At 46.9% G+C, this 72,089-nt stretch overlaps 3 protein-coding genes, 1 long non-coding RNA gene and 1 pseudogene across 5 annotated transcripts; all 5 read left to right on the top strand.

Moving 5' to 3' along the window:
* The first annotated feature begins 5,032 nt into the window (after positions 1–5,032).
* On the top strand, positions 5,033–5,926 carry LOC136496149 (vegetative cell wall protein gp1-like). Its single transcript, XM_066491851.1, has one exon. The coding sequence runs from the start codon at positions 5,033–5,035 to the stop codon at positions 5,924–5,926; it is 894 nt and encodes a 297-aa protein (XP_066347948.1).
* A 7,163-nt stretch (positions 5,927–13,089) lies between these two features.
* Positions 13,090–14,823, top strand: LOC136496148 (ABC transporter I family member 1-like). The gene is made up of 2 exons (XM_066491850.1): positions 13,090–13,376; positions 14,340–14,823. Exons 1-2 carry the CDS (start codon positions 13,090–13,092, stop codon positions 14,821–14,823), a joined length of 771 nt encoding a protein of 256 aa, XP_066347947.1.
* Positions 14,824–22,116: 7,293 nt separating this feature from the next.
* Positions 22,117–25,310, top strand: LOC136496147 (putative disease resistance protein At1g50180; annotated as a pseudogene).
* A 14,045-nt stretch (positions 25,311–39,355) lies between these two features.
* Positions 39,356–40,370, top strand: LOC136497586 (ABC transporter I family member 1-like). Its single transcript, XM_066493441.1, has one exon. The coding sequence runs from the start codon at positions 39,508–39,510 to the stop codon at positions 40,183–40,185; it is 678 nt and encodes a 225-aa protein (XP_066349538.1). The 5' UTR covers positions 39,356–39,507; the 3' UTR covers positions 40,186–40,370.
* A 1,449-nt stretch (positions 40,371–41,819) lies between these two features.
* Positions 41,820–47,600, top strand: LOC136497589 (uncharacterized). Of its 2 annotated transcripts, XR_010769354.1 has the most exons (5): positions 41,820–42,114; positions 42,629–42,737; positions 45,475–45,536; positions 46,139–46,310; positions 46,641–47,600. It is a non-coding gene; the product is annotated as an uncharacterized lncRNA (long non-coding RNA). The 2 variants fall into 2 exon arrangements; XR_010769353.1 differs by having other exon boundaries at positions 41,820–42,737.
* The last annotated feature ends 24,489 nt before the right edge of the window (positions 47,601–72,089 follow it).

The raw sequence follows: 72,089 nt of genomic DNA, 5'->3' as shown, positions 1-72,089 counted from the left end.
CTCATGAGTTCTAGCTCTAGCGACATCTTCCCTTTGCCAAGCTTCATTTCTTCCTTCCACCGTACGAACTAACATACTTTCGCAGTTCCTATGCGCGGTGGTGAGCTGCCTCAATTGACCCTGTAATTCACCTATTTGCATAACATCCAAAGCCCTATCTCTAGTAGATTGTGCTAACTCTGCCGAAATCCTCTGTATCTCTGCCTGAGGATCAGGCCTAGTACTGCTACTACTAGCACCATCATTTCTAGGGGCAAGTTGGTAACGAGGAACTCCTTTGGGTCCAGTGGACTTACGGGGCGTCATCTTGGCACGAGCCATACTGTAGGAAACCAATTTAATCCAAGTAAGACCATTTGATCAAAATCCAAAGAGTAGCTAAGATGGATTACATTCCTCAAACCAGTCTCACTACTTAACTCCAGACTAAGAGGTGAAGGAAGTAACGAGTGAATTATTCATGATGCATGAATCGTTCTTACGAACAAAAACATCAAAGTTTATAATGCATATAAACAACATTTATTTTTATATAGGGCATAGTATAATTACTACTCCACCACACAAAACATTTTAATCAAATAGGGAATGGTGAGAAAGAATTAAGATAACTCAGAAGCAATTTGGACCAAATTATCAAGTTAAATTTAGTCATCCCAATTCATTTTGAAGTTTTCGTAAAACAATACAGCAAAACCTTGTAACGAATGCTCTGATACCATTCTGTGGCAGAACCTCCTAAGTTATAGGGCCCACATGCACCTATCACTGTCCGACGACCTTTTGACATTTATGCATATGTTTCCAATAACTTAAAAAGACTGTCGGGTGTCCTCGGGGAACCCCGAATCATCCATGATTTCCGAGCAGGATCACGTTACAGAGTCATTGCAGTATTACAACATTTATTCAAATATCAAAACCAGAGTAAAAACAGCGGAAGTCTTACAATAACATATTTTACAAACAGTTGGTTCAAACCTTACAAACTAAGTTCCATAATTATTACAAACCATAGTAGTAGTAGAGTGGCATAACTAACATATACTTAACACACAAAATAAACATCCTGCCCAAGGATCACACATTTAATTCTCATCGTCAGAACGAACGATAGTCATGCAGCACGATCCAAAACAGATCTGCTCATGAGGCTCACCTGCAACAAGGGGTCAACGAACCCTGAGTATAAAGGTACTCAACAAGACTTATCCGAAATCTTAACTGATAAACTCAGTAATGTAGGCTCAAGGATTCAAGGTATAGCTTTAACAATGATCAAAGTTCTTTTGCGTAAAAGCTCTTTTAACAACATTCTTTATATAGAAAACTTCTCGAGAATTATATACAAAGCTGACACGATCCGCACTGAGATCATAAAACTTCATATCCAACATCTTCACAAGCTTTATTTAAGTTCTGGTTATTAATTCTACGATGATGAACAGTGAGTTGAGTCTCCATAACCGAGGAGCAACGATGATTCGAACCGATTAACACCCAGCTGGGAATTCCAGACCACATGACATATGCAGGTCCCCGACCTACATATACCAACCTACCCTCGGATCCTCTAAAACAAGAACAGGTCCGCGCCACCCGAGAACACAGTACTCCACCATTCCAGCCCATGGCCACGTGGGTACACGCTATTCCCGCCATCTCTCCACTCCCAGTGCGCGAGTAGCCATTCTCGTAGTAGAATTGCCAAGTTCAGGCTTACCGGAGTATGTGGTTAGTACTACAAATTCTCACCTCATGCAATTCAACAACGGACGTGCCTTAATCGACACAGGCGGAAAGAACCCGCTCACAAGACCTCCATGTCTTGTGGCTCACACTCACCGAGTCCGCCCGGTCTAGATTTATTACTCCACATTCCCATATCACATGTTAACATAGTTAACCAATGTTCCATTTATAACTTGCGGGTGGCAGGTAGTCACCCGACTTTCATCGTTCTACGCATAGCTAAGCAAGACTAGGCATATACGAGTTTAAAACTGGTAATATGGTAAATATGAAATAACAAGGGTGGTAATGCAACAATTAGGCTTTTACTTAACTCCTAATCACTTAATGCAGTAACGGAAAGCAAAAGCGAAATTAATTTATAAAACACAAGGTAGGGTTATATGCATCCGGGGCTTGCCTTCGTTGACGGAAAAGTCTGGTTCCTGCGACGTTACACAAGTATTCGACCCGACCTCAATAGACGGATTAACCTCTTCAACAGCTTGATTAACTACCAAGTTTTCACCTTCGTTCACTACACGTAATAACAATGCCATGTTTAACATGATGCGGAATTCGAAACATGATGCTCGATGAGGGATGAAAAATTAATAATTTGAATACAACTTTCCTTCGCGGTACAGTTGCAAGTCAAACAAACTAATTCTTTTTCATAAATACATACATCAACTGCCAAGGATCATTAACAACAATCGACCCAAGGTCATCACTCAATCCAAAATTCCAAACAAAACCTAAATCACTAAAGGTTACTATTTGCTTTTATGAATTAATTATTTAATTCAAAATTATGAAATAAATCAACTTATTCTAATTGAGCCCAAAATTTTAGTACATGTTCATTACATGTTAACTAAGTGGCAAAACAAATTTCATAATTTTTAGATAAATAAATAAGCCTAGAAAAATCCTGGAAATCCATTTATGAATAAATTGAGCAATTTTTATCACATTTAAAACTTACTGAAAAACACTATTTCATATTTTTCTTAAATACTATACATCTCAGAGAAGTCACACAAAAATTTTCATAATTTTTGGAGCTCTAAATAAATCTACACAAAAATAACAAAAATAGACACTATTCATTCAAATCTGAAAATAGAAAAATCCATTTGAACGCTGAGTCACTGACATCGGACCCCACCTGTCATCTTCTACCTCCCGCGTGTTGACTACGACGACGACGGCGCTGACCGGCGCAAACTCACCGACGGTGAGTCCAAAGGCGACGGTCAAGGTACCAAAATGACCACATCATCCCGGCGCATCGACTGAAGGCACTAGCTAGACGAATTACTACGAGTTACGAGCTTGGCGTCGGCCATGGCGGATGCGGTGGCTCGGCGACGTTACGCCGGTGAAACGAAGCCGAAAACGAGGAAACAGAGGGCATGGGAAGATCCAGTAGCTCACCACGAACACGTTCAAGCAAGAATTAAGGCCGGAGAAGCAACATAGACACGGGTCGACGTGAACAGCAACGACGGCGGAGCAAGGATCGTCGGTGATGGTGTGCCGGCGACTGCAGTGGATAAAACGGCCAAACAATAGTGAAATGAGCACTACGGCATCGAGACGAAGCTAAAGGGACATCAATCAAAGGCAATGGCTCACCGACGGACTCTGGCCACGAAGATGCGCATGCGACGGTGAGGTTACCGGCCGCGAGGAAGAAGGCGATGAAACTCGAGTTCCCGGTGAAGACAAGCCAAATTGGTGGGTCAGATGGACGCGCAAGGTTCAGGCGGAGCTGGGACTAGCTTAACAGCGACGGTGGAGCACGACAACGACGGCACGGGCTCGCCGGAGATGGAGCAGCGGCGACAGGAAAAACAGAGAGCGAAGAGAGAAGAACGACGGCGGCTCCAGAGCTTTATAGGGCAGCCAAGGAAGCGCAAGGAAGCCACGACGAAGTCTTCAGCGCGCCAACGCGACGCCCAGACGGCCACGCGCGCGACTGGAAGCAAGCCGAAGATCGCCGCCGGTGTAGCCTGAGCGGTGAGTACTGTTCACAGAAATTACAAGTTTGCCATTTGCCAAATTTCACAAATTACTCTCAAATTTTCATAACAACTCAAAAATCTCCAAAAATAAAAGTTGTTCAAAATTAAAAGTTCTACAACTTTGCTTTTATAACCATCTCCTAATTCGGTCTAGATTTTGAAATGAACTTTTGAATTTGAATAGGGAAATTTACCGAATTACGCCTTTTTGATTTACTCAAAAATTTTCTAAACAACTTGAAAAACTCCAAAAACAAACTTTGTATAACTTGCCAAGCTCTACACTTTTTCTTTTGGGCCCAACCCCAAAATATGCTTAGATTTTGAAATGGATTTTCAGGGTAGGGTTTACATGTTGAAACGCGGGGTTTTCTCGAAAAATTCAAAACCCAGGCAAACTTTGAACTTGAGTCAAACAATACAATTCAACACTCATTACACAAATGTAAACTTGTTTTAGTAAATGCACATCAAAGTTTTCACCAAATGCCAAATGCTTTGCAATGCATATGATGACATGTCAGATTTTAACATTTAAACACTCGAGGTGTTACATCGCCTGCGGAGGCTGTGGTAAAAATTTGAGAAAGTTTCGAGCAAGTGGCAACGTCGGGTGGCTAAAACCTGGACATCACCCGACGTCGCCACTTGCTCGAAACTTTCTCAAATTTTTACCACAGCCTCCGCATGCGATGACAAGACACGTCGTCAAGTTTCGTCATTTTCGGACTCCGTTTCGATTTTATAAAATTTAAAAACACTTTTCACGCGCGTGGCTCGGCGTGTTCCGACACCAACATGGTCGAAATTTCATGCGAGGCCCCGCACACGGCCTCAACATGCTCCAAACATCATGAATATCATTTTCTGAATGGCCGGATTCCATTATTTCATGTACCTGCAGTTCAAATCTGGAGCTGCCGGAAAAAATCAAAGAAACAGAAAAAATCAATGGAATATAGCAAAATAAATCAAAATGACCCCAAACTTGGAATATATCATGTACTTACTGTACCAAGGCAACACAAAAAAACTAGGATCGAAAATCGAAAAAAAAAATTAATTCTTTGCCGACTGCCATCAGTGGCAGTTGGCAAAGAGCCTTTGCCGACTGCCAGGGAGGATGGCAGTCGGCAAAGAATTTCTGAGAAAAAAATCAAAAATAACCTTTGCCGACTGCCAGGGAGCAGAGCAGTCAGCAAAGTATTTTTTAAAAAAATTAAAAAAAATAATTTTTTGAAAAAAAAATAGACCTTTGCCGACTGCGTCACATGCTGGCAGTCGGCAAAGGGAAAAAAATAAAAAAAAAGAAAACCATCGCCTTATCCGCTCGGCCCGCCCTCCCCCCTCCCCAAAATCCCGCCCGCCTGCCCCAAATAACCCGCTCGCCCGCCGCCGCCACCCAGGCCGCCCCCGCCGTCGACGCCGTCGCCCGGTCGGCCGCCGGCGCATCCCCCCCGCGCCCTCCCCCTCCCCCGCGCCCCTCCCCTCCCTCTCTCCCGCGCCGGCGGATCCCCTCCTCCTCCTCCCCCAGCCGCGCGCGCCCTCCCCGGTGGCCGCGCGCCCCCTCCCCGGCGGTCGCGCGCGCCCTCCCCGGCGGCCGCGCGCCCCCTCCCAGGCGGCGCGGCGCCCTCCCCCGCGCGGCACGGCCCTCCCCGGCGGCGCCCCCCCCCCCCGCGCTGGTCCCTCCCCGGCGGCGCGGCCATCCCCGGCGGCGCCCCCCCTCCCCCCGCGCTCCCCCCCCCCGCGCTGGGCCACCCCCACGGCGCGTCCCCCCCCCCCGTGCTGGCCCCCCCACGCTGGGCCCCTCCCGGCGCCGGCCGCCCCGCCCAGGCCCCTCACCGGCGCTGCCCCGCCCCGATCCGGCCCTGGCCAGGCGCGCCGCCGCGTGCAGCTCCGGCGTCGGCCCCGCAGCGGCCACGGCCTCGCCCCGACCCGCCCCGGCGCCGTCGCTGCCCCGCCCCGATCCGACGTGCCCCGCTCCGTCCGCCGTCCGCCATCCGCGCACCGTCCGCCATCCGCGCACCGTTCGCCGTCCGCTGGCCCTGCGTCGCCGTCCTTGCCGCGCCGTCCTCGCCTCGCCGCGTCGTCCTCGCCTCGCCTCGCCGTCCTCGCGCGCGCCTCTGCTCCACGCGCCGGTGACGCCGTCCGTGACGATGAGGTAGTAGTACTACTAGTAGTAGTAGTTTACTTTGTTAATACCTGCTTATATTCTTCTGCATGGATTGGAAATACATTTGTGGTTGTCGGCCATCGTGCCTGACATGTATATGTGTTTGTCGGCCATCGTGCCGTCTTTTCTTGCAGGTTTGGTAACCTTCCCGTACAGGGGAGGTGCTGCCGAAATTTTTCGTTCTCACTAATTGTTTTTCTTTTTCAGGAGGGCTCCCATTGGAGGCTAGCCGGAGGAGCACGACTCGGCACTGCCCCGCTAGCCTTTCTTCACCGGCACCTGCGGTATGACCCCTCTTTCCGCCACATGTAGTCGTAGGTCGTGTTACCCAGTTAGGCGTCTCCCGTCCGAAACGGATACAGTTGGAAGTATGCGTTCTTCGCATATGTATAACCGTATCCGTTTCGGATTGTCCACGTTATTTGGACAGCCCGAGGATGCGCAGATGAGGTTAGCTCCCATGTTCCGCTCCCGTCCGAGTCAGAGTTTCGGCAGGACCTCCCCGTTGTTCTCTAGATACACACTCTCCCCGCCGGGACGTGTATCGGGAGAACAGCGGGGAGGTGCTGCCAAAATTGTCAATACTTGCGCTCAATTGTCAATACTTGTAACCATGTTTGTGTTTTCAATGCAGACGCAGACGCACAGTGGGCAGGAAATCAACGAGTACACCATGTACCTCCTCTCTCACAAGGGCAAGGCGACGGATCCGAACAACGTCTACAACCCGGAGGACGGGCCCGATGCGTACACCAACCCCACCGCCTATGAGAAGGCCACCGAGTACACCGTCGCGGCTCGCCAGCGCTACGGGGAGACGTTCGACCCCACCGCCGAGCCCCTGGACACAGACCTCCTGCAGAGGTTGGGACCAGGGAAGCAGCACGGCCGCTACTACATGGCCCACAGCGCCCTCGACCCGTCCCAGGTTCCTACACTGACCCAGGTTCGATCCATGCCCACGAGCTCCAGCGACATCCCCGTAGCGCCCCGGCGGCAGTCAGCGTCACAGGTAAGTGCCGTTTCGTTCGTCGTTCACTCGTTTCGCACCTGTACATACAATCAACACTGCGGATGTAATATTGCAGGCCCAGATGGAGGCCAAGATGGAGGAGAGGATCGCCACGTTGCACGCGCAGATGATGGCGCAACAGATGGCTTACCAGCAAAGCCTGCAGCAGCACTACAACACTCAGATGCAGAACATGGCCAGCTTCTTCCAGTCCATGTAGACGCCCGGGGCGTCTACACCGCCTCCTCTTCCAATGTTCGCTCCACCGCCTCCTCCTCTAGAGTTTTTTCCTGTGCCTGCTCCTGTCGCTCCTAGAGGGACCCCGGTGAGTATATTGACTCTTGCTTTAACTTGTGCGTCCATGCTGCAGATACTAATGACATCACTTGGCGTTTAACTTGTGCAGGTACAGTCAGCGGGTTCGAACCCGTCTCCTGGAGGTCCCGGCCATCAGATGATGTCATATCCACCACCTGCACCCTATCCGCCGTATCCACCTCCACGTGGCCCTCCTCCGACGTACTCGTGGTCGCCGGTGCGCGGAGGGTGGCAGTACGCGCAGGCGCCTCAGTTTGGTCCAAGGGGGTTTCCGTGGGCAAACCCTGGGGGCTCTGGGGGCGGAGTGGACGACGAGACCGGGGACGGCGCGACGAGCTAGGTACTTGTCGATTCTGTTATCATGTATCCACCGTATCGTCGAAGTTGTTGTCATGTATTTCTTTTCTTCGTTATGGACCTAGACTTGTTATGTTGAACTTCGTGTGATGGACGTCGACTTGTGGTGTTCGACGTGTTGGACTTCATGTGATGGTTGTAATGCACTTGTGTGGTTGTTATTGTGACATATATGTGAGATATATGTGATGTTGTGCATTATTGTGATATATGTGGTGATGTTGGCGACAAATGTGATGAAATTGTGATATAAATGGTGCTACCGGTGCTTCTGGTGAAATTGGATTATAATTTGTGATTTTGCAGGGTTTTGATGCGAGAAAACAGAAAACAAAAGCAAAAAAAAAAATTCCAGCTTTGAGCTGGGCAAAAAAAACCCAGGACAGAGTCTTTGCCGACTGCAATGGGAGGCAGTCGGCAAAGAGGTCAAATCTTTGCCGACTGCAACTCCGAAAGCAGTCGGCAAAGAACATTTCAAAAAAAAAATATTTTCTTTCTTTGCCGACTGCCGAGCTGGCGGCCAGTCGGCAAACAATTTTTGAAAAAAAAAATTCTTTGCCGACTGCCGAGGAACCAGCAGTCGGCAAAGCCTGCCGTCAGGGCTGACGGCGCCACGTGGCTATGCCGACTGCTGGAGTGGCAGTTGGCAAAGGATTTGCCGACTGTGTGCCACGTGGCAGTCGGCAAATCCGCCTTTGCCGACCCAGGCTTTGCCGACTGCTCTTTGCCGACTGCCACGTGGCTTTGCGGTCGGCAAAGCCTTTGCCGACTGGGTTTATGCCTTTGCCGACCGGGGCAAGCAGTCGGCAAAGAGGCGTTTTCCTGTAGTGTATGTGGAAGCTGCGGCTGGGCGTCAACGGGCGACAGGTAGGTGGCGCTGTGGATGATGGCCCCGTCGAATCCCAGCGAGTGCATACAGCAGCCACACAGCCAGAGGCCGCAAGGCAACTGTGACGCTGGCGATGAACGTCATGCCACAAAGCTGTATAGCTTTCTGTTGTAGTTTCTTATGCTAACCGTTCCTAGAGATCGAACGATTTCAAGATTGGTCAACCGCTTCTAGAAATAGTTCTAATTATTCATAATTAACATTTTTAGATAAAATCAGACGAAGGCAAATTGTATATCTAAAGTAATGTCTTCTTTTTTATTTGAGATTGGTTTTAGATATCTCCATGAGATCTAAAACTTTCGAAGTAATGACTTTTTATTTGAAATCATTTATTAGAAACCCATATGTATACGTTTTAAGTTCTCATATATTTTCAAATAAACTAGTGATATTTAAGTTCCTAGTATCATGAAAGAATGCAACTATAACCCGTCGGAGTGCATGCGCTAGCTATTCACTCCCTCCGTTCTAAATTATAAGTCGCTTTGCTTTTTTTTGTTTATTTATTTTGCTATGTGTCTAAACATATTATTATATTTAGATGCATAGCAAAATAGATGTACCAAAAAAGTAAAAGTGACTTATAATTTAAAACAGATGGGGTATTTCAGTTAACTCGTCACCACGAGCTTCAAACATATGGCGTGCATGCACCCATTTTTTAAAAAAAAAAAAAAACTGGGTACTCGGCTTTGATGTATCATAGGAAGAGTTTAGCATACAACATTTACATACGCGAGTTGCACTACCAGCCGCAACCTAGGCCACGGAGGTTCAGCAAACTACATTAATTAGACTATTACACACTGGAAGATTGACGACTAGATAGGGGCTTAAGCACTTCCCCTCCTGCTAAGGACCAAAGGTGGCACATCTCTTTAATACCTAGGAACATGGCGTGCTCCAATTTCCTGCTATCTGCCAATATAATCGCATTTCTTTGCTTCCACAGACACCAAAGGGTCATAATTGCCAAGCTGTGACCCATCTTGCTTCCTCCATATTGATGACTACAAACTAGCTAGGATTCCAACTCCGCTTCCTCTTTCCATTGCAATGGATGTAGCTCCTGACAACCTGTCATTCCCATGCACGCGCGCGGCACACTCCTATACCTGATACCACCATTGTAAATACTCACTTGGAAGTGTTTAGTGCTGCAAATTGCACAATATGTATGCAGATTAAGCAACCTAATGACGTGTGCTCATTGTAATCATGCAATTAAGCTAACATAGCTAGCTAATGGTCTGCATAATTTGGTTGCACGCAGCCAGGCAGCAGTGCATTGTTGACTCGTTCCGGAAAGGTGTGCTTGCTTCTTCTTTCTCGTGCGTCAGATTAATACTAGGACTTAAGAGTGCTCTTTGGGTCAAACGTTTTGTAATTTGGAATTGAGGGACTGTACATTTTCGTCCACTTGAAGAACCAATGCAAACTGGGCGACGCATGCACACGCAACCGTACGTGTTCGTCCACTTTTAATTTGTTCCGATATGAAAATGATCATTTTGGTTCAGACTCTAAATTAAATCTCTGATGTTATTTCCCCCTTCCATCAAGATCGAAGACATGTTGCTGTCCAGACTTTTCTGAGATGCAAACGGACGTTCAGTTTTATCATGTGCTCCAGCCAAACCGGCCGACTCTATTGAATGAATGCTACTGAGCCATACCATGTTCAGTAGTATTAAGTAGTGTTCAGTAGTCGCATTTTCAGTAGTTACTACCGAAAGTTTTGTTCTGTATTACGCCTGAGATATCTTTAATTAGTAAGATTAAGATTAGGGTGATGCCGTGTGTACCGATCACGGAATGGTCCACAATATATTTCCATCTGCTGCTACACTGGCCATCGAGCAGCAAGGTTCAATTCGTGCCTTCTTCTGATCTACTCGGCCTGTTCGCTGGTTAGCTTCTGGACTGGTTTTGGCTGACTGGTACTGGTTTGTTGTGAGAGAAAAACACTGTTGGCTGACTGGTTTGACCAACAAGCGAACATGATGACTGCCTCAAACGCCGTGCAATCATACGTCACCCCGCCACTTCGTTCGTCATCTCAATATAACAACATCTCGATCGGGGACTCACCGTCCCCGCGCGTGCATGCATCAAACAGAAACACAGCAAAAACAGAAAAAGCAAAGAGGCGAACTATGACAATCTACTTGGTTCATATAGATACACTCATTCGGCGCCCTTTCAACCTTTCAAGGGAGGTGAGAACGCTTTCATGCTATATATGAAGATCATCTTCCTCCTAAAGCGTATCTACATGGTGTCCCCCTCTTCCATCCCATATATGAGCCCTAGCTCGGTCTTCATATTACCAGTAAACTGGCCAATAATAACTACACCTTGCAGAACTGCAGAAGGCTCATGTTATATGCTTGTTGTGCGCACAGCTTGGGCCAACTCAAGACATCGACGTAAGGGGCCAACAAAAACAACGTAATAATCCCGAGTATGCTAGCTGGGTAATGACGAAAGAAAGCTTGGGCGGCACTCAAGAGGAGATTTTTGCTTTCCAAATCAGGGCACAATATGTAAATACACAGTTTGCCCTGATACAACTAGCTAGGGGGTTAGCATAATTAACTGTAATCGAGGACCAAAGCGAACTACCTGAGACATGATGAATTAACCAAAACTGAAAATTTCCGCCACAAGTTCAGTCTCAATTCTAAATACTGAATTTAACTCGATTTGTTTGGCATATATTTTAAAGTGGACAGAATACGTTGCTTTTATTTTCCATGTGTACTGTTTATTCCTTGAAATTGCAGAGGTGTGTTCAGACTTGGGAGAAGGTTGATCCCAGTCGGGAGTCTCCGGGATCAAATCAATTTGGAAAAGAAAAAAAAATCATTTTTTGCCTCCTAAAATTATCTTGTAGTCAAGATTTTCTCATCAAACTATAAAACATGTCTCAACTCTCAAAACCATTTTATTTTATAAAAAATTCCAAAAAAAACTCGTAAGGTTTTTAAATCATAAAACATATCTCTAAACTCATAGAGTTCTAAAAAAATCTAGAGATGGATTAGGATATGATAAACATGATAAAATATTTAGAGCTCATGAAAATTGTGTCTTCCTCTAGGAAAATAGGAAAAGTATCCAAAAAATATGAAAATTCCCAAAATATTTTAAACAATGTATGAATATGCTTCAAAAACTTTTCACAATATAAGATGAGATGCAACCAACATGAATGAATATAATATACATTATTGTTGAATGCATTCATGTTAAATGTGCTGGAAGTTTATAGCTACTTATGGCTTACACCTTTGGGACGAAGGCAAAGGAGAAGCATAGTAATTCAACACTGAAGGTTAGTTGCTAAATAGTAAGGATCTCTTTGGCATGGCTTCTGCTTAAGCTTTTGTACCGGCTTAATCAAAAGCTCTACCAAATAGGCACACACAGGAACGGCTTCTTATCGAGACAAAATCAGGGCAAAAAAGGTGAAGCTGAAGCCATTTTGAGGCAAGAAGCCAAAGTCACTAAAATGCGGCATTTGCTGGTTTCTTTTTTTCGAAGCCCAAACCCTACCAAAGAGGGTTTAAAGAAGCTGAAACACAAATGGATGGTGGATCCGGTGGGGAGTTCGGCGGCGGTGCTGGTGGTGTGGCCTCCGAGCAGGCGTGGATGGTGGTGGCGGATCCGGCAGCGTGGCCTTTTTTATTTTTTTTTTGGAAAAAAAGTTTGCCGAGTGTGTTTTGGGCACTCGGCAACGTCTTTGCCGAGTGCACGACAAAAAACACTCGGCAAACTCGCGTTTGACGTAACAGGGTTTGCCGAGTGTAACACTCGGCAAACTCTTTGCCGAGTGTTTTGGAGGCTTCGCCGAGTGCCCCTGACACTCGGCAAAGCTCCTGAATCTGGTAGTGAATTGTCTCCACTACGTACCTTGCGCTTCTAATCCCCCTTTTGCCACGCCGACGCCAACCACCTTTGGATGTTTTTTAGTGTACCTTCATGCCTAACGTGCTTCTAATCCAACATCCTCTACCATCTGGCTGCTTAGAGGGTACCTTTGCACTTACCACATTTTTTGTTCCAACCATTGTTGTGCTAGCGTCCACTTCCTTGGTGGTAACACCCAGTTTCTTGCAAAACCGAACAAGTCATGTACCTTCGGCCAACCTGAAGATTACCCTCAGGTTGGTGGGAGTCGGTGTTCCGAGGGTCTTGCCCCCCAACAGAATGCATTTGTCCTTTTGTATACCACATGTAATTTTAAATAGTTTTTGGAGATCCTTGTAGAGGGAAAAAAATGATTGTTTTTCCAATGAATTTCCCACTCGATCCAAGTACCTCCCCTTCCCTCTCGTCTCAGGCCCAACTGCCTCACACCCTCTTGAGCCCAACTAACATCTCGGTACACCGCACGGCCCAACATCCGCCCTCCTCCCCCGCTTTGGCCTCTCCGCGCGCGGCGCGCCGCACTCCCCTAGCCATCGGCCATCGCCGCTGCATCCACCCACGGGCCCACCCAACGACCTCTCTTCGCCCACCCGTCCACCTCCATCCAGCTCAGCGGCCCCCGAGCCACCGACCACTCGGCAACATGCCGCCGCTTCGGCCCCCGCCGCCGCGGCTCCTGCTCAACAACGTCTTGTGCATGCGGAACGCGCAGACGGTGCTCCGCGACATCAACCTCAGCGTCCACGACAGCACGGCCCTCGTCCTGATCGGCGCCAACGGCTCTGGCAAGACCACCCTCCTCCGCATGCTGGCGGGCTTCTCGCGCCCCTCAGCGGGGGAGATCCTCTGGAACGGCCACGACATCACCTCCCCGGGCGTCTTCCAGCAGAGAAAATTACATATTTGGGACTTCAATCGTCGCGCTTCGCAGTTTTGGGACTCCAATTGTAGACTTCGTAAAAATAGGCATCCAACGTTGTACTCTTGATTTTCATGACATTATGTGTATTTTCTCCCTTTTGTAGTATTCCTCTATGTATTTGTGACCTAAATGGAGTTTTTGCCCTTCTGATGTTTTGTCCTGCCGCTCGTAAGTACGTGACCCGGTTCGTCGCGCGCGGCAAGACTCGCGCGCCACGCGAGCACGAGGCGGCGGCGTGTGCTCGCGCGACGACCCAGCTCTGGAGTCTGGACCGGTTCGCCTCGCGGCACATCACTTTGCGTCTTGCGAGCTGCGATCTTCAGTCGGCGCGCCGGCCGCCGGGAAGCATCATCGCGTGCGTGTCCAGAGCCCAGGGGCCTGGATCCCGAAAAAGCTGCCTGGACGCTGCACGGAGGAGCAAGCTTGGGATCCAGGCAGCCTGCACGGCTGCAAGCACGAACAGCACGACGTTGGCAAGCAGCGACCGCGAGCTAGTAGTGTTCTGAAGTGTGCACGGCAGCGGATAGGCCACGTGGCACGGCGCACTCCTATCGACTGCCGGACCACGTACTTCAGCCAGCGCGACCAGGCCAAGGTCGGGCGGCGCGGCCAGGCCGTCGGCGGACACGGCCAGTTCGGGCGGCTGGCCATCAGGCTCCATGATCTCCGGTGCGTCTGTCCAGGGCAAGCGAGCGGCGTCGGGATCTCCCTGATGGCGGCGGCAACGAATGCGGAAACAAAACGTCGGTATGGAATCTTTTCGTATCCATGCACAAAGGAAAAAGACAGAAGGGCAAAAGGGTCCATTCAGGTGCCAAATACAGGTATACATACTAGAAAAGATATAAAATACATATAATGTCATAAAAATCACGAGTCCTTTGGAGGCCTATTTTTAAGAAGTCGACGATTGGAGTTCTAAAAGTGCGAAGCAAGTCCCAAATATGCAATTTTCTCCTTCGAAATACAAGCTGGATGTCGCTCAAGGACGCCGTCAAGGAGAAGCTCATGGTGCTCGAGAACGTCCAGTGGTTCGAGCTCCTCGTGGGGAAGGACGGCAGCAGGTCGGGTCCAGCTATCGAGCTCATGGGCCTCGGCAGGCTCATGAACGAGAAGGCCAGGATGTCCTCCATGGGGCAGAGGAAGCGACTGCAGCTCGCCATCGACCGACCCATCTGGCTGCTGGACGAGCCCTCCGTCGCGCTGGACGCAGAGGGTACCAGGCTGCTCGAATACATCATCGCGGAGCACCGGAAGAAGGGTGGCATCGTGTTCGTGGCCACGCATCTGTCGATTCAGATTGAGGATTCAGAGTCCAAGTTCAGAGTCCTCTCCGTCGTGCTTTGCTCTGCCAATGGCATCCAGCAGAAAGCTGCTGAAGCTTGTGTTCACGACGCCCCTCCTCCTATCCGGCGCTTTCGAGGCTGCAGGCGTGAGCATCGACACCTAGTCTGACGGAGTGAGCTACTTGCGCAGCTCTGGTGCCAGCAGACCCGCCGCCGCGCCCAGGAGCAGGTCGCTGGCGTCGCCGTTGTCGCAAAGCGTGTTCAGCCTCGACCGCTACGGCGCCCGCGGCAATGGGAGGCAAGACGACACGCAGGCGCTAGAAAAGGCATGGAAGGCGGCGTGCGCCTCGGCCCGGCCGGCCGTCTTGCTCGTCGCAACAAACCATGCAGGCCTTTGTCGTGGGAGGCGCCAGCGAATCCTCTTTCCTTGAGCTTTTCCTTTGGCATCTCCTTGCCGTGATATCCGTGGTTATTCAGGTACCCTTTGGTGTTAGGTTTGATCTCCCACGCCATTAGGCCCAACGGTCTTTGGGTCTTGTTCTCGCGCCCTGATCGGGGGCGCCCAACCCTACATGGTTGGTGGACCCTCGTTGCACAGCGCTATAAAGGAAAGATGGGGGCCGGAACTCGCTGTACGAGGTTCACCGCGCCGCCAGTCACCCCACCGACATCCTAACCCTAACCCGATCTTGAGAAGGGGCGCTACCAGCGACGGGAAGCACCACCGACGCCGGCAACGCCACCCCGACGCACACGCCGCCATCGAGGATGCCACTGCACCGACTCTCCCTCTCCACCGAACATCGCTGCCGGCGCGCAGATGGCGTCCGTCAACGAGACCCCGGCCGGTGCTTCGACCACTACGGCCTTCGATGGTCTGCTACCTCTCACTCCCCTTCTCTCTGCCTATCATGTAGATCTTGAACATGTATTCTATTCCTATGCAAAATATCCCGATGTGGTGAACTTGACTCGATTGAGTCCTAAGAAACTCTAACAATGGTATCAGAGCGAGGTTCCGAGAAGAAATCGGATCGGGAAAAGAAAATAGAAAGAAGAATCCTAGACCTAAATCCTTTCGGATAAGAGAAAACCCTAGACCCAAATCCGAAAGAGGGAAGAAGGGGAAGAAGAAAGAAAGAAGGGTCGAAACCCTAATCCTAGCCCTAGTTTCCCATTCGGATGAACGAAAAAGAAAAGAAATAAAAAAAATACAGAAAACCGAATCGGCAAAAATCGAACCCTAACCCTAATTTTTCCTCATCCCCACCATGGGTTAATCCTAGAAGAGAGAAAGGACGGGGAAGAAGGTAAAAAGGGGGCGGACTCACCGTCGCCGGCGCGGGAGAAGAAGAGCCGAACCGGCTCTTCGCCGGCGCGGGAGAAGAAAAGCCGATTCGGCCCGCTGCTCGCTGGGCTCGACTAAGGGGCGCCGCGCGGCCAGGCCGCTCGACGGCGACGTGCTCACCCGTTGGGGGGCACGCGTGCCGGCGAGGGGGGCGGCGACGGTGCCATGAATCGCCCGCTCCTCCGCCTTCGGTTGCGCTCGCCTCGCTGCTGCGGCTGAAGAGAGAAGAGAGAGCGCGGCGAAGAAGAGAGAGAGAGAAGCAGCGAGCGAATGGCTCTAGGGTTCGGGAGGATGCGACCAGACGCCGTTTTTGTTCGATCGAAGACGGCGCGCGACGGTCTGATCAGAACCAACGGCCATGGATGCTCGGGCCGTCGCCGGCCTAGGCGAGCGCGAGCGCGCGCGGCACTTTGCCGGCCCAGGCCCAGGTTGCGGCCTGTGTGCGGCCTGCTGCGCGCGAGGAGGACTGGGCCAAATTGGTTTTTGCTGTCTTGGGCCGCGCTGGGCTGAAATGAAAGAATGAAATTTTGTTATTATTTTCCAGGAGTAATTTCAATGCTATTTTGATGAATTTGAATGATTTTGATACAAATTTTCTGTGCAAATTTTATTCAACGATACTTTGCTCAGAAAACAGTAAATTTTTTAGTGCTTCTGGAAAATAATATTATGAAAAGATTATTAATGTTTCCGCTATGCATGATAATTTTCGTTCTCTTTTGATTAAATTTGAACCAACGGGATAATTTAATTTTAAGAGAAATGAATTTCTGATAATTTTGATGAGATTATGATGTTGTTATTTTCTGACCAACGTTGTTAATAACAATATTATAATTTTGATCCATGAGAAATTATGCATTAATTTTACTTCTGCCCAACGGTGATGTAAAATGTTTTGCATGGATGAATTATAAGTTTTAATTTAACCAACGTTGAGTTAAAGCATGAAATTTTATGTATAAATGTTTCTTACTTACTCTGGTGTGATTTTAGAAGGCAAATGCAGTGTGAACATTGCCAACATCTCGACACTCAATGGGATCAATCACCGTGTGTGGTGGGAGAAGTATGAATTAGAACTTGCGTTGGGAGAGGTCAATTTTGCCATCACCTTACCATGTCCTACTGAGCCAGAGGACCCAGTGAGAGGTGAAAATGAATCTGACGCTGATTTCGCTGCTCAAAAGCGTGATCATGCTGAAATAAGAATGAAATATGACCTTAAACATAGGCAATGGACTCTCTCCAACCGCAAGTGCCTGTTGGTGGCCAAAGCCACCATAGAAGAACAGATAAGAGGCTCAATCCCTGAATGTGCTACTGCTAAAGAATATCTTGAGAAAATCAAGAGTCAGTTTACTGGGTCTACCAAGGCCACAGCAAGTTCACTGATTAAGAAGCTTGTGAATGAGAAATTCACTGGTGGTAGCATAAGAGAGCACATTTTGAAGATGAACACTACGGCATCTAAGCTAAAGGAAATAAATTTGAAGGAGGAGGATTTCCTGATTTATTTGATTTTTGCTTCTTTGCCAAAAGAATATGACATCTTCATTGTGAATTATAATATGTAGCCTGAAAGATGGGGCATAGAAAGACTCATCTCAATGTGTGCTCAAGAAGAGGAGAGGATTAAGTCCTCATAAGGTGAATCCGCTCATTTTGTGAAGGATAACAAAAGAAAAAACTTTAATGGCAAGAATTCTAAACCACAAGGAAAACCTAAGTGGGATAAGGCCTCTTCCTCCAATTCACAAGGAAAGAAACCCCAGAATTCTGAGAATCAGCAGTATGGTGGAGCTGAAAAGGATCAGTGTAAGCACTGCTTCAAGAAGGGACACTACAAGAGAGATTGTCCAGACTTCCTGAAATCTCTGCTAAAGAAAGGTGATGAATTTATTACATTTATAGATGAATTCATGTATTTATGTTATGATAAATCCACTTGGTGGGTTGATTCAGGTGCAACTACTCATGTTGCAAATTCCTTACAGGGGTTAAGTGGGACGAGAACTTTGCAAAGAGAAGAAAGAACGATTAAAGTTGCAAATGGAGTGCAAGCCAATGTTGAAGCCATTGGAGTTTTTTCTTTAGAATTGAATAATGGTTTTGTACTTAGACTTAAAGAAGTACTTTATGTTCCCTCTTTACGTAGAAATTTGATAAGTGTTTTGAAACTTGATGATGATGGAATTGATTGCCATTTTGGTGATGGCAAGTGTAAGATACTGGTTAATAATAAATGTGTTGGTCTTGCCTTCCGACAAGACAAGCTTTATTTATTATCTCTTGCTAAGAATGCGAACAATGTATACGATGAGAATATGAATGATTCCCCATCTGCGGATGTAACTAAGAAGCGGAAGAGAATTGATACTGTCTCTTCGAAATTATGGCATTGTCGCTTAGGCCATATTTCGAGGGGGAGAATGGAACGATTAGTTAAGGAATCAATTCTCCCGCACTTAGAATTTTCAGATTTAGAACAATGTATTGATTGCATCAAAGGAAAGTATGTCAAGAAAATTAAGAAAGATACCAAACGAAGCACAGAAATTTTAGAAATAATCCACACAGACATATGTGGTCCTTTTCCTATGAAAAGTGTGGATGGTTATGACTCGTTTATAACATTCACAGACGACTACTCTCGTTATGGCAATATTTATCCAATTAAAGAAAGACCGGAAGCATTGGATAAATTCAAAATATTTAAAGCTAAAGTTGAAAATCAGCACAATAAGAAAATCAAGATAGTACGATCAGACCGAGGTGGAGAGTACTATGGGCGACATACCCCATATGGCTAAATTCCTGGACCATTTGCAAGGTTCCTACAGGAAAATGGCATAGTTGCTGAGTACTCCACACTGGGGGAGCCTCAGCAGAATGGAGTGGCTGAAAGACGTAACCGTACCTTAATGGATATGGTAAGAAGCATGATGAGTTACTCCACATTACCGATTAGTTTATGGATGGAGGCACTGAAAACCGCCATTCACATACTTAATCGAGTACCAAGTAAATCAGTGCCTAAAACACCGTGTGAATTATGGACAGGAAGGGAACCCTCACTTAACCATTTGCGTGTGTGGGGCTGTCCAGCTGAGGCAAAAGTGTTTAACCCAAACATAGGAAAGTTAGACTCCAAGACAGTCAGCTGCCATTTTATTGGCTATCCAGAAAGATCAAAAGGATATCGCTTCTATTGTCCTGACAGACATACGAAGATTGTAGAAACAAGACACGCTGTGTTCTTGGAGGATAACATGATCAGGGGGAGCATGGTAGCACGAGAAATCAGCCTACAGGAGAAGCGGGTACATGTACCCACTCCGATGGTTGAAGAACCATTCTTCACGCTACCTGCTGCTGTTGCACCGACAGTGCAGGACACTATAGTGCCAACACCTGTTGCAAGTTCTCCCATGGCGACAATGAATGAACATGAGGAACCTGTTCTTGAGGAACCTATCCTTGAGAAACCTATAGAACCAAATGTTGCACATGAGGAAGAACAACAACAGCCCAACGTGGAACAAGTGCCGAAGGCACCTAGAAGGTCTTAAAGAATAAGAAGATCAGCTATTACTGATGACTATGAAGTTTATGAAACAGAAGAATGTCAGATGGGGGATGATCCCACCTCATTTAAAGAAGCCATGAGAAGCGACCACTCATCAAAGTGGCTTAAGGCCATGGAAGATGAATTGAAATCAATGAGTACCAATAAAATTTGGGACTTAGAAAATATTCCTAAAGGAGCCAAAACAGTAGGCTGTAAATGGGTCTACAAAACAAAATATGACTCCCAAGGGAATATAGAAAGATTTAAAGCGTGACTTGTGGCGAAATGCTTCACGCAAAGAGAAGGGATTGATTACAATGAGACGTTTTCTTCAGTCTCATGTAAAGATTCCTTCAGAATTATAATGGCACTTGTAGCCTACTATGATTTGGAGTTACATCAAATGGATACAAAGACGGCTTTCCTAAACGGGGATTTGGAAGAAAATGTTTATATGGCACAACCGAAAGGTTTTGTCGTAAAAGGAAAGAAAAATATGGGATGCCGCCTGAAGAAATCAATCTACGGATTGAAGCAAGCTTCAAGACAGTGGTATTTGAAGTTTGATAGAACGATAAAAGATTTTGGGTTTGAAGAAAATGTTGAGGACAATTACGTTTATGCAAAGTTCAAGAATAGAAAGTACATATTCCTAATTTTGTATGTGGATGATATCTTGCTTGCTAGTAGTGATATCAATCTACTAATGGAAATGAAGAAATTCTTGTCCTCAAACTTTGATATGAAAGATCTCGATGAGGCCTCGTTCGTTTTAGGAATAGAGATTCACCGAGACAGGAGAAAAGGGGTTCTAGGATTATCATAAAAGGCATACATAGAAAAGGTCCTGAAGAAATTTAGTATGCATGCGTGCAGTCCTTCACCTGCTCCTATAGTCAAGGGCGATAGGTTTGGGGAACATCAGTGTCCCAAGAACCAATATGAAATTGACCGAATGAAAACGGTACCGTATGCTTCAGCTGTTGAAAGTTTACAATATGCTCAAGTGTGTACACGTCCTGACTTAGCTTTTGTTACCGGGTTACTTGGCAGATATCAAAAGAATCCAGGAATTGAACATTAGAAATTAGTGAAGAAAGTCCTACGTTATTTGCAGGGTACGAAAGGCCTCATGCTTACATATAGAAGATCTGATTCCCTGCAGATAGAGAGGTATTCAGATTCTGATTATGCGGGAGATGAAAGAAAATCCACGTCAGGATATGTATTTACTCTCGCAGGAGGGGCTATATCGTGGAAAAGCTCCAAACAAACCGTAACTACATCCTCGACAATATATGCCGAGTTTGTAGCATGCTATGAGGCAACGGGGCAAGTGAATTGGCTAAAGAAATTCATACCCGGATTGAAAGTGATTGATGATATAAATGAACCACTGAGATTGTATTGTGATAACAATCCAGCGGTACAGTACGCTCACAACAATAGGTCAAGTGGTGCTGCCAAACACATTGACATAAAGTACTATGTTGTAAAAGATAAAGTTCGGGATCATATAATAAATCTTGAGCATATAAGTACAGAGAAAATGTTCGCGGATCCGCTCACAAAGGGCTTACCACCCAACGTGTTCAGAGAACACGTAGCCGGCATGGGTTTAAGGGAAAGCCTATGATTCCCGAACATACGAAGGGCCCAAAGAAAGTTTACATTTCAAAACGGAGAAGTGTATTATGGCTGTTAGTCTAACGGCACTAATTGCTGTGACGATGTGACAGTTCTATGCACTAATCTGTGATGAAATAGGATGGAAGCAAGAAAAATATGAATTGAAAGTTTTGAGTATAAAATTAAAGAACGAAGAATAGATGAGAGATCAAGGGGGAGAATGTTATGTTTGATCTCCCACGCCATTAGGCCCAACGGCCTTTGGGCCTTGTTCTCGCGCCCTGATCGGGGGCGCCTAACCCTACATGGTTGGTAGGCCCCCGTCGCAAAGCGCTATAAAGGAAAGGTGGGGGCCGGGGCTCGCTGTACGAGGTTCACCGCGCCGCCAGTCACCCCACCGACATCCTAACCCTAACCCGATCTTAAGAAGGGGCGCTGCCAGCGACGGGAAGCACCACCGACGCCGGCAACGCCACTCCGACGCACACGCCGCCGTCGAGGACACCACTGCACCGACTCTCCCTCTCCACCGAACATCGCTGCTGGCGCGCAGATGGCGTCCGCCAACGAGACCCCGGCCGGTGCTTCGACCACTATGGCCTTCGATGGTCTGCTACCTCTTACTCCTCTTCTCTCTGCCTATCATGTAAATCTTGAACATGTATTCTATTCCTATGTAAAATATCCCGATCTGGTGAACTTGACTCGATTGAGTCCTAAGAAACTCTAACATTTGGTACTTTAGCATATGTGCTTTGTTGTTCTCTACCATCACGTCAAGAAGAACAATAAACTCCGTAGAAGAAGTTTGCGTTCCAAAACAAAACCATTCCTGCCCGAACATCAACTGCATTCTATCCCCCAATTCCATTTGCAACCAAGCATTCAGGCTCTGAGAACAGAGAGAAGGCATAATGGTTGAGCCTGCTGTTTCCTCTGTGGTTGGGAGCATCAGCAACCTAGCTATCCAGGAAACCACATTGCTGTGTGGAGTCACACTTGAAGCTGGGTTCTTGAAAGATGAGCTGCAGCGGCTGCAGGGCTTCCTCCAAGATGCCAACACTAGGCGGAGATCGGGGAATGCAAGTGCCGGTATATTGGTCAGCCAGATCAGGGATGCTGTGTATGAAGCTGAGAATTCCATCCAAGTTGTGGACTACATGGAGAAGAGAAACAGGCTCAAGAAGGGCTTCATGGGGGCAGTTTCAAGGTATGCTCGCTTACCAACTGACCTGATTACTCTGCATAAAGCTGGTAATGAAATTCAACGCATAAGAAGGAAGATTAGAGAGATATTTGAAAGTGCAAGGGTTTGGGAATCAATTTGGGAAACACTGAGCTAGAGAAGGGTCATGTTGAGGATGAGTTTCCACAAGATTATGGTCTTGTGCCCCAACATGTATCGGATGAGGATGTTACTGTTGTCGGTTTTGAGGATGAGAAAAAAGAAATAGTTGAGAAACTAGTTGAAAAGGATAATATGCTTAGTGTTATCTCCATAGTTGGTATGTGTGGAGCAGGAAAAACTACACTGGCTAGACAAATCTTCACTTCAGATATACAATCAACCAACATTTCGACACAGTTGCTTGGGTGACAGTGTGTCAAAAGTTTAAGGCTATTGATTTATTGAAGGATATTATGAAACAAATCATGGGGGGTAGAGACGAAGGCAGAGAAACTGATCAAATGCGAGAGTATGATCTGGGAAAGAAAATACAAGGATTCCTTAGAGACAAAAGATATTTAGTTGTGCTTGATGATGTGTGGACAACAAGTACATGGAACCAAATAAATAGAATGGTCAAAGTATTTGCAGATGTAAAAAATGGCAGCAGAGTAATGTTAACCACCCGAAAGATTGATGTTGCTAAGACTATCTCCAACAACAACACCTAAAATACAAGACTCATTCGTCCTTTGGTTAGCGCTACAGGTAAAAGGTTCCATACCTATTCGGCATCTTCTCCAACAATAAGACCCAAAAGAGAATCATTTCTGCAAATGGGTTTTCAGGAGAGAGGATACTCATATTTGGGTTGTGCCTCTCAGGCAATCCAAAATAGGTCTCCCGTATAGGTACTCTGTTGGAGGCTGATTTTGGGTCTCTTGCTACCCATTTTAGGTTTGGGTCTCCTTATTGGAGACAGTCTAATCATATTGAAATGACAACCCATGTTCACAATTTGAAGCTCTTGGATGCTGAGAAAAGTTGGGAACTTTTTCGTAGCAAAGCTTTGCCATCATATAAAAGGTCTTTGATACATAACATTCATGAGTTTGAAGAATTGGGGAGAAAGCTTGTAAGGAAATGTAATGAATTACCACTTGCACTTGCTGTTTTGGGGGGCTATCTATCAAAGAATTTAACTGTACGAGCACGGTCGGATTAATTAGGTGGTTGGGTATCAATTGAAAATGGACAGGTGATAAGGGATATACTAGCTCGAAGTTACAATGACTTACCAAATAGAAGTACAAAATCATGCTTCCTCTATCTTGCGGTCTTCCCTGAGGATTACTCCATATCTGCATCGGATCTTATTGAGTTATGGATAGCAGAAGGCTTTATTCAATGTACATCCAAGCATAGAGAGGAAGAAATAGCACGCAAGTACATAAATGAGCTTTATCAAAGAAGCTTGGTACAAGTTGTTAGGGAAAGCAAGGCGCATGGATGGATTGAAAAAATAAAGATTCATGATATCTTACATGATTGGTGCATAGAAGAAGCGAGATATGTTGGTTTCGTCGATGTCATTGACGACACTGCAGGTCAAGCCTCCTCTCTTCTTCTTTGTGTATATAGATAGTTATTTCATTATGAAAATGTATTTGAAAATGCTTCATAGTTTTTGGCTCCTTACTGACCTGTCATATACTTGAAAAATTGCAGGCCATGTCGGTGAATCATCTTCCAATACCACCATGGTATCCTATCGTTCATCTTTTCAAAGCTACCATGATAGTAACATATCCCCAGCAACACCTAACCTCCGAACTCTTGTTGGCTTTGAACTTTCTAGGCTATTCGGCTGGCCTGAAAAATAAGCCAAAATACTGTTCCGGCTGGATTGTTGTAAGAGAAAAATAATGTTCTGACTAAAAGACACTGTTCATGTGCCCGCGTGAGTGGGCTGGCCAACACCAGCCCAGCCAGCCAGCCAGCCAGCCGAACAGACGGTTCATCATCCTCCCTACCTAAGTTGAATTCCTAAGAGTTCTCCATCTAGAAAAATCGAACCTACTGAATTTCAATAGGGCGATCAGTGGCTGCATTCATATAAGATATCTCAGGTTAAAAAGTTGTAAGGAGGTCACGCTCCCTTCTTCAATTGGACAATTCCTTTACTTGCAAACTATAGACCTCAGAGGCAACAACTTATCCAATATAGAATCAGTAGCAGTACCAAACTCTATATGGGACATTCCTACTCTAAGGCATGTTTACCTCGACAGTGGATTTTCTGCACCGAGGAATTGTCCAAAAAAGGAGCTACAGACCTTATTTTTGGATGTCCCACTCATGGATAGTAAATATTTTCAGAGCGAGCACATGGTGTCCTTTTTGGGTGAAATGACCCAATTAACAAGTCTCAACTTGCAAGAGACAGCCTTGCCCGCGGAGATGATTCATTTACTGGCAAACATGACTTTCCTGGTTGACGTTTACCTTGGTACCTTCACATTGCTAGATAAGTTGATTGAGAGCCATCTTTTCCCGCAAGGCCTACGGGAGCTTCATGTAAGTGCCCATGCAATTAAAGAAGACCCGATGCCGATTCTGGAGAGGCTTCCCTGCCTCGTGGTGCTTGAATTATCTAGGTATCAAGGCCGAACCATGTTCTGCTCCGCCAAAGGGTTCCCTCGGCTGCAAGAGCTGACACTACGTTATTTTTCCATTGAGGAGTGGAGAATAGAGGGAGACGCAATGTCAAGGCTCTCTCGCCTGGTCCTTTTTGGGTTCGTAAACATGAAGAAACTCCCGGAGTGGCTTCTGCACCTGCCGTCTCTCAATGAGCTTGTTCTCGACTTCATGACCCCGGTTGTTAGCAATGACGTCACTATTGAAAGGCTGAGGGGGAAAGGATGCAAGGTACGTGATTGATTTTACTTAGCTCGTGCCCTTAATTGTCTTTGTCTTATTATTATCAAGAGTTCTTTAAACAGCAATAATGGATACTGCCCTTAAAATTTATGTCTGTTACTAGTGCCCCGGTTTGGAATAAAGTAATGGCAGAGTCAACTGACCGCGCAAATTGTCCTTATTGGGTTATTAGCAGGGGCGAAGCCAGGATAAATGGTCGCTGGGGTCGATACTCTCACAGGACTACCTTTAAGGCTTATGATAATATAATATCAATATATAACATCAATTTGATAAAATAACAAGTTGACAAAATAAACTTTCACGACAGTAATTACCTACTACAGTTTTTCTCTACAACTACGACTCTCCATCTTGTGAAAGTGAATTAAATGGTGGCTAGAAATCCTTGCTCTATGAAGCATATATATGCGCATATTATCAAATGTATATTAAGTTCACGATCATCCTTTAGTCGTGTTGAACGATACTAAATTACTAATGTGAAAGTATAGCCATGTGTATTCGTACTGTTAAAAGTCAGTAAGTCACTACTGAAATACATCTATATGCAAGCTGTACTAAAGTAGATAGATACCTGACATCTTGCCGGAATGAAAGAGCATGTTCTTTGCTGGAAGGCATGTCCTATCTGCTTTCTGAGTTTGAATTGTATAGCTAAAAAAAACCTAAGACCTCACGGTTCAGACTTGATGATCGCTAGTTACCAATTCAAGTATTGGGTATTTGGGGTACCTGGACAACAGATGGGCAGAGAGCTTAGGGCTTCTCCGGTGGTGTTTCTAAAGCGACTCATGGGATTATTTTATTTGGCATGAGTCGATGCATGCACCACTAGAGCAAATCGATGCATGGAGTGTGCCAGGAGTCAACCACCAAACATGAGTCGATTCATTCCAATTAAAATAATATTCACGTGGAAATAAGAGGAAGAGGAAAGGGACAGAAAGCACCAGGTCACTCATGCAAGTGTCCGGCTTTGGAGAACAAAACTGTCGGGTTCATAAACCTAGGGTCCCTCGGGGACCGGCTTCCACGCCAAGGCTCGGCCCGAGCAGACAGCACGTAACTCATGGGCCCGCCCAAGAGTCTAAAACGACAGGCCGAAAGGGCGGCCTAGTCACCGATCGGAAGGTCTGGCCGAAGAGGAACAGCGCCCGCTCGTCGGCTACTTCGGCCCACCTATTCGACCGGAGCGTTCGCTTCGACTCCAGCCGCCTTCGGACGGCCTCTCCGATCGGAAGGCCTGGCCCAAAACACTACTTCCAACTTCGACCCCGCGTCTCCGACCGGGGTTCGCAGGAACCCTGCTCACCGCTCTTCTTCGACCGGCGTACTCAGAGCCGACTAGAGCCATCCGACCGGGGACGCCCGCTCGGTAGGAACCTAGAGACGTGCGGAGAAAAGCAAGGTAAGGCTCACAAGTCAAAACCACTGTACCAGGGACCATACCCTGTACGGAAACAGTACTCTGCAGCCACCCTAACACAAACAATATTGTAGGCGCCGACACCTCCCTCTATAGTATTGTAGGGGCCGCTAAAACTCCCATACGGTAAGGCCCCCCACGTGCCTCTGGGCATCGATAGCAGTATGGGTGCTAGGATTTACCGTATCGGGTGAACATAGCGAGACTCCTCACATGCCTTTAGTCATCAAACAATATTTGCAGGTACCGACGTCTACCATCCCTGAAAAAGGCAGCACGACCTCCCGCATGCATCTGACATTCTACAGTGACATCAATGGTGTCGTAGGCACCTACCATTATCTTGTACCCGCCAGTGTGGGCAACAAGGCTCGGTAGGCGTGGGCAACAAGGCTCGGTAGCATATGTACCCTCACCCTCTCACTTGTAAAGCCATCCCCTTTATCTATAAAAGGGGACGCGCCCCCTCCAACAAGGGGAGAGCCCTTCTTGAAGATAACAAGCACCGATCAAGTTCACTAGCTCACAACCATAGAACCGCCGGGTTCATACCCCAAGCACACGCTTGAACACTTAGCTCATAGCGTAGCTCCTGTCGCTCTTGGCCCTTCCAACTAGAGCCGACCGAACCTCTCGTACACCCCATCTTTCTCCTTCTCGTTTGTAACCCCACTGCAAACTTCGAGCACCTAGGCTCAGGAATAAAGTCACTGACCGACCCAAACTAGATGTAGGACATGTTGCCTGAACCAGTATAAACCCTGTGTCATCGAGTGCTAGGCCACCTCCGATCACAGCGTATGACAAAACTACAAATATTTACTAGTTAGTCACATTCTGCACCGACAGTTGGCGCCGTCTGTGGAGAAAACGTTGTATGTTCAACACTTTTTGGTCATCGGATGGCCCACTTTTCCGCCACCCTCGCCGTGGCGGGCTCGGGCGATACGATTTGCTTCGGCTCGCTAGAGTTTCCCGCACTCTCACCCGCTGGGATGCGGGTTCCACCCGTCTTCGAGCCATCCTAGGACTTCCTCTTTGGAAGCCTAGACTTCGTCGCTGACCGTCTCGGCGTGCTACACCTCTGCGAGGAGGCTCACGTCCCGGCACCCGTCGAAGGGGCGCCCTCCATCGACTCTGGGATGCACGACTTCGACGATGCATCATTTGCGCTTCTTTCCGAGCAAACTCTCTGCTCAAACCCCGCTGTGAGTAATATATACACTGTTATTTACTTACTATTCTCTATCTTCCGCCGATTACTCGGTAGAACCCCGTTGTCCCCAATGCAACCGTTGTACGGCCAGTTCCCCTACGGCCTCACATCTTTCACGGATGCATACGCCCGGGGGCTCCGAAGGATGCCTACGCCACCCCCTCTCGCATCCGAATTCGTGGGAATGGTGAGCTATGATCCCACCTGTTTCCTCGACCTCATGGATGACGATGGCGAGAGTGACGGCTCTAGCATCGGCGACATGGCACCTAGCCACCGTCCGTCCTAGGAGTGCACCATGGTGGACCCTCCAGGACACCCATCGGCGGAAGCGGAGTCATCACGAACTCACACCTCTCCGGACCCTCACGCGGAGAACCCTGAGCTCACCCTTGAGTACAGGGAGGAACTATGACAACGGTGGCTGCATCAGCCACCAACTACGCTGGCACGCTCGGCGCACCACACTGCGCCCCGCGCGCATAGACCAACGAGTGGTGCCCTAGGGCACACCCGTCAGGTCCAGCCAACACCATGGACAGGGGGAACGATCCCTCGTACTTCACTCGAGTGAACCAGAACATCGCCACCACGGTAATGCTTCTACGCGGCCTGTCCGAGCCAAATGACCCTCATGAACAGGTGATCCATCGAAACCTTCGGGCACTAGTGGAGACCGCCATCGTTCAACAAGCAGAGTGCTCCATATCACGACGCCGACTCACATCCTCGCTCTCCGCCAGGGGAACGAGGACGCGGTAGATGGGTCGCTCCTCCCGATCGCTGCTACAATCGCCGAGTACGGCACAGGAGGCCGCACTGGCACCTCATCTTGACCCAGCGACCGCTCCACACCGACCGTCTATATTCGCATGGCTTGGACCAAACCGAGACACACGCAGTAGCGACCGGAGTCCCAGCCCTGATGGCCCGGGACCGCGGACCTTTGTCCAAAACCCCCAACAAACGCCGCTCCTGCCACGCTCCAACGGAGGCCGGGGCAAGGGAAAGGCCAAGCGCTGGGATCAGGATGAAGGCCCCTCCACGCAGAGGGGGAAAAAGAACAGAAAGAATCGCCGATGACCAGCCAACTCCGCGTTGGTCGCACACGGCTGATCATGCGGGCACATAGCCCCAGTAGGGCCCTTTTGGCAACTTCCACGAGCTCATGGAGAGCCCATGCACCAACCACGACTACCCCATAAAACACCTCTACAAGGACTGTTAGCTCCTCAAGCACCTTCTACGGTAGGCCACCAGGCCGAAGGAAGAAAAAGGCAAGGAAGCAGCAACCAAGAAAGGGGGTGTAGCGGGCTAGGATCTAGACGACTGAAGGACGAAGTGATCCGACCGGATGCGTACCGACCGAAAGACGACAACGACGCCCATCTCTCTGAACTACTGGAACAGCTATGTAGTTTTTCCTAAGCTTCAATCTTACCATTGTTTACTTAGTATATGCTCCTACAAAAGCACCCCGACCCGAACACTTTTAGGCCTAGGGCGCTCGAGGAGTCGAGGGCTCCACTAGGGTACACTACTATCATTATGCTTAATAACTACCTCCCTGTTTTGTTTACATATGGTGAAATTCCTTCCTACCCAACCAACAGGATAGTTTGTTCCTTAGTTTTGTTTTACGTAGCTTTGCTTTAAAAACATTCCAACCGATCGCACCCCGTCTTTCCCTACGGTTATGAGCAGCCGAGCCTCGCGAGCCACGCCCTAGGCTCCCAAGGTTGTGGCCTACGGGACAAATAGGCAGGTGCAAGAAAGAAAGAATAAAAAACAAAATTATGCTAAGGGAAAACTAAGGAACAAAAGGGAACAGTCTCCCCCGAACGGAGCAATTCCATCACAGAAAACAAAACCGACTATAGTCATTGAGCACACAGTAATATTTACACTAGGGCTCCCCACAAACTTAAACTTCTACCTTCACTAAACTATTTATATTTTGCAAGCTATTAGACCGGCCTGACGGCATCTGCTGTCGGAGCGACCGACGGGGGCACAGGCTACTCACTCCCCGGTGGCACGACATTCGGCTCGGTCGAGGCTGGGGCGATGTTCACCTCTGACCTAGGCTCCACATCGTCTGTAGACTGGGCAGCGTCTTCTCCGCGCATGCTTTTGGCCATATCTTCACGGCGGACGTCCATCACCCACTGGGTAGAGACTTGCTCTGCCACCGACCTTGCGTGCGGCAGCAAGCCCTCCCCGATCGACTGGATGTCCTCCATGCTCAAGCCTTCAGCACACCCATTGTAGATGGCAGCAAAGTCTAGGTTCGGATGGTGCATCACCATCGAAGTCAGCACCCCCGACGCTCCGTAGAACAGCCCGCTCCTGATAAGGTCCAGAACCGCATCTGGGACCTCCGCCAGCTGGACCGCGGGCACGCTAGTGCTCGGCACCGACCCAAAGACTTTCGAGACAACGAGCTAGGCAACGTTGCGGATCTAGTCGAGATCCCTCTCGAGAGCACGACGCTCTTCATGAGACTTGGTCAGCTCCTCCGCATTCCGGCTGAAGGTCGCCTTGATCATCTCCAGGTCCTGCTCTAGTGTCTTCACCCTTCCACCCAGCTCTGAAAGAAGAGCGACAAGCTCAGAAATAGGCTAAAGGGAGAACCAACACAACAAAAAACAAAAAGGTACGTACCGACGTGAAAGTTCTCAAGGGTGGAGAGATCCTCCGCCTGCCGAGCCACCTGCTCGCGTAGCCAGGCACTCACGTCCTTCGTCCCCATCACCCGGCCTTGGAGCGCGAGCACCTCCTGGTCCGCCTTCGACCGGGCCTTCTGCTCTGCCTCCAGGGCCTTCCGTGCTGACTCTAGGGCATTCTGCGCCGACACCAAAGCGGCCCGCTCTGGCTCAAGGGCCACCAAGGACTCTCGCAACGCCACCTCGGTGTTCACCAGGGATGTCCACAACCCTGCCTCGGTCTCTGCCTGACGGGCCTTCATTGCCTCGAGCCCTTGCTCGGCGGCAGTCGTCTGCTCAGCTACACGCTGCCCCTCCACCCACGTTGCAGTCGCCTCGGCCGCCCAGTCCTAGGACTCACGATGGGCAAACGCTAGCTGACGCTCGAGCTCGGCCATCCGGGCATGCTCCGTTCGGAGAAAGCGGGACTTGCGGGATGACATCCCCTTTAGTCTCTACGAAAAACAAACATACTAAGGCAACCAACAAAAGATTTAGAGGTCAAAGACAAGTCCGCGAAACTCACCTCCACAGCAAGCTGTAGGTCAACCTCAATTAATTGCTGAGCGGACTTAACCTGCTCCTGGGCGTTTCCAAGCTTCGTGGACAGATTGGTGAGTTCAGACACCGCGACGTGCCCCTGCTCCCCGAGGATGTCCCAGAGCTAACACTCCTGGGAGTCCCGGAGGATGAACCACACTTTCGCCGGGTCCTCAGGGTAGGGCCACTCTAGGTCACCCTTCGGTAGCCCACTGGAGGGCCTAGCCTCTGACCAGACCACCGCCAGCTCCCGCAACGACACCGGCGGCTCCACCGTATTATCCGCCTCGTCATCGGACGAGATATCCACCACGTTGTGTGGACCGCCGCTGGACGTTCTGACTCCGTCCCGACCGTGCTCTCCCCCAGTGCCTTCGGCTCTGACCACGTGGGTGAGCCGTGCGGTCCTCCGCCCGGTGAGGCAGGGAGCTCGGTCTCCCTCTCCTCTTCCACCGCGACCGGTGGACGAGGGGCCACGAGGGTTACTTCTGACGTAGCCCCCGTCGTCGGCACCGGAATTGCTGCCAACGTCGCCGCCGCCGCCGTCACTGTGGTAGCAATCGCCCCCCGAAAGGGAAGGGCTCACCGCCGCCATCCTGCTCCCCCCGCTGCTCGTCGCAACACGCTGCAGGGTGGGCCTCCATGCCTCCTGCATGGGAGTAGGGGTTGCTAAAACTCCTATACGGTAAGCCCCCCACGTGCCTCTAGGCATCAATAACGGTATGGGTGTCAGGATTTACCATACCGGATGAACATAGCGAGACTCCTCACATGCCTCTAGGCATCAAATAGTATTTGCAGGTATCGATGTCTACCATCCCTGAAAAAGGCAGCACGACCTCCCGCATGCATCTGACATTCTACAGTGACATCAACAGTGTCGTAGGCGCCTACCATTATCTTGTACCCGCCAGCGTGGGCAACAAGGCTCGGTAGGCGTGGGCAACAAGGTTCGGTAGCATACGTACCCTCACACTCTCACTTGTAAAGCCATACCCTTTATCTATAAAAGGGGACGCGCCCCCTCCAACAAGGGGAGAGCCCTTCTTGAAGATAACAAGCACCGATCAAGTTCACTAACTCACAATCACAGAACCGCCGGGTTCGTACCCCAAGCACACGCTTAAACACTTAGCTCATAGCGTAGCTCCTGTCGCTCTTGGCCCTTCCGACCGGAGCCGACCGGACCTCTTGTACACCCCATCTTTCTTCTTCTCGTTTGTATCCCCACTGCAAACTTCGAGCACCTAGGCTCAGAAATAAAGTCATTGACCGACCCAAACTGAACGTAGGGCACGTTGCCTGAACCAGTATAAACCCTGTGTCATCGAGTGCTAGGCCACCTCCGATCACAACGTACGGCAAAACTACAAATATTTAGTCACATTCTGCACTGACAAAAACATATTTTTATTTGAATGGCCCGCAGAAAAGAGTCGACCTACCACTAGAGATCGAAGGAATCGACTCAATTGCATCTTTTTGTATGCGTACATAGCCTGCCCTTAAGCTTATAGCCGGCGACACTGGCAAGTTGCGGTTGGGGTATGTCAGTTTGTGTCTTTGAGAAATGAGATCGAGAATGGATGAAGGAGCGGCGGCACCACCTCTAGGATTTGCGAATTGATACGAGAACAAAGAAGATCGGAAGATGAAACGGTGACCAGGCTGTGGACTATGGGCTTATTACCTTCCGGGCTATGGGCTTACCTGTACATATATACTTGCATTCACGTAATCACGTTTCATGAAACGGCGGGAGCCAGACCATTGGGTGGGCTCCGGGCTTATCTTTGCTCCTTGCTAATCAATCGATGGATGGGCTAAGGACCTAAGGTGATGCCATGATGGACTGCTCGGCCGGAAGTCTATCGGGGTCGCACATATTTTTTACCGGGGTCCAAGCTAGACAAAAATCGTTGGGCATTTGAGGTGATCGCAAAGCCATCGATGTTGGCCGACGCCGATGCGTGAACGTAGCTTCGCCCCTGGTTATTAGATGAGTAACTCGATCCTGACTGGAAGATAATTCATAATTTATTATGTGTATTTTGTAAATGACCATCAGACCATGATAATCAACTAGCCGGCGTGGTGGTTGACTTGAAAATATTGGACAAAAGTAAAATTGTAGGTATAGTGTACCAAGTACACAAAAAAATAAATAGAAAGAAAAGAATTGTTTCATTGATTATTGATTAATTGCTTTATTTACATGTTGAGTTTGACTATATGGGCTCCTATTTAGGGCGTGTATAGCCTAGAGACGGGGTCGTCTGTAAGAGCCTTGAATTTAATATACAGACAGTAAAAAGACAAATTGTACAACCCACAGATAAGAGGTCATCTGCAAGTTGTTTAATGTTTTTCTTGTAGCCAAGATCAATCATGAATACCACTTTGTATACTATTATGTTGCTATTTGATAGATCAACTATCACAGTTATGTCAAATCAGCAATGACAACACGTTCATACTGAGATAAAATATAATAGGATTGCTTAAGTTTTTGTCTACCCTTCTTTGTTTCAATAACATTGCCATACATGCACTAAATCATAATAAATTACGTTACCTTATTATAAAATTTTCATAATCTTTATAGCTCAAACGCAGCCTACAAAAATGTCAAGATAGAAACACTAAATCATTTCTAGGCTATATTTCTGGTTGAAAGGAACCTAACAAAATTTAAATCATATTTCTTGGATTTGATTTCAACTAGCAAATATGCCCGTGCGTTGCAACGGAAGTTCTTTTTTCTTGAGAGTCCAAGAACGGACGCGAGGCTTAGGGTTTGTTTGGTTTATAACCACAACTTGCCACGTCATAAGTTAGTTACTCCATAGTATTTTATGTAATTGTATGGTTCACTGTCATAACAACGATGTGCCACACTTTTTTAGCACTGTTTCCACATGTCAGTCTCATTTTCTTGTTAACTTTGTCGCAAGTGTGGCTTTTATTTTGCTCGCTTTACTTTGATCATGTTTGGCTTGGCTTGTGTATGCCCATCGTGCAGTGCGTCTATGGCGTGAGTCACGGTAACAAAAAAATAGGACTCTAGTTTAAATCCCATGGCCCGTGGTCTGATGCGAGGAGAAAAACACTAGAACCATGACGTGTTTGCATGATTATCGCGTTCTGTAACTGAGAATCCACTTTTAAGCGGTTCCAAACAGGATATATCCGTGGCAATCAAACTATGGCACCAATCAAGCCTAAAAGTATCTTCGTGTCAAGATCCTTTATTGAACTATAATTTAATTTAGTTATTGTAGTGCCCAATCAAAATGATCAGCAAGCACTTCAAATTTACTAATCATTCATAAAATTTCATCTTGTAGTATTTTCACGACTGATGTGAAACAAAAAAGGAAATCCAGTATTTATGTATCAACCTGGATTTCTCGAATCAATGTAGCTCAAAGGAGAATATCAAATATAAAACATTTTGTTTTATATCACGTAAAGCATATGGTGCCTCGGTGTGCAGTCTCTCTTCTATTATTGGAGACCTGGGTTCAGGTCTTGTGGCATGAAGTTTTAGACATACTTTTTACAGTGAAATTTTACCTCTTTATTATTAGGTATAGATTTTATATTTATTTTATAAGTTTCCGTGTTTGTGTATTCTTGGAAAAAGGGAAGAAGCTAATAAACCACTTCACATTGGGAACCCTAAATTTATGTAAATTATGAGATCAATTTTTACTATTTATTTCTCTCTTATATTTTATTACATTTTTTCAACTGGAACCCTCCACTTTGTTCTATTCTTGTCATTAGGTCCTTGCTGAAACAAAGCGATGAAAATCACGAACGCACACGCGGTCGCTATGGCCGGCCGCACAGCCGCAGCGCCATGGCCGGCTCGCCGCGCCGCTCCTCACCTTCCCTGCGTTGCCGCCTGCAGCCATGCACTGTCGCCGTGCCGCTCCACACCGTGGCCGGCTCGCCGCGTCGCTCCTCACCTTCCCTGCGTTTGCCGCCTGCACCCTGCAGCCATGCACTGTCGCCGTGCCGCTCCACAGTGTCCTCACCTTCCCGCGCGCCGACGCACGCGCGTGAATCGACGACTCCGCATACAACGCGCGATGAAGACGTCTGTAGGCCTGGGAGCACGAGCCCGGGTCGTCCTTTCGTGAGACGACGACCTTGCCGTATTTTATGGTATATAAAGACGACGCCGAACGCGTTGTACGTGCCCTTATAATACAGCAGCCTTTTAACATGAGTGTCTCGTCTTAACAAGTTTGTGCCTAACCTCCTATTCTTGTGTGAGCAAGTTGTTGCGGACCTACTGTTGTAGCGTATACTTGAGATGTAAATGTAATACGTAAGTCACACCAAGAACTCTTCTTGGTTCATATAAATACACTCATTCGGCCTTTGAACCTTTCGAGGGAGGTGAGAACGCTTTCATGGTATCAAGATCCTCTTCCGGCCTCCTAAGGGCTAATTTGGGAGCAAGGAGAGGCACACCAGGGATAAAAAACATTTCCATGATGAACTAAATAATTATTCAAATTATTTCCCCATAAATTTTTCACCCTGAGAAAAGTAAAGGATCACAAGATGATTTGAGTTTCCAAATTAGCAGTAAAGCGTACAAATCATGAGCCCTATTGGTCTTCATGTTACCCGCAGGAAACTGGCCAATAACAACTACTCCCTCCATATTTAAAAATAAAGTCGTTTTGAATAAGGCTTGGGTACAATATAAATTATGAATAACTTTTAAGTTGTTGAGTTTGAAAATGTGAAAACCATATATATAGATTTATCTTGAAAAATACTTTCACAAAAATTTACATATATCACTTTTTGATAAATATCTTTATAAAAATAAGTAGTCAAAGTTATGCTTTGAAAACCGTGTCGCTGTCCAAAACGACTTTATTTTTTAGTACGGAGGGAGTACACCTTGTGGAAGGCTCATGCTAGCTATGCCCGTTGTGCGCACAGCTTGAGCCAACTCAAGACATCGACGTCAAGGGATCAACAAAAGCAGATCCTGACTTTTGGCCTGTTCGGCAGGACTGAAAAATAAACCAAAATACTGTTCCGGCTGATTGTTGTGAGGAAAAAATACTGATTTCAGCCAGAACAATATTTTTTCCTCACAACAATCAGCCGGAACAGTATTTTGACTTATTTTTCAGTCCTGCCGAACAGCCTCTTCACTCGCTGCCGAGACGCCACCGGCAGACACCGCTTCTGGCATCACCGTCGATTTCAACAGTGGCACCACCATGATGCACTGAACGCTCAAGGCCGTCCCAATGAACTTGATGTCACTACCCGTTCCACTTCAACCTTTGGTGAGCGATCACGCCATTCTTCTTAAGGGCCTCTTTGGCACGGCTTATGCCGGCTTCGGCTTAATCTATTTTGTGCAAATCGAGGCACTGTAGCGTGAAACCGTTTTGTAAGCCGGGGTTAAAATGAACTAGAAGCCGGGAAAAGCCAGTTTTTCTGGCTTCACCGGCTTTGGCTTCACCGGTGAAGCCGTTTTGGATGAGCCGTGCCAAATGGGGCCTAAAATGTTAGTTCTTTCTGACAAGTTCATCGTATTTCTATCAGTCCCTCGAAAGTTTTAATTCTGTGCCTATGCAGTTGTTGATCACATTGGCCCGGTTCGCTTTGCTGAAAAAAAAGCCGGAACACTGTTCTGGCTGATTGATTGTGAGAGAAAAACACTGTTCCAGTTAAAAAAATAAACTGAAAAGTACGGATTATAAGACAAGCGAACACGACCATTGATCCTATTTAGCCTCCCATTTCCTGCACACGTATCCACAAATTATTGTATATTCTAGATTGTGGTCACTTTTTGAATTTCTCCGTCGTTCAACAATCTGCATCGATCGGATCATGATGGCATGCGTAAAGTCTTGGTTGAGATCACCATTAGTCATTAGAGTTCTTTGTCACGATATGTAAATGGATGATTTCAGATTTTTGGTCCTGGTCATCTCATACCGGATCACAAAGATTCTTTGGCAAGAATTTTATGTCTAAACATTACGACAACTATGCAAAATTCATATGACCACATCCTTAAGGTTCTCATGGAATGTTATTCAGCATTGTCCAAAAATACCGAACAACCTCCAACTGATAGTGATCAGCTTCTGACTTCGCTAGGTGAGTTTCTAATTGCTTTTACCTATTTTTTTTCAATTATTCACTCATGTAATCAATATTCAGTTTTATGAAAAAAAAATACTAAACATCCATCTGCGGTGAGTTTGCAATAGTTTTTACCTATTTTTCAATTATTTAAATTACCCTTTTTCAACTCAAGTTACCATTACCATATATCAAGTGATTAAACTAATGTACATCATCATGGCATTATTTTTTTTCGTTCCCTGTCAGTTTTAAACAGTAAACAATTGACAAGCTGTCTCTTTGGACATAATCATCACTAAGATTGGAACACTGATTGAAGAGGGCACAAAGACTATTTTTTATACCAATTTAGTTATACAAGGGCCCATTTCAGAAGGGTATATGCATTATACTTAATTATTTCATATTTCATATTGTTGCATACTAATGTCCGGAGTAACATTGCAAATTAAGAGCTTCCTCAGGTAGACATATGACATCCATTAGTAGCTACTAATAACTGTTTGTATCATAAAATTAATTCGGTTCCCTCAAAGATTCAAATTAACATGTGTGTCAGTGTGTGTTATGACTTATGACTTCACTCTTTCTCAATCCATGAACCGTTCTTCTTTATAGAGCTACAAGATTGCCACAGTAACGCGCGGGGTATCATATAGTTAAAAATATTTGGCATAACATTATTACAACCTATATATCATGTAAAGTCTCTGCTGGGGGTATTTATATTTATAAGAAGGTAATATAGGGGTAGAAAAATAATTACAAATTGTTCCTGCTCTACCTATCACATTCGTAGAATATTTGTGGGTATCCTAGTGATAATCCCCATTGGGGCAGAATGGTCAATCATATGATCATCTTCTCGTGCTATAATTGTCTCGTCTCTTTTTGCCACGCTGGCGCTAGCCACCTTCGGATGGTTTCGAGTGTACATTCATGCTTAACGTGTTTCTAATCCAACATCCGCTACCCTTAGGTTGCTTAGAGCACCTCTGCGCTTACCACACTTCCGGTCCAAACCTCCGTCGCACCAGCATCCTCTTTTGGTGACAACGCCTATTTCTTGCAAAACCGAAGAAGTCATGTACCTTCGGCCAACTTAAAGATTACCCTAAGTTTGGTGGGAGTCGGTGTTCTGAGGGTCTCGCCCCAACCGAATGCATCTTTCTTTTTGTCGTGGAAAGTTTTTAATAGTGTTTAGACATTGGTTGGAATGTTTTGGAAATCTTCCATATCTTTTATGGATATTTCTCTTATTTTCCTAAAGCTAAATCTAATTTCTAAAAGTTTCTAGTATTTTAATGATTTCTAGATATTTTATTTTAGTTTCTCATGTTCCAATCTATCTCTAAATTGTTTACCAAAACTTTTATAAGATTAAAGATATTTTGTGGTTTAGAAACATTATTAATTGTTTAGTGAAATTTTTAATTGAAAATAATAAAACCACTTCTATCCGATGTAGGAAGGTGACTTAAATAGTGTTGAGAGTTAATAGTGGTAGTTTGTTAGACCATGGCCATAGTTTAGAGCATCTCCAGAAGCTTTCTAAAACAATTCCCTAATTTATTTTTTTGGAAAAAATAAAAAATCTCTTGAAAAGTTTTGAATTTAAACTTTTTAAAGATATAAGTGCTTGGTAAATCTTCTCCTCAACTCATAAATATGTGCATGTGTTCCGCTTTTGCTATAGTGTAGCTGTGTAGGTGCCCCCTTCTGCTTTGAGTTTTAGGAAGCTAACTATGGCAATCTATTGTAGAAATTAAAAATAGCTTCCTATTCATTTTGTTTGTTTGGTATAATCATTAATATCCCAAGTAATATTCAAGTAGCTTTTGGATATGCTTGTAGTCTTGTAGAGGGAAAAAAAGATATTTTCCAATGAATTTCCCACTCGGTCCAACTACCTCCCCTTCCCTCTCGCCCTAGGCCCAATTGCCTCGCACCCTATTGAGCCCAACCAACACCTCGGTAGTCCGCACGGCCCAACACCCGCCCTCCTCCCCCACTTCGGCCTCTCCGCGCGCCGCACCCGCCCGCCGCCGCACTCCCCCCATTGGTCATCGCCGCCGCATCCCCGTACGGGCCCACCCAAGGACCTCGCTGCGCCCACCCGTCCGCCTCCGTCCAGCTCAGCGGCCCCCGAGCCACCGACCACTCGGCAACATGCCGCCGCTTCTGCCCCCGCCGCCGCGGCTCCTGCTCAACAACGTCTCGTGCATGCGGAACGCGCAGACGGTGCTCCGCGACATCAACCTCAGCGTCCACGACGGCACGGCCCTCGTCCTGACCGGCGCCAACGGCTCCGGCAAGACCACCCTCCTCCGCATGCTGGCGGGCTTCTCGCGCCCCTCGGCGGGGGAGATCCTCTGGAACGGCCACGACGTCACCTCCCCCGGCGTCTTCCAGCAGTACAAGCTGCAGCTCAACTGGATGTCGCTCAAGGACGCCGTCAAGGAGAAGCTCACGGTGCTCGAGAACGTCCAGTGGTTCGAGCTCCTCGAGGGGAAGGACGGCAGCAGGTCGGGCCCGGCCATCGAGCTCATGGGCCTCGGCAGGCTCATGAACGAGAAGGCCAGGATGCTCTCCATGGGGCAGAGGAAGCGACTGCAGCTCGCCAGGCTGCTCGCCATCGACCGACCCATCTGGCTGCTGGACGAGCCCTCTGTCGCGCTGGACGCAGAGGGTACCAGGCTGCTCGAATACATCATCGCTGAGCACCGGAAGAAGGGTGGCATCGTGTTCGTGGCCACGCATCTGCCGATTCAGATTGAGGATTCTATGTCGCTTCGGCTTCCGCAGAGGTTTCCCCGGAGGAAGACGCTGGTTGATCTTGTCCATTGATGTCAATGTGAGCACAGGAATTTAGCTGTATCTCTCTAATTCCTCTCCAGCTATCTATCTGAATGCTGTTGGAGCAATATTTTTTACTGGTGCTGCATTTGTCATCCTATTTTTGACAACATGACAATACATTCTCTATGTTGATAATATGTGCGGTTGTTCTTTGTGATCACCGTTTTGATGAATTGGCCCATGTATTTGGGAACAACAGAAAGCACTGGCCATGTCTGATATATGTAAGGCTGTTCTTTGTGATCATGATTTTGATTCATTGACCCCCTTATATATATGGTACTTGCTGGTGGAAACTCTGTTGGCTGTTCAATGTCTAGCAGGTTTACTCATGCCTTGCATGTCCACATGAAGCTTCAAGTGTTGGAGACTCGCACACTTGACCAAATATGGGGAGACCTTTGGACAGGATCAGGTATAGATGTCATGAGTAGAGTGTCTGTTTTCTCACATTCTTGTGCATTGACCAAGGTTGATTTCTTCCCTAACAATCTTGTTTTAGTCTGAATATGTTTGTAATTTTACAAATTACATATATTTGTGTATCTATTGCTGTCATCGGAATATATTCAGCAGAAGTGGCTTATTTTGCATTTCTAGCATGTGCTGTTGTGTTTAACTCATATACAATGTTTATTTTTACTACATTCAATAACTACTATCAAATTGGTTTAGGCCATGTCGACAAAATTTGGGGCCCACTGAACAGAATCAGGTAACTGATTTCTGGTTTAGGAACATCTGTTTTCTCACATTCTTGTGCATAGGTTAAGGTTGATTTCTGCCCCAAGAGTCATGTTTAGTCTGAATATCTTTTTTATTTTTACAACGTATAAATCTTTGTGCAGCTATTGTTGTCATCGCAGTATATTCAGTAGAACTGGTGGATATAAATAACGTTTGATCTATATTTAATAGCTATCCAAGACTGCCTCAGTTTACTTATCCTTTGCAGTTATCATGGGAATCCTCTGCACAATCAGAAGCACTGTTACTTCTCTAGAAATTTGGCAGATATTAAAAATTTATCGTTATTGAATTTACGCTAATCACTAATCAGTTGCAAAGCACAAATGAAACTCTATTGCTGATTGTTCCAAAGAAGAACTGGGAAAATAGGTATTTTTTAAGTGAGTATAAGTCAGCGTAGGCAGTACCTTGCAGGTTTATCTAAAGGTTATTGATCAGATATTTAAAAAGGTATCAAAATCAGCCAACTGGAATTTTGTTGAGAACTACATCTACTTTGCAAAGTGCATGTCAGAGCGGAACAAAGAATAGGTAGATATCGTCTCCATATCAATTTAGTCATGCAAACTATTTTTTCAGTGACTGACTCGCAGATTGTCATGCATATTTTGTGCACCTGTACAAAATGAAGCCACAATAGCATTGTTTCATTGGTGCAATGTCTACTTGATTATTCCGTGCTTCCACTCATTCATGTCTGCTGGAAAAAGATTCTAATTTATTGTATTCATGAATAGAGGCCACAGATGTTCTGGAGGAAGTAGCTTTGCTTTGTCAAGTTTATTAAACAGTTCGGAACCCCCCCCCCCCCCCCCCCCCCCCCCCCCTCCTCCCCTACGTACCATGTATTGGTGTTAAATTTCTGTGTTTTGTACTATTTAATAACAGGTGTCGATCTATAGCATGCTGTTCAGCACATTGCATTCATTTACATTTTTCTGCCAAAAGTACGTTTTCTCTTTCTTGAATATAATATTCAAATATAATGGTAATAAAGATTCTTATAGAGTACTCATTCTTACATATATGTATCTGTTATTAATCTAAACTTTTCACCAATAATTGAAATATAGTGACTCTGGATGGAAGCAAAGGCTGATATAGAAGCAGGGTGAGTTATTCCTAGGAAGTTGGAATGAGAAAGCAAAGGCTGATATAGAAAGCAGAGTGAGTTACTCCTAGGAAGTTGGAATGAGAAATTGATGTTGCAAACAAGTGTCAACCATGGAGAATACATCAATACAAATAATCTATGTATATCTATGCAAATTTGTGTTCATGCTATGGGCTTAATATATGGTTTTACCTGCTAACTTCTAGTTGTTCCTACTTAAGCTGAACATTGTCTTTTATTATCATTCTGGACGTATTATCCTTGTATAATATGTACAGCAGCTCGAGACAATGTGATTCCTTATTCTAATCATTTGCTTCTTTCTAAATATTAAGGAATATTATCTGCTGAAATGTAGAGATACATTATGCAAAAGAAAAGAGAGCCAAAGAACAAGATAAATCCTACAGAACATTGTATATTCATTGCTGACATGTTCCTGTGATTTCCATCTAAAATTCTTTCTTTACGTGGTTACTGCCTTGCTGATTGTAAGTCAAATGATTTGATGTATGCATTTGGTATACTATCTGTCCTGTGTTAACTTTCAGTACTACACTGGTGCAGGCTGTAAGAAAAGAGCAGTGAATGCAGCAGAAATAAGTCTCTAGGGACCATTGGAGGTGGTGCTCTCTGACCCCATTCTGGAGGTAGCTGGTCCACTATTCAAGACAAGGTATAAATCCACTTCCCAGGCCAGCATGGAGCCACCAATGCTACATAAATGCATGCGTTATTATGCTGTATTTTGTTTGGTTGTCACCGCTTCTCTATAGGCCCCAATCTAGAGTTTTCTAGGGTCGAATCTTTGTGCAATGCAGAAGTGTTTGAACAAATCATTACGTTGCAAATGATCAGGTTTTGCCTGGATCCTGGTTAAGTTGACTGTTGCTCATTCTATATTCAAAATGAAGATGATCTTTTCGTGGATGAAATTTGATAAGAATTTTGGGGCATCTGGCCCAGTTGGAAAGCTTCTGCATGTTTACTGACTTAATATTAGATTGTTTTCTAGTGCCCCTACCTTGTTATTGTCTCTTCAGCGAACATTTTCTATTCTTTCGTCTTTTATTATTCTGTATCAGTGCAAGACACCAGAGTTAAGATGAGTGATGAAATTACTGAAGTTTAACCTAGACTGCCTTGGCATGTGAAAATTCATTATTGTAGACATATTGTCACAATTAGTTAATACTTATTTGGGGTTTGTGGATGTGGAAAGAGTGTGATGTGAAAGGGTAGGATATAATCTCCAAAAGTAGAATGCTAGAATCACTTGTAGCAATATGAAAGGGATACTTCAGAAGAGATGCCTTTCATTTCTTGAAAAATTGCAGTGATTGTTTCTGTACTCTTGGAAGTCATGAATATAGTTCGGAGTAATTTTCATTGTAGTAAATCTTCTTTTAAATTTCCTTCATATCTTACGAGGTAGATTTATCTCTTTTTACTATTCTTGGCAGAACAATTATTTTAATTATGTTTTTTGTGGAATAAAGAGAAAGAGAACTCACTTGACTGGAAAGGGAAATTCCAAGATCCAAAGATATACAAGTTTTAGATAGCAGGTTAGCACCTGAACAAGTGAACAGTGAACATTGGTTTTCCTTTCCAGCCTAACTTCTGCAACTCCAAATGCTGATTGGTTTAGTTTCATATAAACTCAATATTTGTCTTTGCTAATGCTGATAAACCTTTGGATTAATTGGCAACTTAGTGTTGATTTGGATAGTTGAAACAGTGTTGGAGTTATGTGGTTGTTTAATTCAACAATGGATTAGAAGGGAATACGACAATGATGCCTAGAGTATATTTATGGCACTAAAACAAATGTTTGCTGGCATTCAAGTGTCATGTTGATTTTGCTTTAAAGGATGATGATCAAAAGGGGGGAAATTTCTGTTTGTGCTTGTGCTTAAGAAAACAAACATGGGCCCAACCCCTATAAATACTGCCAAGTGAAATTAATCATCATGCCAGCCTTTTGTTAGGACTCTCTTTAAGACTGCTGCCTTTGACTATTACATCAAACATTTAAGCACAGGCTTGGAATCCTATACCATTCCTTAAAGGGAGGCAAAGAGTGCGCGCCCAGAGAGGGCCTTATTAATACCTATACTAATGTGAAAAGGTGCAGTAAAGTGGTTGATCCCCCAAAACTCTAGGAGTGAGACACGGGGCATAAGTCATAATGTGTTGCTGCTAGAACCTTCTCTCTAGGGCATACTGTAATAACTGCAGGAACTCTAATATCAATACCATTCTGTTTCTGGAAGAAATTATAATTGACATTTCTACTTCAGCCAGAACAATAATACAATCAAGTGAGTTCCACATGTCAACGTCAATGTGACATTATTGATAGCACAACTGTTCAAGTTTAATTTTTGTTTGGCTTGGGAAGCAATGCTTGTACCCATTTCATCTAATCAGATTGATCAGTCATGGTAAGATGATATCATGGAAAGGATGTTTCAATGCCACAAAACTTCTAAAAAATATCTGTTGTGTAGTATTTATTTATTGTAATGGTGACACATAGCAGTAAATATAGTTTGCACGCAAAGAGAGAATTGTTAAACTGGATTTAGGATTGACAATTCCTGGTTATGGGTCTCACAACAGTTCCTGCAGTAGTATGTATTCATTTTCGAATTTCGATGAAGGAAAGAAGAATACATGCGCGATAATTAGAAGTTACGTGTCATGCACTACATCCATGGGTTAACCATGTGGGAAGGAAGAAGCCATGGTGTGCTGGTGGATGGAGAAAGGTGCAAGTTTCACTTTCTATATTTATTGTTCTCCTTCACCATTGAATATTTCAATTCTTGGTAGGAAATACTTATCGTTTGGAGCAAGTTGCACTCATGAGCGGTAGGTATCACCATCATCATGGCGTAAAGCTAGGGTTGGTTAGAGGTTTCTCTATCTGAGAGACTGGCGTGCCTAGCCTACCTCACACTTAGTGGTCTCTCCTGGAAATTTCCATCACTGTTTGCAGAAATTGAAGAACCAGCTGCATGAGTTATCATGCAATAAAAAGAGGGAAATATAGAGAAATATAATTGTATTGCAAATGCCTGCCTTTCTAGGATTATGCATAGTAGACATTTGTGATATTCATAGGTGGTATGGTTTTCTTGTTGATGAGTGTTGCTTGTTGATTTAGATACGTTCCATCGATGCGCCTTACATGGTATCTGAAATGTATCTGTTGCCTACAATTGTATGGTTGTATTATGCTTGCTAAGTGCGAATATCTTTCTCCACACACTAAAACTGTACATATACATAGATTCTACGGCATAGATTAGAGACACAAGTGTAAATTGAATCATAACTTCATAAGATTGTATCATTGAGTTGTAAGTAATTACATTATGTCACCTATATCATAACAATCCCTGTAGGCCCTCCATCACTCCATGGACGGTGGCAATGAGTGGTCCCACTCCAGATGGATTTCATATAGGTATGAAAATATTTGAAACTAGCACATTGAAATTAGTCAACATAGGCAGCTATGTTAAGCAAGTAGACTAGACATACTAATGGATATAACCAACCGTATGCATATACTACATATCTGTAATGTTGTAATCACTAATCAGTAGAACATATGAAGGATAGACTCCTTTCCTTGGACTAAACAAACAGATCTAAATTAGGGAGTTTATATGAATATAGGTATTGTGATCAGCAAAGATGGCCAAGAAAGCATGTTGTGTGGAATACAGCTGTCTGCAAATTACTCTAAAAGTTGACCTTCACCCAATCAATTCCTGTAATGCTGCTTGTAATAAAATCTTGGTCCATTTTATTCTAAACCATTGATGGGTTTCCCGTGTAGCAACTTAGTACTCGGGTCTATTGATTAGCCATCACTTTCTACAATCAGGGGCTTTAAGTTTTTGTACCTCCCACATCAGTTTAATTCTGATGTTATCCGTACAATGGCAATCTGCGAGGCAGTCCTTTTAACTCTCGTAAGACGTTGCATTTAAGAAGTCCAATAAATTATGCAACTGATGTCAGTTATTATGGCTCGTGAAGGAGTTTCGTTTGTGTTGACAGGACTTGTAGAAAATATTTGCTCAGGGAGCTTGAATCCAAGGAAATGCAGCTATGGGTGGTGGGAAGGAGAAGGACTTGGGAAGCATGGCCCGTGCTGCACTGAACAAGAGGAATGGGGAAAAAAAAGGAAGATCACAAGCTCTCATAACAACACTCCACCAGAAACCAACAAGTAAGCACTTTTGATTCTGTTCTTTGACAAAATAAAATTCTAGTTCCTTCCAAACGAAGCCTAAAGATGATACCATTAGTCAGATCATAGTCCCGTCTAGCTTTCTGGCGCTCATTTCTTTGTTTGACATTGAGTGCACATATTTGACCGTGATAGCGAAACCTGGTTATCAGGCGGCAGTACTATATTATTGTTGAAACTGAAATCAGATTGCTAGGTACACTAAGCACCTAACCCAGCTTAGTTGAGAAGCTAGCAGTTCACTCTCATAAATGAGAGGCGATTGGAATGATCAACACTCTCATGCTTCCTTCCCATCTTCTTGTGCAGAGAGAAGGAAGGAACCCTCGCACAAGGACTCTTGGTCCGACTCCGACGGGTGCAGCTGGACGGGACCCTACATTGTAAATGTGCGCTTGTCTCGGTGCTCAGATGGTCAGTATGGGTCCATGCACACATGCCCGAAGGTTGATGCAATGTTGACAGTGACCAGTGACAGTGAGCCCCCCATCGCGCGCAGGCAGGCAGGCGGGTGGGCGCGCAGCGTCCTTTGAACTGAATTGAGACGGAGGAGAGGAGAAGCCGGGTGTCACTGGCACTGGGCATGCAGGCGATCTTGTGAAGCACGTTCAGGTGGGCTGAGGTTCTAGATGGCGCGTGTGCGCCCGCGCGTACTGGAGATCTGGAGAGAGGGTGAACTGTGAAGCAACTGATGAACTGAATTTGCGAACAAATCTGGAGGCCGAAAGGCGTCATTGGGGTCCCGATTGGTTGGAAGACGGCAGCTTTCTGCAGATGCCAGTGTGTTCCTTCTTGACCAGGGGTGTTTGTTGGTTGTTACGGGCGGCATGGTGCGTGACCGAGTCTGGTCTGGTGTGCTCTGGCGTGCAGGAGGGTCAAGGGTGTGACGTGACCGTCCGGTCGCCGTTGTCGCGGGAAGGAAGGGCTCTCGGGGCACTGCAGCATCGCCGTGCATGATCTGCACGCACTGCATTGCTTTGCTTTGTTACCTTACCATTTGGTGTCAGTGTTTCATCTCATCTGAAGTTATTATTTCACAGGAATATGCCATCTGAAGCCGCCACGATGCAAAGTTTGAGGCGATATGTCTATCTGTATCTCGTCTACCTGTAGATTCCCAAGAAGGGTGGTCTTGTACGGGACAAGAACAATTTGTAAACTCGATTGTTTAACCAGTACTACCTCCTCCGTCTCCAAATGATGTAATTTTGGACTTGGATTGAGTCAAACTTTTATAATTTTAACTAAGCTTATAGAAAATATTAATAATACTTATGATTCCGAATTGATACCATATATTCGATTGTTAATCTAATGATATTATTTGATATTATAAATGTTATTATTTTTTAAGATATTTGCTTAAATTTATTTAAAAATGTTTGACTACTCAGAAAAAAAATGTATCTTTGGGAAAGAGGGCAGTGCCATTCTCCTCCTTCCACTCATTTATGAGCTCGCTTGACACTACCAGCAGGCAGTAGTCCAGGATAACCGGACTACCACCGGTGGTCGATGGATCGTGATCACGCCGCCACTGATGATGCGAGGTCGTTTGACCCTTTCCGAGCTTATTAAAGTGATTCGGTTGAAGTCCATGCACGTCTTCGCACAGATGCATGGAACGAACGTTTCAAAGCGCAGCTTGTGTTTCAAACTGAGTCAACGCCATCCACGAAATTTTGGGGAACCTCGTAATCAGACGAACTTTTTGGCTTGTTCCTGTGGTAAGTACTACAGTATTATTTGACGTTTACCATTGCAGCTAGCTAGCTAGGTTGTACACAGTGGTTGGCACGTTTCAGGTCGATCTATATATATGGCTCGTCTCGTATAGAGTACGATATCAGGACCTTTTGACGATCACACGAGTAAATCTGTACCGACAAAATCTGTTTCGCAAATTTCACGTGCTTTCAGAAAAAAAAACATTTGAAACAAAAAATTATGGTTAAAGTTGCTTTGTTACACGTTTTTATTTGGAGTCGAACTGGCCATTGCCCATTTGCCCCGGCCCGTTCTCTTGATGCTACCGAACCTAGCCTAGGCGTCATAGGCGCATATATAGCACGTACCGTACCGTACCGTACGAACGCCGTCGGGGAGGGAGACGGATGGAGATCGCGGCGGCGATCCGTACTGCCAGATCGCTCGAATCCCGTGGCCAGGTCCGGTCCGGCGGTGGTGGGCGCGGGGCCGGGCTTGCCGGCCGGCGGCGGTGGCGTGGTGGTGGCGCCGTTGGGCGACGCGAGGGAGGCATGAACGCAGTAAATGCTGGCCGCCTAGCCCTGGCAGCTAGGTTGGCAGCCCGAGCTCTCCCGCGCTGCGCTGCGATCGAGGGTCGGGTGGGGTGGGTGCCCACCTCACGCGGTGTTGCTCAGAGGCCATTCAATGTGGGCTGCGCTGCGCTGTGGAGAGAGGGGCTCCAGCTCCGTACTCTCCGGCTCACCCGCATCTACCCTTCGGTTCCACTCTCCACTGCCGCCCCGCCGTACCGTACGTACGATACATAGAAGCAATTTTTTTTTAACAGAAATGCATATGTTGCTTTCGACGACGAAAATCCATCCACATAGTCTATTTTCACCATAATATTGAACTATAGTATTCTATCCATTCAAATTACAGCTTATTTTGACTTTATTTCAAGTCAAACTTGGTTAGATTTTCGTGTATGTGTTTGTAGAAGAAGCGTATGCAAGTGTTTGTGTGGCCATCTACGTATGTGCAATACAATTCAAAAAGATTTGACCAAGTCTACAAAAAACAGGTCAAAATTTACAAAATCTAATAAAATTCACCACGGTTCATGTTTCAATGGTGTGATTATTTGAGCTTGTGCACGTCAATATACTCTCTCATTTTTAAATTATAAGATGTTTTGACTTTTTAAGATATATTGCTTTTATTAAGTATCTTGACATAGCGTATATCTATGTGCATAGCAAAAGCTACATATCTAGAAAAATTCAAGACGTCTTATAATCTGAAATGGAGGGAGTATTTTTATTACGAAAAAGTCCAAATTACTACATCCAAGTTTGACATATGTCTAGATAACCCCTAAACTAATGTTTAGTTCAATTTAATCCCCCACGATTTCAGATGGTTTAGTTTACCCTTTAAGAATGAATCCTTTTTTCTCCACATATAAACTAATGTGAGGTGACATAGGATATTATACTTTATGTTAAAAATAGGATATTATATGATTCAAAAAAGGATATTATACTTTATGTTAGAAAATATATCTTAAAATTTTCCTCGTTATTTTGATAGGTTAGGTAATTTAAAAATGAATTACATTATAGATACAAAATTGAACAAAATATAATGACAAAAAATTATAATGTACATAGTTTTCTAACACAAAACATGATGCTTTTTATTATCTCACATAATTTCAATTTAAAACACAACTTGTATGTGGAGAATAAAAAAGACAAAATGGTTTAAGGTGTAAATTAGACCATAAAAATACTCGGGATAGAAAATTGAACCAAACATTGTTCTAGGGGTTATCTGGACATAGGTCAAATTAAACATGAAGGGGCTACTTTGGACTTTTCCCATTTATAAAACCTGATCAAAATTAGAAAGGATTAATTTAGGCAACGTGCGAGTTAGCTATATTTTAAGACGGAGGAAGTACTGTTTATTTTTATGTACTACTAAACATGTTAAATGGGCGTTTATAGTTGTATAGATGTCCAAATAAGTAGTTTTCATTCCAAATGCCATGTCCTACTTACTTTTGTTGAAAAATTAGCTCTCCATGTGCAAGGATCCAAGTAAAGCACTTGCCACTAATGGCAGGAGGCTACATAAGTCAAACAATAAGAAGCATGGCTTGGTCAAACTTTCGATAATGCTACAAATAGGACGTCCGATGCCAGCGCCTCTCTCTGGACGGACACGTGGCGTGACGTGCACCATGACTTTGACTCCTATGTCTCTTATTCTCATCCGAACACCGCTTGCTCACTCCGCTCGGCCTTCTCCCACTACGTCCTGACCCTGCGCTGCTCGCTCGATCCCGCGTCGTCGCGCGCCCCACCTGCGCCGCTCGCTCCTTGCTCCTCTCCTCCGTTTGTCACGCGCCCACCCGTACCTCGCTCCTTGCTTTGGCCATGCACCGTGTCGCCCGCTCCCTCTCATAGCACGCGCCGCCCGCCAGGCTGAGCCAAGGCTGGCGCTGGCTGGTGGTGGTGCTCGCACGCGCCGCTGGTGCTGGGTGCTGGTGGTGGTCGTGCGCCGCCACTCGCTGCCGACTCCGACCCCGACGGCTAAAATCGACCGGCCCAGGCTTCTCTTCCCCTATGTTGCAAATGTATGTTTTAGGTATTTCGGTCATTTCAAAGGTATGTTGCAGTTATTTCTTATGGATGTTGCAAAACTAGATCAAGGATGTTGCACATGTTGCATATATTGCAAGTGTTTCAAAGACATGTTGCAAGTTTAAAATGTTTTATCTGTTCCAGACGTATGTTGCAAGCGTTTTGATCTGGATGTTTGCATATGTTTCACACATATGTTGCAACAACATGTTCCATATGTTTCATCTAAAATGTTTCATTTGTTCCAGATGTATGTTGCAAGCGTTTTGATCTGGATGTTTGAATTTGTTTCACACATATGTTGCAACAACATGTTCCATATGTTTCATCTGTTTTAGATTGTGGCAGAACCGCCTAATCTAATGTCTCCCAGGAGTACTTGTCTTCTATTAGACACTAAGTGCTCAAGGGAGGACACTAAATTAAGCAGCTCTGTCGGCACACCCCAAGGAGGAACCCGAAAATCCACATTTTCCATCAGGATCACAAATAAGAGAATAAAGCTTGCAACATTTTAGTCATTTCTTACATCACTTCCATGCAACATCAGAGTATAATATTTATTATTTATAATAGTGGAATATGATCATGTTATCAGAGTTATGAACAATTTAATTTAACAACAGAATATAAACATGTGATCAGAGTTACAGCAAAAATAATTATCTATTCATGACATGATGAATCATTGATATATAAACTATGCCAATAGATTATAAAACTTCTATTTATAAAGCATTTAGTGAGAGTTATAAATAAAAACTAAGATCGCAGCGTAAAGGAATCCTCTCTGAGCCCACCAGGAGGTTTTCACACACAAGTGTCAGCTCTATATGTTCCTGTCACCTGTAACAGGATACAACAAACCTTGAGTACTCAATTGTACTCCGCAGGACTTACCTATCAGGAGAAAAAAAAAGACTCCAAGGGTATACAAGGCTATCTGGCTTGTGGGTTTATTGTATCTGCAAGAGCATTACTAAACGTGCGTCCTTATATTCAATTTTATTAGCAGTCATCATTAGTTCATTAACTAATCATTCTATGTTAGCACATATTCTTCTTTCAAGCAGGTGGTAAGCAATCAGAATCATTTTTAAATCTTTCATGTTCCAGTTCTTACTACGGTGCTAGACTATAGACAAGTCGTACCGGATCACCCAGCGATTCACAAACCAATGTATCCCAGTTGGGTATCCTGAAACACACGCCCCGCTTGTATCCCAGGCACAAGCAAGACCAACCCACTACCCTCCTGTCATAGGTGCAAGTCCCCGTCCAAACTTGGACTTCAAGCCCCCACTCCTGAGTCACGGACTCAGTGTGGTGCTCAGACCTCCACCATCCTCGTCTCCAATCAGTCGGTCCAGAAAGAGCCGAAACCCATGACAAGAGAGCAGTGAGCCTTCCCGTGCCCATATACAAGTATGTGTTCAGGATAATAAGTCTGTGACCTGCCTAGAACCCAATGCAACGGCCGGTCCTTAACTGACACAGGCGGAACAAATGCAATCCGAGCCTCGCTTGAATGCCAAACCAAGTCCAGATCTAAAGTAACATTCCACTCGGTCTCCAATTATCATTCATATATATATTCTAGGTGATAATAATATAGTAACAACAATAATATATTTCCTATCTCTCGCGAGTGACAGGCAATCACTCGACTTCTACTGGAGTCCCGTAGCATAGCAATCTACACGATCCTGTCATATTAGTAAGACTCATAGGATATATATATAGGTTTCATTCAATTCCTTAAAATTTAATGCACAAATATAATATAAAGTGCAGAAAAGTAGGGGTTATGCACCGAGGCTTGCCTAGGCAACATATAACCAAAAGTTAGTATTCCATCTTTGTGTCCCAATCCCTAGCACCATCTTTCCAGCTACCCAGTTGGTTCCACGATCCACCATCGTTTCTATTATGATATGCATAAATGCAATGCATGCTTAAGTCAAACAGGCATACACAAAGATACAAGCATGAAAGGGCAAGCAACACATCATCACGGTTAAACTAGGGTATAAAATGTTCTAGATTCAACTCTCATCTTCTCCCAAACGACTTTCTTGTGACTTAATTATTATCAAACCATCACAAGCTATTAAAATCACCACTTTGCATTTAAACATACAAGCGAGAGCTACCATAACATGCCACACACACTTCTACATATTAAACAAAGTAAAGCAACACTTTGTTTAGTCACCATATAGCACAAAGCAGTACACCAGTACATAAACATGTTGCAAACACAAGGTGAAATATATACTAAAGACAATTGCTTAACTAAGCATAACGATTAAATAAAACAGTGACGGTTCAAACATAAATCGAGGAGATGAAAGTTTTATGGACGGAACATCTCAACTAAACATAGCTACTGTGTGAATATCATAATTTTCGAACGAGCAATTTAATTACTACAACATAATCAAGATCTAATTGCAATTAAGCATACGACACATGATAAATCAATAACTCAATAATTAAGCATCCACTAAACATGAAACTTTTACCATAGCACAAACACATCAATACTAGTCTACCATAGAAATTTCACTATATTTGGACTAATACAACATGCTTTATTAATTAAACATAAAGGCTAGATTACACATACCCAAAAAACTTCATACTAAAGCACATGACATAATATATCTACTGCATAGAGCTAGTTCCAAGGATTCCAAAACATATTTATTTTCCTTTTTATGATTTTTCTACCAATTTTAATTGATTTTAGAACTTTTCGTCGATTTAAACAAAAACCCAGAAAAAGAAAAGGCACTTGGCCCAAAGTGGCCCAGGCGCGGCGGCGGTAGGCCGGCCCAGCGCGCGGGCGCGCGCGTGGACATGGGCCGTGGCCTAGTCACGGGCTAGGCTAGAAATGGCCCAACGCGGACGAGCCTAGGCGCGGTGGCAAACCTGCACGAAGGCCCCTAAACTTTCTCAAAACTAACCCGAAGTATAAAACACTATTCATGTGAGTCACGGATTTGCATTGGGAACCCTGGAAAAGTTTCTATTCCAATTTCTCACCCTTCTCCCTCCTTTGGTGAAGCATAGGAGTAGAGGACGGATGAGCTTCGGCCGATTCCCGCTAGAGGGGCGGCTCCCTGGCAGCACAGGAGCAGCAGCAGACCCGGCCATGCTCATGGGCGTCGGCGGCATGGCCAGAGGCGGCCCATGGTACCCTGGCCACGCACACACGCGGGCAGCCACTCGACGACAATGGCACGGCCACGGCGGGGGCGCTACGGGGCGTGGCAGCGGAGATGGAGTGGCGCGGGAAGGTGCACGGGCCACGACCGAGCTCGGGCCTAGCCCCGGCATGGACCGAGGTGTGGCACAACATGGTGGCCATGTGCGGCCATGACAGGGGAGGCGGCATGCCGGAACCCAGCCGAGGAGGATGGCCGGTGGCGGCGAAGAAGGCGCTCGGGAGGAGGCAGCGCTGTGGGACTGTAGGACTAGCGTGGGGCCGTGGGGGCTCGTGCACGCTCGCTCGAGGGGTCAGGCGATGGGCGGGCGGGAGACGTGGCGCGGTGACGGTGGCGTGCCAGCACGGTAGCGACGCTGCGTACTGCGGCAGAGTGAGAGAGAGCACGAGGGAGCTCGGAGGCATTAGAACAAGCAGTGGCCTCAGAAGAGAGAGCGACGGAGGCAAGCTGGGAGGGACAGAGAGCAAGCAGTGGCTCAGCAACCCCGTCTAGAAGCTAGACGCGGGGTAGGGCGTCATAAGCAGCTACTGTGGCGCCATCGAGCTCGGTCCTTCCCTTAATAACGAGCGAGTCGTACCGGGCGAGGTAGGTGAGGTGAGTGGCTAAGAGCGAGCGCTGTAGTGACCGAACGACAACGGGCAAGAGCACCTCCTGGCACGCGCGCTCGGACGGCATTACAGTCGATAGCAACTACGCGCGAGTTTTAAAGCGAACGAAAAACTGAGAACGATCACGATTGAGGTTCAACTAATTCCACGACTCTAAAGTTGATTTTATCAGCTATCTAACAGAGCAATCCGCACAACAAAATGACCACCCGAGAGGAAGATACATGCGTGCCAAGATGAGTTCATCTTTGAAGTTCCGGTTCACGACAGAGCGTTGACACAGAGCTCGCAGCGTGTTCTAATGAACTTAGGCAAATTTTTTCAAGATCCACGTGACACTCAACACGACTATAACCTACACCATTCTCGAGTGCTCGTCTTGGTGCAAATCACTAAATAAAAACATGGCACTAGTGTTTAACTAAATTTTTATAAATTAATTGCCAAAATGGCATTGTCTACTATGATTTCATACTTAAAAGAATTCAAGGTTTCTGTTAGAACTAACATTCCTAAGTACTTTTGGTTGAATTTTTAAACGGTCTAAACTTCACCAACAACCATTTCATGACATAGCACATACTTTATACCAAACAATAGAACCAAAACATTAGGGCATTATTTAACTATTTTGCATTTTATAACTCGCCAAAAAGTGTACCTTCAACGCAACTTCAATTTTTTGACGATTCAACGAAAAGGCCAAATTTTAATTTCCAATTTGATTTTTGAGCTTCCAAGAACACTAGTTAACAACCTTTGTTTTCAAAAATTAAAGTTGCACTTTTCATTTACATCATTTGCTCATCACCTTTACTTAAGCACTACACACAAGCTATATTTTATTTTTGTTTATAGAAATTGCTTTTCATGCCAAACAATTAAACTACTTCTCTTATTTTCTTGTTAGAATTTTCATTATCGCATTTGATTAAACTAACTCACTATACTTATAGATCTGTCTCTCAGGCTATAATCTCTGTGCTTAGTGAGCTTATAACACCAGAGGTGTTACAACCAACCCCCCTAAAAAGAATCTTGTCTCGAGATTCGGAGCAAGAATCAGAAGAGGAAAAATGCGATTACAATTCGTAAATCTGAAATTACCCATGGCTACGCCCCAGCAGCAGTGACAGTCAGCAGCCGCGCATGCATCACCCCGATCTACTTTTGCAATATCTAGATAAAACCTTTGCTACATATGTCCAAAATAGATGAAACATTTGGAACATATAGTTGAAACACCATTGCAACATGTGCTATATCCTGATCTACTTTTGAAACATCCAGATTCAAACTTACAACATACAAAAAGAAGACAGATGAAACACTTGAGACATGCGTCTGAAACCCTTGCAACATATGTGTAACACCCTAAAAATTGATCCTTTTAAAATAGAGAGAAATTGAATTAATTTTGAATTTGTGTGCTCACGAAAACATAGGAAAAATAATAATTATCATTAAATTAAATTTTATCATAAGACTTAGCAACATTTTTGTGCATTCATGCTGGCACATATGTTTTATTGTACTATGTGGATTTGACCAAAGTTCAAATTATTTCAAACTAAGTTTGAAAATGGATTTGAAAATAGAATTTAGAAAAAGAAAATAAAAAAACTCTCCCTCTCATTTTTGGCCCGGCTCGGCTTTCTCCCTCTCCGCGGCCCAACGCACCGCTGTGGCCTGGCCTTCTCCGTTGCCTCCTCACTCCTTCTTTGCTTGGGCCAGAGCGCCGTAGGCCCAGCTCTTTCTTCAGGCCGAAGCCCAGCAGTGCGACGCTCGTGTCCCTTCTCCTCGCTCCCTCACTGACGAGCTGGCCCCACTTGTCAGTTGCATCGCCTTCTTCCTCCCCGAGCCATCGCCAACCCGGACTCCCCGCCATGCTGAGAGCCCGACGCCACCATGACTCCACTGTTTGTCGTGCGCCCCATGTCTCCTTGTCCTTAAATACCTAGCCTGCACCGTGCTGCCTCCATCTCGAGGCTCGGAGCAAGCTTTTATCTCGACGAGTCATCGCGCTGAGCTCGAAACCCTAGCTGCCGTACTAGTCGTCCACCCTGCCAAGCCGTGTGTCGCCTCCGTGCCGTCTCTGACCGTGAAAAGCATCGTGGTGAGTTCGTCGTGCTTCCCTCTTTCTTCCCATGCCATCCTCGAGTCTAACCGTGGCCTCTAGGGCCGTCCCTATGAACTCCGGCGAGGAGCCAAGCTCCCCGGCCATGGCACCGTTGCACACAATGTCGTTTTGGTGACCCCTGTGTCCCTCATTTAATCTGCACCACCCGATCTGAGATCAACGGCCTAGATTAGAAGATACCCCTTCGACCGGCAATCTTTCAAAAGAGCCCCTGCAGTTTTGTTTAATAGAACCCATCGTCCCTATACTTTTGATAAAGAGACCATCGGCTTTTGAATAATCTAACCCACAGTCCATGGTGCACTTCCAGAATACGTTTTCATATTATGAAAGCGTAGTTTCTTTCTAGTAGATTCAAAATACGCTTTCATCTATTTACAGTTTTGTCACTAGTTTTCTTTAGGCCATAAAATTTTTATTTTAACTTCGATTTGATCCGTTCAAGTTGCGTTAGATTCGTAATTGCATAATTTACATGTTCATCCTACTGTTAAATATATTTTCAACTTTTGAAATTTGAGGTTAGATTTAATCTATTATTTTATTAAAGGAAATCTTGTTTAATTCATAACTTCTTCGTTATGGCTCTGATTAGAGTCCTTTTCACGCCTGTGTGATCGTAGTAATGTGTAGAACATCTTTAAAACCTTTTTACTTGTTGTTTATTATATTTGGTGTACTGTTCTAATTTAGTTCTATTGTTTGCTTCGTGTATGATTGCATGGATGCTTGTGTGGTGTTTTATGATCATGTCCAGTCGGTGAGAAGTACGTTGGTGACATAGAAGAAGTTGATCCAGAAGAAGTCCTTTGGAGGTTACAATTCAATAGAAGAAGATCAGAGTTTTAAGGCAAGTATAGCATGGGATCTTCCTTGTCCTATACATCTTTAATCATTTAATTCATGCTGCATGTGGTGTCTACCTTGACTAGCACTAAGGAATTCCTAGTACTTTGTTACCTTGTACCTTGATTCATATGGGTTTATGCATTGGGTAGTGTCGGTGTAGAAAGTGACCAACTAGTGAATATTTGTAGTTTTGCTGTACATTGTGATCGGAGGTGGCCTAGCACTCAATGACACAGGATTTATACTGGTTCGGGCAACGTGCCCTACGTCTAGTCAGGGTCAGTCGGTGACTTTATTCCTGAGTCTAGGTGCTCGAAGTCTATAGTGGGGTTACAAACGAGAAGGAGAAAAGAGGGGTGTTCAAGAGGCCCGGTCGGATCCGACCGGAAGGGCCGAGGGTGACCGGAACTCCGCTATGAGCTAGAAGTCCAAGCGTGTGCTTGAGAGGTTGTGAGCTATCGATCTAGTGAGTCTGAACTTGAAGAAGTCAACCTCCTTTCTTGGAGGGAGCGCATCCCCTTTTATAGATAAAGGGGATGGCTTTACAGGTGAGAGGGAGAGAGTTCGGATGTTTCTAAGCCTTGTTGTCCACGTTGATGAAGACTGGATAATGGTAGGCGCCCCCAACACTGTTGATGTCGCTGTAGAATGTTGGATGCACACGGGAGGTCGTGCTATCTTTTTCAGGAAGGATGGACGCCGGTACCTGCAAATACTATTTGATGCCTAGTGGCATGTGAGGAGTCACGCTATGTTTACCCAGTTCAGCAAATCCTGGTGCCCATACCATGATCGATGTCCAGAGACACGCGGGGGGCTTATCGTATGGGAGTTTTAGCGGCTCCTACAAAACTATAGGGGGAGATGGTGGCCGCAGAGTACTTTTTCATGCAGGGTATGGTCTCTGGTATAGTGGTTTTGACTTGTGAGCCTTGACTTGCCTTTCTCCGCACATCTTCTGGTTCCTACCGAATGGGGCACCCCCGGTCGGATGGCTCCAGTCGGCTTTGAGTGCGTCGGTCGGAGAAGAGCGGTGAGTAGGGTTCCCACGAGCCCCGATCATGGGGTCGAAGTAGGAAGCGGCGTTTTGGGCTAGGCCTTCCGATTGGAGAGACCGCTCGGAGACGGCTGGTGCCCGAGTGCTCTAGTCAGAGAGGTGGGCCGAAGAAGTTGACGAGCAGGCGCTTGTTCTTTTGGGTAGACCTTCCGGTCGGTGACCGGACTGCCCTTCTGGTGCATTGTGTTTTAGACTCTTGGGCCGGCCCATGAACTATAAGTTGTTTTCCTAGGCTGAGCCTAGGCGTGGAAGCCGGTCCTCGAGGGACCCTGAGTTTATGAACCCAACCGGAGCCCCCGAGCCCCCGGGTGATTTGAGCCGAATCGTTTAGGGGATTTTTTGTTTTTTTGGTGGGTGCGCGCGAGCACACCCATAGGTGTAGCCCCCGAGCCCCCGGGTGGTTTGAGCGGAACCGACTGGGGGGTTTTGTGTTGTGTCGGTGGGTGCGCATGAGCGCACCTGTGGGTGTGCGTGTTTTTAGTTTTGAGACTGTATTTTGTTTAACCATGGCGTCATTGTGCAGCCGAGGTGTTTTTAAGCGCAGGGATTGGATCGAGACAGAACTTACTAATCCCAACGTCGGTGCTTGTCGGGGATTGGGCGAGGAAGTTTAGTTTGAGACAAACCCTAGCATCGGTGCATGCCTTGAACGAAGATAGCTTAGTTTGGATGCGATAGAGCTTACTGATCTTTGGCGTCGATGCGCGCCGTGGGATCGGGTGAGGCAGAGTCATAAGTAGACCCAGGCGTCGGTGTGCACCATGGATCGAGAGAGTTAGTTTTAGTTAGTTTCAGTTAGTGAAGCCGTTACACGAGTTTGGAGTCGCGATCCCAAGAGCCGTAGCCGGATGTCGCCGATCCTATCGACACGAGTTCGAAGTTGCGATCCCAAGAGCCATAGCTAGATGTCGCCAATCCTATCGATGTGAGTTCAAAGTCATGGTCCCAAAAGCCATAGCCGGATGTCGCCGATCCTATCGATGCGAGTTCGGAGTCGCGGTCCCAAGAGCCATAGCCGGATGTCACCGATCCTATCGACGCGAGTTCAGAGTCGCGGTCCGAAGAGCCATAGCCGAATGTCACCGATCCTATCAACGTGAGTTCGGAGTCGTGGTCCCTTGGCATTTGAGCCCCCAAGCCTTGTCGGGCCTTCGTGGGGGTCGGTGTGAGTTGTTTTGCGCTACCCCATCTGGTTCCTCACAACCGGAGGGGCTGAGTTTCGTCGCCTGTCCTGACCGCTCGGGCTCGAAGACTAGCTCAGTGAGCTCGCTAATGGGTGTGATCGAGCAGAATCTAGGTCCATCGTTCGTGATGGGGTCAGCATAGCCCTCTTATGGCATTCCACTACTCTTTTACCTACAACCCGGCAGATACCTAGGTCATTCCGGAGACCAACCCGGGTGGCCTAATGGCCTCCCCTTGATGCGGATTCTGTAGGCTTGGTGAGAGGTTCATGATCGAACGAGAAGGTTGAGATGACCTAGTTTGCCAGACCAGGCGAAGGCCGCACGGTGCTCATCTACGATTTTCTCCCCTAGCTCTATTGTTTGCTCATGTTGAATGAGGCAAACGCCGCTTCATGGCGCAACACGGAGCGTTGTGGTGCATTTCGCTACATGTGCGATGCTTAGTTCCCGAGCCCCTAGGTGGTTCATGCCCTAACCGTTCGGGGGGTTTAGGCATATGAGATGAATGCACATATGGAGGTATGAATGATTTGTAAAGAAATAGAGGGGGTTTTGGTAATGTTTACCTTGACGGCTGGAGTGATGGGGCCTAGAGAGCTTCAATCAGAAATGTCTGACTAGGACCCATGCTCGTCGTTTGAGACGGAGTTGGCATGGCCTGCATGAGGCACCCCTTTGCTCCTTACCTGTCACCTGGTGTCCCTCCTAGGTGATTCGATCGACTCAGGGAGGTCTGGCAGTCTCTTCTAGCAAAGATTCCTCGCTCTCTCTTCCTTCTTCTTTCTCACTGAGAGTGCCTGTATGCTGCGGCGGTTCCTAAGTGAGAGGAAGAGTGAGCGAGGGGGAGGACTTACAGATCATTTTGTGAACTCAGAGCGTGATGTCGGACTGGAGGTGACGCTAGATCTGGTCTACGAGGCCTCCTTCGGGATGGAGCCGTGTGTAGATTCTCTAGTGGATCTTTACCGAGCGAGCCTCATCGGAGGGCAGGTTACTCACGACTGTGCCAGTGGAGGGTTCCATGCCTACAGCTGCTCAAGTTGGCCAGTTCATAAAGTTTGATGAGATTTTTTCTAGCCATGGCGACCTTACCTGGGTAGCAGTGCCCCCACTCAGGAGCTACCTTGACTGCATAAGAAGGTTAGGAGCTCTATGTTCTTCTACTGAGCATCTATAGGTGCGACACCCTTGAGGTACATGTTGTGTTTTGCCAAAGTTTTGAAAGAGCAGAACCGAGCGATTTCTGGCATTCAGGCGAAGTTGTCGAGTGGACGCAGTAGTTTTTGTAATAGTAGAAAATGTAATAGTTAAGTTCATGGGGGGAACCCCTGTGTAAAACGTTCATGTGTGTTTTAATGACTGCAATCGGTTTTTGTTTTTGTGATGGAGTTGCTCCGTTTGGGGAAGCTTGTTCCCTTTCGTTCCTTAGTTCTCCCTTAGCATAATTTTGTTTTAAATTTCTTTCTCTCTTGTACCTGTCCGTTTGTTCCATAGGCTACAACTTTGCGAGCCCGGGGTGTGGCCCGCGAGGCTCGGCTGGTCGTAGCCGTAGGAAAAGGCGGGGTGCGATCAGTCGGAATGTTCTAAAGCAAAGTTACGTAAGGTAAATCAAAGGAACGAGCTGCCCTTTTGTTCGGGTAGGAAGGAGTTTCTCCATATGAAAGTAAAGAGAAAGAGAGGTAATACTCAATATTTGTACATTTATGGAGCCCCCGAGCGACCCGGGTTGAAAGTGTTCAGGCGGGGGCACTCTTACAGGAGCATGTGCTTTAACCGAAAGTGTTTAGACCAATTTTAAGGGAAAAAATGACGTAGCTGTTCAATGTTCCAAGTGTTGTTGAGAACATTGCCATTGTTGTCCTCCAGTCGGTAGGTGCCCGGTCGGATTACTTCGGTTACCGTATAGGGTCCTTCCTAGGGTGGAGAGAGCTTGTGTTTTTCCTTCGTCGATTAGGTCCTTCGAAGCACGAGATCACCGACTTCGAGAATTCTTCCTCTGATCTTCCTTTCGTGGTACCTACGAAGGGTTTGTTGATAGCGAGCGGAGCGGATGGCGGTTGTCTTGCAGGCCTCTTCGAGCAGGTCGACCACGTCTTGTTGAGCCACCATGGCTCGGTCATGGTCAAAATCTTTTACTCTTGGTGCGCCATGGTCGAGGTCGGAGGGCAACACGGCTTCCGCTCCGTAGGCTAGGAAGAAAGGTGTGAATCCCATGGATCAGTTTGGGGGTCATTCTTAGGCTCTAGAGGATCGCTGGGACCTCTGCAACCCATCGCCCGACATGTTTGTTGAGTCGGTTGAAGATACGCGACTTGAGTCCTTGGAGGACCATGCTGTTGGCGCGTTCGACCTGACCGTTAGTTCATGGATGTCCGACCGAAGCCCAATCGATTCTGATGCCGTATCCATTGCTAAAGTCTAGGAACTTCTTCCCGGTGAAGTTAGTCTCGTGGTCAGTGATAATACAGTTAGGAACGCCGAATCGATAGATGATGTCGAGGAAGAATTTGATCGCCTCTTCCGAGCGGAGATTGGTGATGGGCTTGGCCTCTATCCATTTGGTAAACTTGTTGACTGCTACGAGTAGGTGAGTAAAACTGCCTGGGCTTTCTTGAGGGGTCCTACCATGTCGAGGCCCCAGACCACGAATGGCCAGGTGATTGGGATGGTTTGGAGCTCTTGCGCCGGTAAATGGGTTTGCCGAGCGTAGAATTGGCATCCTTCGCACCTACGGATGACCTCCTCTACATCTCGTAGCGCGGTGGGCTAGTAAAAACCTTGGTGAAAGGTTTTTCTGACCAGGGACCTTGGGGCCACATGATGCCCGTAGATCCTGGCATGGACCTCGAGGAGGATCTATTTTCCCTGGCTGGCGGGAACGCACTTCATGAGCACTCCTAATGGACTCCATTTGTAGAGTTCGTTACCAAGCACGATGAAGGTCTTGGCGCATCGAGCGATTCATCAGGCTTTAGTTCTTTTAGGTGGGAGAACCTCCTCGAGGAGGTAGGCAAGTAGTGGTACTCGCCAATCAGTTTGATCAAGTGCTAATACGGCGATGTCCGTGGGTGACGTCGTTATAGAGGTACTGGGATCAGAGCCCCCAAGCACCGGCTGGCTGTCGGGGTGTGTCTGGGTCGGACCTTCTAGGATGCGGGCGGACGGCTCATGGACATCGTTGATGAAGACTCCGCTCAGGGACGGATCTCGCCTAGCGGCTAGTTTTGCAAGGAAATCGGTGGCGTCGTTGTCCCTTTGAGGGACGTGAAGCAGTTTGATTCCCTAGAATTTGTCCTCGAGCTTACGCACCTCTTGGTAGTATGCTGTCATGAGGGGACTTTTGTAGGAGGACTCTTTCATGACCTGATCAACGACTAGTTCTAAGTCGCCACGGATGTATAGTCACGTAGCACCGAGCTCAATGGCGATGTGTAGTCCATTGATAAGGGCCTCGTATTCCACAGCATTGCTTGAAGCCAAAAAGTGGAGGCAGATGGCGTAGCAGAGCCTACTCCCGTCTAGGGAGATCAGAACCACTCTAGCCCCTGAGCCGGGCGCCATTACGGACCCATCAAAGTACATTGTCCAGTACTCGTGGGAGACATCTGGGGTCAGTAGCTGGACCTCCGTCCATTCGGCTACAAAATCCGCTAGAGCCTGAGACTTAATTGCAGTGCGGGGGGTATACCTGATGTCATGGCCCATGAGTTCAAGGGCCCACTTAGAGATTCATCCCACGGCATCGTGGTTGCAGATGATGTCTCTGAGTGGGTATGAAGTGACGACTGTGACTTCATGGTCGGTGAAGTAGTGTAGGAGCTTCCTAGTGGCCATTAGCACGGCGTATAGGAGTTTCAGCACCTAGGGGTACTAGACCTTGGGGTCAGTAAGTACTTCTCCAACAAAGTATATGGGTCACTGTACCTTGAGCTGGTGTCCTGGTTCCTCCCTTTCGACGACCAGGGCGGCACTCACCACATGGTTACTTGCCGCGACATAAAGGAGGAGGGGTTCTCCCCATTCAGGAGCGACAAGGATTGAGGTTAACGTCAGGGATGTTTTGAGGCTTTTGAGAGCCTGCTAGGCTTCCTCAGTCCAGACGAAGGTGTCCGTCTTTTTTAGGAGCTTATAAAGTGGTAGCCCCCATTCGCCGAGCCGGGAGATGAAGCGACTAAGGGCCGCTAGGTAGCCGGTGAGCCTTTATACGCCTTTTACATTGCGTATGGGCCCATGTTGGAGATGGCTGTGATCTTTTCGGGGTTGGCCTCGATGCCACGCTCAGATACGATGTATCCATGCAGCTTTCCCCTTAGAACCTTGAAAACACATTTTTCAGGATTTAGCTTGATGTTGAACCTTCAGAGGTTCATGAACGTTGCGGCCAAGTTTGCGATCAGGTCGCAAGCTTGAGCCATTTTGACCACTATGTCATCAACATAGACGGCGATTGTTGGTTTCGACCATTCAGCTTGATCAGGATGATTAGGCGGGTCGATTTGGTCGGCGAAGCATTGCTGCATGCACCTTTGGTAGGTGGCACCAGCGTTCTTTAGACCAAAAGGCATGGTCACGTAGCAGTATGAACCATATGAGGTGATAAACGAGGTCGCGAGCTGATCGAAATCTTTCATCACGATCTGGTGATAGCCTGAATAGGCATATAGAAAGGAGAGGATCTCGCAACCCGAGGTGGAGTCAATTATCTGGTCTATGCGTGGTAAAGGAAAGTGATCCTTTGAACATGCTTTATTAAGTCCGATGTAATCGATGCACATTCTCCACTTCCCGGTCTTTTTTTTGACAAGGACAGGATTGGCGAGCTAGTCAGAGTGGAAAACCTTCCTGATGAATCTGACCGCCAGGAGCTTGGCGATCTCCTCGTCTATGGCCCTGCGTCTCTCATCGTCGAAACAACATAGGCGTTGCTTGGCAGGCCTTAAGCCCGGGATAAGGCGTAGCGCGTGCTTGGTGACTTCCCATGGTATCCCTAGCATGTTAGAAGGCTGCCATGCGAAGACATCGTGATTGTCGCGCAGGAAGTCGACGAGCTCGCATTCCTATTGGGCTAGGAGCTAGGTCCTGATTCGCCCCATCTTGGCTGGGTCGGTCGGGTCGACACCCACCGCCTTGGTTTCCTCAAGCGGGTGGAAGGCCGTCGAGGAGGTTGGTTTGTTGAAGTCTGGGACTACTAGGGTTGATGACTCCCTGAGCTGCAGGAGCTCGGATGAGTTGACGACCACGGTGGTGAGCTCATAGTGCTCGCGGTCGCACTCGAAGGCATGTGAGAAGGCGCTACTCACTATGATGACATCGTTTGGTCTCGGCATCTTCAGCTTGAGGTAGGTGTAGTTGGGGATCACCATGAATCTTGCGTAGCATGGCCGCCCCAAGATGGCGTGGTAGGACCCCAGAAAGTCTACCACTTCGAAGGTGAGGACCTCCGAGCAGAAGTTGGCCTGGCCGCCGAATGTGATGAGTAGATCGATCTATTCGAGCGGGTATGCCTGTGCTCCTAGGATTACCCCGTGGAAGGGGGAGCCCGCCAGGTGAAGCTCCGATCAGGGGATGCGCATGGCATCGAGGGTGTCGACGTACAGGATGTTGAGGCCGCTACCCCCATCCATCAGCACCTTGGTGAGGCACTTCTTATGGACGATGGGGTCAACAATGAGCGGGTAGTGTCCTGGTCTCGCGACGTAGGAGGGATGGTCCCTCTGATCAAAGGTGATCGGGGATTTCGACCAGCTGAGAAAGGAGGGGACGGCCGTTTCGGTGGTGCACGCCTCCCTATAGCGTACCTTATGCTAGCATTTGTACCAGATGGCGTCGGACCCACCGAAGATCATGATACACTCTTTAGGTTCAGGGAAACCATCCCCGTCCTTGCCTGCCACGCCACCCCTCTTGGCTACCAGCTCCTTGCCATCTCCCTCCTTTGGCACGCCGGCCTATCGGAGGAAACGTTTGAGGAGCTCGCACTCCTTGTAGAGGTGTTTGATGGGGTAGGCTGTAGGCGTGATTGGGGCATGGACCATCCATGAGTTTGTTGAAGTGGTCAGGCAGTCCCTATTGGGGCTGCCTAGGTGTGCGATCAGCCACGATGACCAACGCGGTGTCATCTGACCGACGTGATCCTTCCTATTCTTCTTGTCCCTTTGAGTGGAGGGGCCTTCGTCTGGATACGCGCGCTTGGGCTTGCCTTTGTCCTGGCCTCCGCTGAAGACCGCTCCGACCACCTCCTCGCTAGAGGCGTGGTTGGTGGCGACGTCGAGCAGATCACGGGTGGTACGGGGTTTTAGGCAGGCAAGCTTGTGGATCAGGGACTCATAGTTTGTCCCGAAGAGGAAAGCGTTGACGATGTCTGCATCGACAACATCAGGGAGGGAGTTGCATCGTTGGGAAAACCTACGGATGTAATCCTGTAGGGACTCGCTGGGCTCCTGCTGGCAGCTTTTGAGGTCCCAGGAGTTTCCCGGGTGGACGTACGTCCCCTGGAAATTCTCGAGGAAGACCCTCTTAAGGTCTGCCCAGTCGTGGATGCTGTCATGTGGAAGGAATTTGAGCCATGCCCGAACATGTTCCCCCATGCAAATGGGAAGGTATTGGATGATGGAATAGTCATCATCCACTCCTCCAGCTCGACAGGTGAGCTAGAAGTCTTCGAGCCAAATGCCTGGGTTTGTCTCCTCGGTGTATTTGGTGATGTTGGTGGGAGGCCGGAAACGCAGTGGGAACGGTGCTCTTCGGATGCGCCGGTTGAAGGCCTATGGCCCTAGGCTCTCAGGGCTAGGGCTCCAGTCGTCCGGCCGGTGACCGCGCCTGGGGCGCGTTTCACCGCTTCCCTCGATGGTTCGGCCGGCATCAGTGTCGCCTGTTGCCGTATGGCAGATGTCGTTGCCGTGTTGGGCCCAACGCCGGTCACTGATGATGCTACGAGTGTCCTAGTGCGGTCGGTGTGGAGCAGGTGCCTGGTCGGACCGTGGCGCGGCTGCCGTACCCCGAGCCGAGCCTGACGGCTACGGCGGTGAGCGAACGGATCGATCCGGCTAGCGCGTGCCTATCCCCCTAGGGGGGAGAGAGGGCATAGGTCGGAGTCGCGATGCGGAGCTTTCTGCCTATTGGATGGCGGCAACCTCTACTAGAACCCGGAGGTTCCGGTAGACTGCCCGCTCCTAAGGGTCGACGGGCTCGGGAACATCGCGGAGAAGCATTGCTGTGGCAGCGATATTCTGGCCAGCCTGGGCGAATTGTGGGACATCGTTCCCCTTGTTCACGATGTAATGCTGGACCTGACGAGCACGACCCTAGGTGCCACCCACCGGGCCATGCGCATGGGGTGCAACGTGCCGCGTCGACCGTGCTAGCGCAGGCGGCGGCTGGCTCTGCCGCCGTTGTCGTAATTCCTCGGCGTGTGCTTGCGTAGACGTGAGGGCCTCCACACGTGGGTCCGGAGGGCCGTGAGTTTGCGCGGACTCCGCAACCACCAGCGGCTATCCTGGACCATCCGTCATAGCGCATTCCCAGGACAGATGGTGGCGGGGTGCCACATCACCGATGCTAGAACCATCGCTCTCGCCCTCGTTGTTCGGGAGTTCACGTGAAATGATAGGAGCGAGGCCTACCATTCCTACAAATTCAGACATGAGTGGGGACCGTGCCGGCGCCCTTCGAAGTCCCTAAGCGCAAGCATTTGTAGAGGATGCGAGGGCATAGGGAAACTGACCGTATGGTGTTTGTGGTGAAGTCCACCCAGGCGATCGGTGGGAGGTAGTAAATAAAGGGCGAATAAAAGTACGCGTTTTACTTATAGTGGGGTTTGAGCAGAGAGTTTGCTCAGAATGAAGCGTAGATGCCGCGCCGTCGAAGTCACGCGTCCCGGAGTCGATGGAGGACGTCCCTCCAACGGGTACCGGGTCGCAAGCCTTCTCGCGGAGGTGGAGTACACCAAGTCGGTCGGCGATGAAGTTCAGGCTTCTGAAGAGGAAGGCCTAGGATGGCTCGAAGATGGGTGGAACCAACATCCCGGTGGGCGAGAGTGCGGGAAACTCCAACGAGCCGAAGCGAATCGTATCGCCTGAGCCCGTCACGGCGGGGTGGTAAAGAAATGGGCCATCCGATGACCAAAAAGGTGTTGAACGTACAGCGTCCTCCCCACGGACGGCACCAACTATCGGTGCAGAAAGTGACCAACTAGTGAATATTTGTAGTTTTGCTGTACGTTGTGATCGGAGGTGGCCTAGCACTCAATGACATAAGATTTATACTGGTTTGGGCAACGTGCCCTACGTCTAGTCGGGGTCGGTCGGTGACTTTATTCCTGAGCCTAGGTGCTCGAAGTCTGTAGTGGGGTTATAAATGAGAAGGAGAAAGGAGGGGTGTTCAAGAGGCCCGGTCGGGTCCGACCAGAAGGGCTGAGGGCGACCGCAACTCCGCTATGAGCTAGAAGTCCAAGCGTGTGCTTGAGGGGTTGTGAGCTATCGATCTAGTGAGTCTGAACTTGAAGAAGTCAACCTCCTTTCATGGAGGGAGCGCATCCCCTTTTATAGATAAAGGGGATGGCTTTACAGGTGAGAGAGAGAGAGAGAGTTCGGATGTTTCTAAGCCTTGTTGCCCACGCTGATGAAGACTGGATAATAGTAGGCGCCCCCAACACTGTTGATGTCGCTGTAGAATGTCGGATGCGCACGGGAGGTCATGCTATCTTCTTTAGGAAGGATGGATGCCGGTACCTGCAAATACTATTTGATGCCTAGTGGCATGTGAGGAGTCGCGCTATGTTTACCCAGTACGGCAAATCCTGGTGCCCATACCACGATTGATGTCCAGAGACACGCGGGGGGCTTACCGTATGGGAGTTTTAGCGGCCCCTACAAAACTGTAGGGGGAGATGGTGGTTGCAGAGTACTGTTTCGTGCAGGGTATGATCTCTGGTACAGTGGTTTTGACTTGTGAGCCTTGCCTTGCCTTTCTCCGCACGTCTTCTGGTTCCTACCGAATGGGGCGCCCCCGGTCAGATGGCTCCAGTCGGCTCTGAGTGTGCCGGTTGGAGAAGAGCGGTGAGCAGGGTTCCCACGAGCCCTGGTCGTAGGGTCGAAGTTGCGGGGTCGGAGTAGGAAGCAGCGTTTTGGGCCAGGCCTTCCAATTGGAGAGACCGCTCGGAGACGGCTAGTGCCCGAGTGCTCCGGTTAGAGTGGTGGGCCGAAGAAGTTGACGAGCGGGCGCTTGTTCTTTTGGGTAGACCTTCCGGTCGGCGACCGGACTGTCCTTCCAGCCCGTTGTGTTTTAGACTCTTGGGCCGACCCATGAACTATATGTTGTTTTCCTGGGCCGAGCTCGGGCGTGGAAGCCGATCCTCGAGGGACCCCGGGTTTATGAACCCGATAGGTAGTATGATGCTAGTGCTCAACTAAAGCCATGATCTTGTAACTTGACTAATGGTATATGCAATAAACATTAAATATGCTTTTAGCAACATGGAGCAAGGGGGCTAGAGCATTGGGCTATTTTATGGTGTTCTAGATTCCTCTCTCTAAGGACTTATCTGTAAGCGAACATCCAGAACTTACAGTACAGCTGTGAGGGCTACCTGACTCTGGCTTTAGCTCAGTATAAGGACATTTTCTAGCTTGTTGGAGGTTACCTTTATGGCATAAGAATGGCTTACCGAATCGGGTATAGTGCAGCCTCTGTCTCCTTGTGTATAGGCTATGCGTCATTGTGCCATCGGAAGGGGGGTTCTACATCTGTTTGTCGAGTGAATCTAATGGCCCTAACTTGTTAGACGGACCTTTGAAAGGCTTCATAGTGAACCCTGCTGACCTTCCTTGGTAGTGGGTCAAGAGGCTGATCACCTCGGGCAAAAGGGTAAATCACGACTCACGGTGAAAGTGTACAACCTCTGCAGAGTGTAAAACTGGTATATCAGTCGTGCTCATAGTCACGAGCGGCCTTGGACCCTTACGGAATAGATGATGAACACTGATGACACTGATAATAAAGATGCTCACAAATGATTACTATTTATGCTATTCATTATTCATGTTTATCTGATCATGTGTTTATATGGGCTTGTGAATAAATTTGTTGCCACCCAATTGCTAAAAGATGACCCATTAAAAGCTAATCGCAGTTAAACTAGTACCAACTTTTTGAGCCTCATGAACCTCATGTTATATTTGTTGAGTACGACATGTACTTACGTTTGCTTTACTTTTTAAATCTTTGAAAAAATCCCGGATGGGTACCAGATTGCTAGAGTTTGGAGGAAATAGGCTTGTGATCAACCAGTCAGTTGTCCCTGTGGAATTGGAGTCTTTACCCGAAGATCAGAGTTGTCTTTCCGCTATTTGCTATCTAAGGTTATGTCATTTATACTAAGTATGTTATATATTAAGCATTGTCTATTGATATTACCTTTATTTATAGCTATATGTGAGATTTGACTTCCTAGGCTCACATATGGTGTGTACCTGGTTTTTGTCTTTAAAATCGGGTGCTACAATATGTGTACAAAAAAATAGATGAAACATCGAGGACAGACGATTGCAACATGCGTGTACAATCATTGCAACATATGCAACATCCCAATCTACTTTTGCAACATCCGCATGAAAACAATTGAAACATACATTCGAAACAACTGAAACACTCAAAACATGGGCTTGCAACATGCCTGTAAAGCGTCCAGAAACACTTGAAACACAGCATCGCCGCGTGGCCATGACCTACCTGGTGGGCAACTGCGGTGGCGCAGGCTCGCTGGATGGTGCGCGCCCGCATGCCCCCGCCATGCCCGTCGTCGGCCGAGGGAGAGGAGACGCTGTCGGATCTGGGGATTGCGCCACCGGCCGGGGTAGGGGAGGCTCAACGGCTTGCTTCAGCCCACCGGTAGCGTGCCAACGGCTTGCTTGGGTCCGCCGGCCAGATCCGGTGGGATGCGGCGAGGATCGCGGCCGCCATGGAGTGGGAGAGGGGATGCCATGGAGGCCACCGGACTTGAGGGAAGACGCACGTGGAGGAGGGGCAGCTGGATCCATGGAGGGGAGGGGAGGAGAGGAGGCTTGCTCGAGCTGCCTGGTGTGGGAGGAACGGCCGTCATGGAGTGGGGGAGAGGGTCGTGGCCGTAGCAGCGGAGAAGAAGTGAGCGAAGGGCGGCGGTGCGGTGGAGGCGCCCACAACGGCTGATGCGAAATGAGGAACTGATGCGTCGCTCTATTTTATTTTGTTTTTTTAAGAACTCTGCATGCAGGTCAGGGCAGACTGTAGGCCAGTTCGCAGGCCCAGCTAGTCACGTTCGACACAGGACGGAGCCCTAGCTCAAGCATTATCGATTCGTTAATTAAGCATGTGTACAGTGGGGGGTTTTTTTCTGCGACAAAACACGTTAGTGGTGGGCATTTGCTAATTGCAACAAAATGACTTATGGATCGAGGACAAACTCAGACTTGTTTTGGTTTGAGGAATAATCACTCCATTCTAAGAGCAGCTCCAGTGTTGGCAAAAGGCGAACCGAGAGAAACAGAAAACGAACCGGGGACATTGGATCATTCGGACGTTCGGTTTCTGAACAAAAATCGATGTTTGCAGATGAGCCGAACCGTGGAGAATAAAAAATTGTTTCCGGACGCGTCGCCTCTCTCAGCACCCTCCTGCTCGCTCCAACACTACTCGAACAAAGGTGACTTTTTTTAGTACCATTCGGACATAGGAAGCGACGCACACACCAGAGAGACCGAACTTTGCTTTTGGCCCGTTCGCTTCTCTTAAAAAAGATTTATTCGACTTTTTTTTCCAGTTAAAACAGTGTTTTTCTCTCACAATAATTTATTCGAAATAATGTTTTCAGTCAGTTTCAGCCAAGTTTCAGACCAGCGAACGGGGCCGTTCGATTTCACGGTTCGACTCTGACACTGGAGCCTGGAGATGCCCTAACAAGGTGATTCATCATCTATCTCATAAATTTGGTGAGGGTGGATCAACTTATGGTATTCCACAAAGCTAAATAAAAAAGAAAGGAGTGTGAAAAGATTGTGGACTACCTAATTTCTCGAACCAAACACTATAAGTTATGATTTTTTTTGTTGCTATTTTCCCAAAGAAAAGAAATAAAACGGAAAGTGCGAAAACACAAGAGGACGATGCTTGATGAACGGCCGGTCAACAACATGCCAACATGGCAACAGTGCATCCATATGTTTGACCAAGAAATTTAAGTTTGACATTGGGATTCGTTCACACACGGTTTGCAGGATCGTCGATTCGGTTCGTGCAAAAAAGACAAACGAGTCGAGGGTGGCAACACCGCCAGGCCAGAGGAGGAAGGATAGATCGCTAGTGACAAAAATGAAATT

This window comes from Miscanthus floridulus, chromosome 12 (genome assembly GCF_019320115.1).
Source record: "Miscanthus floridulus cultivar M001 chromosome 12, ASM1932011v1, whole genome shotgun sequence".
Lineage (NCBI taxonomy): Eukaryota > Viridiplantae > Streptophyta > Magnoliopsida > Poales > Poaceae > Miscanthus > Miscanthus floridulus.
The sequence above is the reverse complement of the archived record's forward strand: the minus strand, read 5'-3'. Positions and strand labels throughout refer to the sequence as shown.

Bases quoted from the DNA above. Each gene is read 5' to 3' on its own strand.
- LOC136496149 (XM_066491851.1), top strand. From the start codon at position 5,033: ATGCTGGCAGTCGGCAAAGGGAAAAAAATAAAAAAAAAGAAAACCATC.
- LOC136496148 (XM_066491850.1), top strand. From the start codon at position 13,090: ATGCCGCCGCTTCGGCCCCCGCCGCCGCGGCTCCTGCTCAACAACGTC. The intron at 13,377-14,339 runs GTTTTGGGACTC...TCGAAATACAAG, and splicing joins TTCAATCGTCGCGCTTCGCA to CTGGATGTCGCTCAAGGACG.
- LOC136497586 (XM_066493441.1), top strand. From the start codon at position 39,508: ATGCCGCCGCTTCTGCCCCCGCCGCCGCGGCTCCTGCTCAACAACGTC.